The sequence below is a fragment of the Oppia nitens genome, unplaced genomic scaffold, assembly GCF_028296485.1.
Source record: "Oppia nitens isolate AA-2021 unplaced genomic scaffold, nextdenovo-longstitch-racon4-pilon3 scaffold29_pilon_pilon_pilon, whole genome shotgun sequence".
Classification (NCBI taxonomy): domain Eukaryota; kingdom Metazoa; phylum Arthropoda; class Arachnida; order Sarcoptiformes; family Oppiidae; genus Oppia; species Oppia nitens.
Window position 1 is genome coordinate 452033 of NW_026533209.1, and position 68625 is coordinate 520657.

At 25.9% G+C, this 68625-nt stretch overlaps 10 protein-coding genes across 11 annotated transcripts; 4 read left to right on the forward strand and 6 right to left on the reverse strand.

Moving 5' to 3' along the window:
* Positions 1–26110: 26110 nt before the first annotated feature.
* LOC128954801 (uncharacterized) lies at positions 26111–26990 on the reverse strand. The gene is made up of 2 exons (XM_054300400.1): positions 26474–26990; positions 26111–26336 (listed from the first exon to the last, which is right to left on the reverse strand). Exons 1-2 carry the CDS (start codon positions 26862–26864, stop codon positions 26122–26124), a joined length of 606 nt encoding a protein of 201 aa, XP_054156375.1. The 5' UTR covers positions 26865–26990; the 3' UTR covers positions 26111–26121.
* A 712-nt stretch (positions 26991–27702) lies between these two features.
* On the forward strand, positions 27703–31487 carry LOC128954835 (bromodomain and WD repeat-containing DDB_G0285837-like). 2 transcript variants are annotated; one of them, XM_054300437.1, is made up of 3 exons: positions 27703–27842; positions 28062–29169; positions 29238–31487. In XM_054300437.1, the coding sequence occupies exons 1-3, from the start codon at positions 27832–27834 to the stop codon at positions 31272–31274; spliced, it is 3156 nt and encodes a 1051-aa protein (XP_054156412.1). In that variant the 5' UTR covers positions 27703–27831; the 3' UTR covers positions 31275–31487. The 2 variants fall into 2 exon arrangements, with proteins under 2 accessions (XP_054156412.1, XP_054156413.1); XM_054300438.1 differs by having other exon boundaries at positions 28071–29169.
* Positions 31488–33296: 1809 nt separating this feature from the next.
* Positions 33297–34808, reverse strand: LOC128954699 (uncharacterized). Its single transcript, XM_054300297.1, has one exon. It carries the CDS (start codon positions 34752–34754, stop codon positions 33297–33299), a length of 1458 nt encoding a protein of 485 aa, XP_054156272.1. The 5' UTR covers positions 34755–34808.
* Positions 34809–35042: 234 nt separating this feature from the next.
* LOC128954700 (uncharacterized) lies at positions 35043–36642 on the forward strand. Its single transcript, XM_054300298.1, has 3 exons — positions 35043–35335; positions 35527–35837; positions 36573–36642. Exons 1-3 carry the CDS (start codon positions 35120–35122, stop codon positions 36640–36642), a joined length of 597 nt encoding a protein of 198 aa, XP_054156273.1. The 5' UTR covers positions 35043–35119.
* Positions 36643–36828: 186 nt separating this feature from the next.
* On the forward strand, positions 36829–38105 carry LOC128954701 (uncharacterized). The gene is made up of 3 exons (XM_054300299.1): positions 36829–37619; positions 37684–37828; positions 37910–38105. The coding sequence occupies exons 1-3, from the start codon at positions 36881–36883 to the stop codon at positions 38103–38105; spliced, it is 1080 nt and encodes a 359-aa protein (XP_054156274.1). The 5' UTR covers positions 36829–36880.
* A 7693-nt stretch (positions 38106–45798) lies between these two features.
* On the reverse strand, positions 45799–46689 carry LOC128954786 (probable autophagy-related protein 17). The gene is made up of 2 exons (XM_054300386.1): positions 46635–46689; positions 45799–46483 (listed from the first exon to the last, which is right to left on the reverse strand). Exons 1-2 carry the CDS (start codon positions 46678–46680, stop codon positions 45864–45866), a joined length of 666 nt encoding a protein of 221 aa, XP_054156361.1. The 5' UTR covers positions 46681–46689; the 3' UTR covers positions 45799–45863.
* A 7639-nt stretch (positions 46690–54328) lies between these two features.
* On the reverse strand, positions 54329–55351 carry LOC128954703 (histone-lysine N-methyltransferase SETMAR-like). The gene has a single exon (XM_054300300.1). The coding sequence runs from the start codon at positions 55349–55351 to the stop codon at positions 54329–54331; it is 1023 nt and encodes a 340-aa protein (XP_054156275.1).
* A 2416-nt stretch (positions 55352–57767) lies between these two features.
* Positions 57768–59062, reverse strand: LOC128954783 (uncharacterized). The gene is made up of 2 exons (XM_054300383.1): positions 58991–59062; positions 57768–58918 (listed from the first exon to the last, which is right to left on the reverse strand). The coding sequence occupies exons 1-2, from the start codon at positions 59034–59036 to the stop codon at positions 57768–57770; spliced, it is 1197 nt and encodes a 398-aa protein (XP_054156358.1). The 5' UTR covers positions 59037–59062.
* Positions 59063–62235: 3173 nt separating this feature from the next.
* On the reverse strand, positions 62236–63664 carry LOC128954782 (uncharacterized). The gene is made up of 2 exons (XM_054300382.1): positions 63554–63664; positions 62236–63479 (listed from the first exon to the last, which is right to left on the reverse strand). Exons 1-2 carry the CDS (start codon positions 63597–63599, stop codon positions 62329–62331), a joined length of 1197 nt encoding a protein of 398 aa, XP_054156357.1. The 5' UTR covers positions 63600–63664; the 3' UTR covers positions 62236–62328.
* Positions 63665–66692: 3028 nt separating this feature from the next.
* LOC128954785 (uncharacterized) lies at positions 66693–67832 on the forward strand. Its single transcript, XM_054300385.1, has 2 exons — positions 66693–66785; positions 66907–67832. The coding sequence occupies exons 1-2, from the start codon at positions 66740–66742 to the stop codon at positions 67578–67580; spliced, it is 720 nt and encodes a 239-aa protein (XP_054156360.1). The 5' UTR covers positions 66693–66739; the 3' UTR covers positions 67581–67832.
* The last annotated feature ends 793 nt before the right edge of the window (positions 67833–68625 follow it).

Below are 68625 nucleotides of genomic sequence, written 5' to 3' on the forward strand. Positions count from 1 at the left end.
AGTTTATATAAAAATTTGTCATGTATTTAATAATATTAATTATAAATAGTAAATTAGACACATAAACACATAAACACGCATAGATTATTAAAAAAAATTTAATATTATTATTATATTTATTTGTTGGCCTGATTTAAATAATATTTTAGCATTAATTAAAATATTTTCATTACATATATTATCATTATATATATCTGTGAATATATTATAAATTATATTACTGTTGTTATTAAATATTTATGAGTAAAAATTAGTATCATAGATATAAATTTATATAAATATATATATATATGATATAATACAACAGCACATATTATTAATATTAATTAAATAAACGTAATATAATGTGAATAAATAAAATAATTATGATATTATAAATAGCTGTAATTATCAATTATAACTAATTTAATTAATTAATATCTCAAATAAAAAAAAGTGCACACACATACACATATATCAAAATAACTTAAATATCTAAATAATATATATATATATCATAAATATACTTTATTTTTATTATATTAATATCTAGTCTGAAATAATTAAATTGATTATTATATTTAATTTTTAAAAAATAAAATAAATGTGCTTGTTAGTTATTATAAAGATATGATAAACTTGATGTCTAGTCTCTATATAGTGTATACAGTATTAAGTGTTTTATGACTTTATCATCAATTTATTAAATATTTTATATCAAATATGTTAAGTAAAATATATTGTATACAATATATACTGTATATATTAATATCAATATACTATAATATATTAATAGTAAAATAAATTGATTGGTTATTTTTTTTGTTATTATTTTTGTTATTATTATTATAAGTAGATTCAAATATGATATATTCAATATAAGTACAGTATATTATATATATATAAAAAATATTTAATAAGCATAATTAAATGTAAACTAATACAACACTTATGGATGATTACTTTCTATTGATAAAATACAAAATGTTTATTATTATTATTATTACTTTTAAAAAAGTAAAAATAAAATTTGCTCTAAATTTTTAAAATATTATCTAGTATATAGTTTGAATATATATATATATATATATATATTAAATGTCTACAATTTCATAGTAAATAATTAAAATGATAAAATTTTCAACAACAAAAAAAACATTAAAATTTAATTAATTAATTAAACTAAATTAATATATGAATATTACATTAATTATTTTTAATAAATTATATGTGTGTATATTTAGTTTTTTTTAAAAAGATCACTAATTAACTAGTTTATGATATTTAATATAATATTATAAATGTGTAATTTATCAATTTASTTTATTTTTGAATGTGTCTTAATTAATTATTATTATACGATATCATATTATAATTAAAGTTTTAAATAAAGTTTTATACAGTATTATAAGTTATATATATCTATTTAATAAACAAAATATTATATAAACCTAGATATTAATTAAAAAGACAACAAATTTTGGATACTTAACAAAACAAAAAATCCATTTCTATAGATAATTATATTGAAAATAATTTAACAAAAAAAACTTTTTTTTAGTAGATAGTTATACATAGAAAATATGCCACTAATTTATTTTATTTTGTGTGCCGCTGTCACATATAATTTTTTTTGTGKAAATAAGTGATTGAGTGAAAGATAGATAAATAGACAGATAGATAGATAGTTAGGTAAAGAGTCCTCTAAAATGATAATAATAATAATAAATGACTGATGAGAGTTTGGATGGGCCTAATAATTATGGACTGACTTATCGTTTAATACATTTAGTATATTAAAGTATATTTTTAGTCACTCAATGCCTCTCTCTCTCTCTCTCTCTCTCTCTCTCTCTCTCTCTCTCTCTCTCTCTCTCTCTCTTCTAGACATATATCACTTGTATGGATGACTTTCAAGAGTATACTATATATATAAATTCAAATCTAGTATATAAGTAATGAGTAAATTAAAATTTGTAGTGAAAATCTCATGAGTAAAAAATGTTTAAAATAATTTTCATGTCTTGAATATCTCGACTAAAAATCGACTGATGAAAGGGATATAACTTTTATATAGAAATTGAGATTCAATTTTGAGAGTCATTTTGAATTGAGTGGATAAATATGATAATATATTGTTGATACTGTGTGTGTGTATTAAAGTTATAATCATTTTATTTTATTTTTTTGATGAATATTTATTATATCAAATAGCCTTCATATGTATGTTTGATATATTTATATATACAGTACTTAAACTCGACACACACTTTAATAAATCACACCATTTATTGATAACTTAAATAMAGTACAGTATATTATTTTGGGGTTTGTGTGTATGTGTATGTGTATGTGTATGTGTATGTGTATGTGTATGTGTATGTGTATGTGTATGTGTATGTGTATGTGTATGTGTATGTGTATGTGTATGTGTATGTGTATGTGTATGTGTATGTGTATGTGTATGTGTATGTGTATGTGTATGTGTATGTGTATGTGTATGTGTATGTGTATGTGTATGTGTATGTGTATGTGTATGTGTATGTGTATGTGTATGTGTATGTGTATGTGTATGTGTATGTGTATGTGTATGTGTATGTGTATGTGTATGTGTATGTGTATGTGTATGTGTATGTGTATGTGTATGTGTATGTGTATGTGTATGTGTATGTGTATGTGTATGTGTATGTGTATGTGTATGTGTATGTGTATGTGTATGTGTATGTGTATGTGTATGTGTATGTGTATGTGTATGTGTATGTGTATGTGTATGTGTATGTGTATTCAAGTTTGACTTTTAATGAATGCATTGCTAATTTTAGCTAACTATTTGTGAATAAATAAATTAATTAATACTGCATTTATTTATATAACTAGAAAAATTAATATTATTAATTAAACAATATGTAATACAAAAAATATAAGTAAATTATAATTATATAATTAAAATTATAACTACTATAAAACTATTAATTAAAAACTAACTTTTAATATACATATTTTTTATATATACCATATATTCAAATATATCAATATTAAGTTTCATACTTAATAATAATGATGTCAATTATGCAGTATATAAAAAAAATTATAAGTGATTAATATTGATTTAGTTGGCATACTTTAGTTGTTATAACTTATAATAAAAAAAACAAACATTTTTATTGCTTTATTATGTAACCAAATTTTATGAAGTTCATTGGTAATAGTAATAATATTAATGATAACTACCAAATTACTATAGTTAATGATTAGCATGGTTAAATATCCAATATATATATATATATGTATGTGTGGTTAAAATTACTGTATATAAATGACAGAGATTAATTATTTAAAAAAATACTTTAAGTGATCTATATATACTGTTTATATATATATATATATATATAAATATAGTATACATATATTAATATATCTATAATAATAAAAAATTATTTTAGTTAATTATATATTTAGTATATTTGGCTTAATTCCCAAAAATTTAAGGTTATATTTAACATTACAATAAACAGTATATTGTAAGTTAAGTATATTTTATTTAAAATTTTTATTTTTTTTGTATGTGAATAACAAACAACAAGTATTTTTTTGAAAAAATAAGGCCAACCTGTTGATTGCGCAATAATCAAGCAACAATTTAATTTAAAAAAATATATATATATAATAAATAACTAGATTACATATAAATTATTCTAGCTAATTAGATAATTAAATAATAATAATAATAATTTTTATAATTGCTCAATAAATAAATAATAATAATAATAAATTGATAACTATTTTATATAATAATTTTATAGTTGAAACTAATTGGAAATTTTGAACAAAATAAAATTTATATCATAGTATAGATAAATTTGGTAATAATATTTTAACTAACTATTTAACTAACTAATAAATTTAAATTTTATCTATAATAATAATATTACTAAAACATTAAGCAGTTAAAAATTTTGCTCAAAAAACACATTTAATTGAACTAAAAATATACAAAATTAATAATAATAAAAAAAATTATGGAAAATTTTTCCATTTAATAAGTAAATTATTTTTCAACACTAACTTATTATAATCATAACTACAGTAAATATTATTAATAGTATTTATTACAAGTAAAGTACAGTATAATGATTATAAATGATAATTAAATGATAATATTAAATGATAGTATTAAATGATAGTATATGACTGTATTAATACTAATAATAATATAATAGTTAATTTTTTTGGTTGTCATAGTAAATTGTAATCATTATAGTTATTTAATCTGCTGTAATAATAATAATTTTATATTAAATGTTGAATAATAATATAAATTTATAATTAAATATTATATACAATTTATTAATAATATTTTTAAGTAAGGTACACACTAATACTATACAATACAATGATGATTGTATAACCAAAATAATAATAATAATAAAATTTTTACATTAACTATAGATATAAATCATTAACATATTATTTTTTTTGTAGTACATATTGTATAATTTATCTAATAAATAAATGGATAAAAGAAAAAAATGTATTATAATTTATAATACAGTATTACTAATCTATTTTATAACATAATATATTATACAGTAATATAATAAATATAAACAATTTTATGTTTGTGTAAAAAAAAAGTTTATAAATTGTTGAAATAGTCTATTTTGTAAAAGTTTAATGAATTTTTAGTTAGTTAGTATATATATATATATATATATATATATATATATATATATACAAAACAGTTATTTTAATAGATACTATATTTATATTAAAGTACTATATTGTATATCTTATGAAAATAAACTACTGTTAAATTTAACATTTATAAAGATAAACAAAAAACAATAATTGTCATTAAAATGTAAAATAATATTTACAATACTATAATATTTAGTATGAATTTTAAGAATTTGTTATTTTTACGAAAAAAATTAAATCAAAATAAATATATACTGTATATATTTTTTTAAAAAAAATTAGTCTAAAATTTTCTATCAAGCATTAAATGAAAAACTTTTTACATATTATAGATTATATATATATATATTTTTGTCTTTAATGTTTCATAAATATATTTTTAAAAATTATACTATACTATACTAAAAAAACTATAAATGAAAAATTAATATTTATATATAGTAGTAATGCATTAAAGTTTTTTTTAAAAAGTTATTATAAGTAATCTGTTATTTTTGTTCACTAAAAAAATACTCAAACATAAGTATTTTATAACTATAATAATATTGTTTAATAATACTAATAAATTTTTTTGATATTTAATTTTTAATGCAATTTACTTAAAAAAATTATTTAAAATTTTTTTATTGTTTTTATTTTGAATGAATCAAAATAAATATATATTTTTAATGAATGAAATTTATTGTGAAAAATATTTATAATATGATATATATATATTTATATAATATACAGTAAATGTTAAGTGATTACCACTTTTGTTATAGTTATTTATATATATATATWTTTTTTGTTTTTAATTTTTCAAAAATAATGTTTTCCAAGATTTTTATGTGTGTGTATGTGTGTGTGTATGTGTGTRTGTGTKTGTGTGTRTGTGTGGGTATGTATGTGGTGTATGTATGTRTGTGTGTGTGTGTGTTTGATCTTCAAAGTTATTTTGTAGTTATTATATAGACACCGAAAATAACTTATTTTTTATGTGTAGTGTTGTTTGTTGTGTGTAAATCAYAAAATGAAAAAAATAAAAATAAAATTTCAATTATAATGTCACAAATCTTGAAATTTATAGCAGTTTTTCTATTATTATTATTATTATTTATTTTGTTGATTACGATATATRTATATATACAGTATATATATATATATGACAAACACTTTATTTGTGTGTATAACAGTACAGTAGTACTGTATTATTGAGGATTAAAAACTTTTTTTTAAAAAAATTTTTATTTAATGTTAGTATATGTGATACTAAAATTTGATAACTTATAATATCATACATTGTTTGTTTGGAAATATTTGTGAAATTTTTTTTTTGAAATTATAAATGTAATAATAATTGTAAATTTGATTTTGTTTTTTTCTCTCTCTCTCTTTCAAAGTTATGGACAGTCGGTTTCAAAGTATGGATTTTCAAGGATATATATCTGATGGACAGTCAGTCAAACTTCTGGGGCTCAAACACCTCAGACACCATACATAGTACTACTACTACTACTACTACTACTACTAACCATACCTTTCCTTCAGTCTCCTTGACATTTAAGGGAGAGAATAACTTTAGATATATATTTTCCTTAACTCTCTCTCTCTCTCTCTCTCTCTCTCTCTCACCCGGTGTCCGATCACTGCCCTTTAGGTCTCTCTCTCTCTCTCTCTCTCTCTCTCTCTCTCTATCCTTATCCTCTCCCTGTCCTCTCTTTTCAAACTTTCCTAACCCTTAATAATCATAATAATAATAATAATACAATTCCTGTTTCAGGTATTCTATTGTGTAGTCCTATTGAGAAGAAGAAAAAATGGTTAGACATTGCGATATAATGTAGAGATATGGGTCCACACACACACACACACACACCAGAAAAAATTCATATATTATATATAAATAGTATAGTTTTGAAGTTTTATTGAACTTTATGGTCATATAAGTAGTCATTGAGAGAGAGAGAGAGAGAGAGAGAGARATTTTCCTACCGGACCTCATAATTGAATTGAATGGTGAAATACCTGACACAAAACGGATTTGTATTTAAAGAGTGGCCCTAAAAACTTATAGACATCCACTGAGATATATTGATAGAAACGAGAGAGGACAGGGAGATAGGGTGAGAAAGGGCAGTGATCGGACAGCCGGGTTAGTCAGGGAGAGAGAGAGAGAGCCAACACACACAGTGAGTGCACTCTTGTATAAGCCGTTTGCCCCAAACATACAGTCAAGACTGAATGGTCAACAATAAAACATATATATATTATATTATTATATATTATGTTATATTATATTATATATACGTTGAGTTCCTGTCTGCCAAACCTATTAAACACTATATATATTATATATATTGATATACACACACACAGTATATATTGTATAGATTTTTTTTATACAACGTTTGCATATTTATTTTTTATATATTATATATCCATTGCACAAAACTTTTTTTTTCAATACCATCTGTAACTTTGTGTGTGTGTGTCTCAAGCTGTCTGTCCAAATGCATACATACCACTATCACTACTACTACTACTACTAGTTTTTAAATCTTTATACCGTAAACTCCTTATGCCGTAACCCCCACCACCAAATCATAGCACATGTATGTATTAAATAAAAATATAAAATAAAACAGTTGGCATTTTTTTATATATACATATATATATATAGAGAGAGTGGGGTTACACCATAGAAATACATGACTACAGGACACTACTATAAAAAAAAACTATGGGGTGAAAGGGGACGGACGGACGGACGGACTGATTGAATTAGATATGCAATAATACAATCGATAGCCTCTCGAAAGTCTCTCTCTCTCTCTCTCTCTCTCTGACCGGTAGACTAATACAAAAAAAATCACCAATTTTTTTGTGTATAACCAATGATTTTTTATTTTGATAGTATTACTTACGATTTAGATATATATATATTTTGTTAATTATACTTTTTTTTGTTGGTTGACTTGTTTGATGGCCAGGTTTTTTATATATACAATCACCGCAAATATATTTATTTAAAAAAAACATCTGTATATACATGTATGTATATATATAAATAAATACAGTATACATATTGTATTATATTTTTTTGGTTTTAATATATATCTAAATCTTTTTTGTTTGTTGGTTTTATTTTTTTAAAAAAATATTATTTTCCTATTATATTTGCTTAATATAAAACTTATTCAAATACTTGATTTAATCTTTATATAAATAAAAAATTATTGTACAATATTTTTTGTATTATTCACAAATTATATTAATAGATAATAATGTTTGATAATGATTAAACCAATAAAAGATAATAAATAAATTTGTTTATTTATCTATTGATATATAATTTATATCCATTGTTTATATATATAGTCTTATTTAATATATAAATGTAGAAAAATGTTTAGATATTAATAGTTTTAATATAAAACTTGATATTTATTAAAATAATATTAGTTTTTGTTGTTGTTGTTAATATTATTTTATTAAATATAAAAAATAATAATAAAATTAACGGTAATTAATTAACTGTAACAAAAACATTAGCCAGGTTAACTTTAGGGCATTAATAGGTACATTATTTAAAACAACATGTATATTAAATAATTGTTTGGGTTTTTAAAAAAAAAATTTCACAATAGATAATTATTAAAAAAATGATTGTTTGCAATGTCCAGGAGGTATGTATTAGTTTCAAGGTTTAATTAGTAGCAAACGTTAATTAAACAAAAATTTAAATAATTTAATATATATATACTGTATAAAGATATAAATAGATATGAAAACAAAACAAACAAACAAAAAATGATAATTTTATTTAATTAGATTTTTGTGATTTGTTTAAATAAAATTGATACAATCAACTTATTTTTTTTTGAGGTATAGATATACACTTAGTATTATAAACATTATTATTATTATTATTATTATTACTATTAATATTTTGTATTTATATTAGCTAAATAAGTTCATTGTCTAGTAATATAAACAATAAAATAATAATACTAAATAATTTATTATTAATAAACTAGTTATAAATTGCATATTATTATACTGTAATATGCTATAATTATTTCATTGAACCTAGATAATAATTTATTGTCAATGTCAATAAAATTTATATGTTTTGTGTGTAAGTGTGTGTGTGTGTGTGTGTGATTTGGTGCCAAAATGTCTTAATTAAATCGTTTTAATAGTTTATAATAAGTAAATGAAATCATTTATAAATATATATATTATGTTATATTTTATCAAATAATATTGTATAGTATTAATAGATTACAGTATATATGATATATCCATCTATTATTATTAACAATTTATGTTTAATAAAAAAAATTAATGAATCGTTAACATTGAAAGTTTTTTTAAATTCTAAATTATAAAAATATTTATTTTTTTATTATATCTCTTTAATTTATAATTGTTAAATACTGTATAATAATATAGCATTTGTGATAATTTTTATAATACATAATTTAAATTGACTTAAAAATATCTTTTTTTTGTTGTTGTATTTAATTTACAATATAATGTAATTTATAATACTGTATATATTTTTTAAAAAAACCTTGTAAATGACTTGTAAAATATTTTTATTAATTATTATTATTAAATGTTAGAATACAGTGTATAATCAGCTATACACACACACACACACACACACATACATACAGATACATATACAATGTGAGTAAAATATAATTTGGCATTTTTAGCACTTATTTATATTTATATGATTAAATGATCAATTGATTATAAAGAGAGAGAGAGARARAGAGAGAGAGAGAGAGAGAGAGAGAGAGAGAGAGAGAGAGAGAGTCGTGAATTATTTTGTCAGAAACAGAACTTTCAATGACTTTTTTTCTGGTAAAATATCGCCTAAAGTCATATAAATTTAGTATTAATTTTTATGGCAATTCTATAATATAGTGTTATATTATACCATATAATATTAGACAAACCCACACATACTTTATATTGTATTAATGTATTGATTTTTAATTTATATAACAAGTAGTTTTCGGAAATATTTTTATAATTTAAGTCATCATACAGTATATATATACCGGTATATATATATGTATGTATTCAGCAAAACAAAATGTGAGTTTAGTATCTGATTATCCGATATTTTAGATAATAATTATAAACATTTTTTTACTGATTTTGTTTAAAAACAAATCATTTTTTTATATTAAAACTATTGAAATTAAGTTATTATTAATATTTGTTGTTATCAATCAATTTATCACTTATTAAGTATATATATATATATATACATATATATATAATAGATTAAAAATAACAAGTTTATACTTTAATACATTTATTTATTTTAAAAAAAATTTAAATTCAATACAATACTTATATATATATATATATATATATATATATATATATACAGAATATTTTATGTTTTACTGACATATGAGTACATATGATACTGAGTATAAAATATATTACTATAAAATATTAAAGAATATTCAAACAAAACAAAAATTATTTTGTCGGCTAAACTATGCAAATATTAAAATATATTTATGTAATACTCTATATAATAATTTTTTTATTCACAATAAACTAATTGTATTGGATAATATATTTAAATTAAATATCCAGGCTCATGTTTTCATATATATACATATATATATATATATATATATACGGATATATATATTAAAAAAATATTGTAATTCATCCTTATTTTATTATTAATAAAAATTTTTTTTATGTTTGTACTTATATTGTATGTGAATATTGTGAATATCATAGTTACGGGAACTGTTAGATTTTGCTGTAGGAGCTAAATATATTTATATATATATATAATATATGATTTTTTTTATTTGATAACAGACTGCATGTCCTCGAAAAAACTAAAACAAAACAAAAAACAATTTTAATATAATTTTTATTTAAAACAAAGCAAAAGTATTTAATATACGTTTGAACTAATAATACTAAAAATAAATTTTTCGAAAAAAACACTTTAGATATACTATTAGATAAAAATAGTAATAATAATATAATTATTATTTTATTATTTAATATTATTATTGTTATTTTTATACACTATTAACAACCAAAACAACAATACAATAATTTCCAGTGAATTATATCTCTGAAAAAATTAAATAAAAATTATTTATATATATTAATATCATGTATTTAATATATAAATCTTGATATTTACACATTAAATATCATAATTGAGTGATCAATTGAAAAAATTAAATAACAACTTAAATAATAAATTAATATTTTTCTGGCAAACAAAACACTTTTAAAAACACTTTTATTTTTAATTTTTATGTTATATTTAAAAATAACTATAAGAATAATAACAAATAATATTTATTGCAATATTATTATTTAACTCAATTTTAAAATAAAAATTTAATTTTAGTAAATATATATACTATAAATATCGATATTATATTATAAGCTATGATTATGACATTATATAAATAAATGTTATCATATTTATTAATAAATAGTTTAAATACTTTTATTTAAACAAACTGTTTATTAAACTGTGTGTATGTATATATATATATATATATATATATATATATATATATATATGTGTGTGTGTGTGTGTGTGTGTGTGTGTGTGTGTGTGTGTGTGTGTGTGTGTGTGTGTGTGTGTGTGTTAGGCTTTAGTATTTTAGGYAAAATAAACTAAAAATTKTATATCATATTATACACAMATATTGTACATACATACAGATAGAAATTTATTTTAACATTAAATATATCAGCAATATTTAGCTTAATATCAAGTGTGTGTGTGTGTGTTATCGTGTGTTTTAAAAGTTAGTAATATATACAGTATTAATAGTTAAATTTTGAATCTGTTTTATGATTTAAAATTATAATACCATATCATATATATAGTAGTAAAGTATATTGCAATTTACAATATCCTTAAACAAATATAGTTAACCTAAACACTTACATCCCTATCTCTCTCTCTCTCTCTCTCACACACACACACACACACACACACTCACTCACTCTATCAGTATTGCCACACAAACACATATATAATATTCCTACCGGTGATGACAACTATGTCTCCCATGACAACCCCCAATGAAACCAATATCACTCGTAACCTTTAAACGACATGCCATACACTCCCTATTGATAAAGTGATTCTCTATATAGATCAGTAGATATATATATATGTATATATATACGGTATATATCAAAATGATGTATGTATGTACTGTATGTATACACCAACTGTTAGTACAGTACAGTACTTGTAGAGCACTGTTATGTTAATATATCATATATATATATATGAAGCACACATATAGCGAGAAAAAAGTAAGAAAAAAAATTTAATCCTTGATCTCAATCTGAATGACACAAATGAGAGAGAAAAAAGTCTATATAATGTATAATAATAATAATAATAATAATAATAATGTTTAATATATATTAAAATAAATTAAAATAAGAGTAGTCTTTCTTAGAAATATATATAAATATGTATATATTCTGTATATAAATTTAATTATATATACAGTATATAAAACTATTTTAATTTACTATTATATATATAGTAGAATATATATTTATATATTTACAGTCCAAACAGGCATTTATACAATAAATTGTAAATATATAATAAGATACATACAAAATATATATTATATATAATATTATATGTGTATAGTCTATAATGTATAGATATATTTATCCAATTTGTTTAGCGCCCAGAATATTTAATTTATTTCTATCAATTTAGTTTTATATTACAATTATTATTATTATTATTATTTCCATCGGATAAGAATATTCTGTATGTTTTTTTTCTCTAAATATGATATACTTATGATGATTATACATAAATGTATTAACTATTCATCTATTTGTTAAGCTATTTAATACAATATACTCTACAGTAAAGTTTTTTTAAAATAAAAATATTATTACATTTATTTAAGTAAAATGCATTTCTTAATTAGTTTTATTTTTTCAATTATTATCATTTTATTAAAAAAATATGTTTTCTTTATTATTAAATAAAATAGTTTTTTTTTAAAAATCAAATTAGTTTTCAATTATCTTTTTTTAATATTTTAATAAACACTATAACACAGTGATGTACTTATCTATTGAAAAATAAAATAACTAAATATTTTTTAAATAATTAAATAACTTTAGAAAAATTTATTTAATTATTGATATAATTAATGTATGAAAATAATTATATATATTTTGTCTCTTAATTGAATATATTTTTTTGTTGTTTAATAAATAATTTTTTAGTACCTTGCTTAAAACTGCATATTTTAAATAGCATTTGAATTAAAATATTTTTTTAAATACACTATATTATAGCATTTATAATATTTAAAATTATTCAATTTTATTTTCATTAAATTTTTAGTTGATAAAATTATACATACTCATTTATTAATAAATAAAAAATATTTAATCTAATGTAAATCTAATGAAATTTGATTTTTTTGGTAAACGAAAATTTATTAGTTTATATACACAAATAAAATAATATTTTATTAGTAATATACAGTATTAGCACCTAGAAATAATATTATATATAGTTAAATTAATAAGCAAAATTATTTAAATTAATAAAAAAAAATTTATTAAAAATAATATGACAAAATTTTATTTGCATTCATAATTAACAATGCAAATTTTTAGTTAATAATAATAATAATAATAATAATATACATGTATTAAAAGTAAGTATTTTTATACAAATTTATAAAATAATGTATACTTTATTACTAAACAAATAGATAATTCATATTTAATGAGAAATTCAATGATAAAAAAACACATGATTTATATGCGGATAATAAATAAGTTAATTCCGAGAAAATTTTTTATTTTTTTTATAGTAAATGAATTGATTTTTTTATAGCTAATTATATTATAGATAAGCTATTTTGTTTGACATTTTAAAAATCATAAACAGTATATTTATTAATTATTATTATTATTGTATTTTAGTGAATAAATTATTTTAACATAATAATAATATATAAAGTACAAAAAAATAATAATTAATTAAATTTTGTTTTAAAAAATATGTTAACAATTTTACTACCAAAATAATTTTTATATTATTTACACTTAATTAATTGATAAATTATCACTGAGCAAAAAAAATGATAAGATAATAATTATTTTATTTCACATTTTTTTAAACATAGAAAATATTATTTTTATACACATTTTATCTTTTAATATAATTATTATTATATGATATTATTTTCACAATACAGTAATTGTTAATTGTTTTTATTTTATTTTATATATATATATATGGTATTAATATTTTTAGTTAATGTAATACAATAACTAAAAAAAAATAAATAATTTATTACATAAAATACCACACAATCACTAAATTATTTATTTGTCATTTTAATTGCAATTTTTTTCTAATTATACAAATAAAAATAAATTATTGTCAATTAATTATTTAAGTAATACATATATTGTAATGATAATATAAATTATCAATTAAAATGATTGCTATTTTCAATGATGAGATTGAATTATAGATTAATTAGATTATATATCAGCAACAATAATAATATAAATAAAATTAAAAATAAAATATCTAATACTAAATGAAAATCTCGCAATCAATTACTTAATGTAATACAAGTAGTATTGTGTCGACAATTAATTTTATCTCTCTCTTTCTCTCTCTCTTTCTTTGAATCAGTTACTCACTCACTCACTCACTCACTCACTCACTCACTCACTCACTCACTCACTCACTCTATATTAATCAGTCATTCATCGCAATGCACCCAAACATTGAACATTGTTGAGTGACTTTCACTCAWATATATATATATATAATCAATCATACAATCAATAATAAGGGATGTATGTGTTGGTCGGTTCTCTCTCTCTCTCTCTCTCCCGATCGCCGGTTCCCTTAAGTTATATTCATTTATATTTAACTCATTGAAGAGAGAGAGAGAGAGAGAGAGAGAGAGAGAGAGAGAGAGAGAGCAGTTTTCTTGTGTGTATATATATATGTATGGTATTCATTGAATTGGTTGTCTAAAAATGTGTAGACATAGCACTTATAGAGTTTAACGATTGAGTAGAGAGGGGTAGTAGTAGTGATAGTAAATGTCTGTGCCTTATGTATGATGTGATGGTTGTGGTGGTGGTGGGGGTGGGAATGTCGGTCATAGCCATACACACACATCCATAATCATCGTACATATGAAGTGTAATTTCCTCTTAAAAACTCTTCAATAATGAAGACCATTGACGACGAGTTGAGTGAAATGGACGGACGGACCCCTAGAAAAACTATATAAAAGTTTTTTTTCAGTTTCAACTTTGTCTATATATATATATATATATTGATAATACTGTATATATATATATTTGATCGGCCATTCACTCGGGAATCTAATATTGGGTTTGTATTGAGTGAAAAAAGGAAGGACCGTAATGTGTGTGAACGGTTAGGTGGGGGCGTCTATATGTAGACTGAATGAGAGAGGGAGAGGGAGAGAGAGATAGATACTAGATTTCAATCTAATTTTTATAAATGCATTCTTCAAATATTTATTAAATTTATTTAATATATCAATAAATATATATATATCTTAGTCTATTGTACTGTTTATATATTACTATAGTTATAGTTAAAATAAGGGAACATTAGTCTCTCTCTCTCTCTCTCTCTCTCTATCCAGTATTACATACTGTACTTGTATTAACATTATTGTATATAATGAAATATTATGCACAACTAAGTTAGTTGTTACACAGATATTTATAGATATGCCTAGCTCAGTTTTATTATCAATTTTAATAATAATAATAATAAAACAGTTTACTGTTATATTATAAAATTTATATATATATATATATATGAATTTATATACCCATTAACTCCATCTATTTGACGACTTAAACTGTAGAAATTAATTTTTTTTTAAATTTTATATATATTAAAGTAATATTATACAGTATATACTGTAGTTATTCATTCACATCATATATGAAAGTTATAAAATAAAATAAAATATATAAATATAAAAATTCAATGTTAGTTAGACACAAATGTATAGTAAATTTATTGGACATATACTTAAAGTACAGTTTATTAGTATATATACATTATATTTGAAATTTAAAAATATATATATATAATATATATGTAGACATGTCAAGGATGCATATAATTAAAATAACTCAACGATCAATGATTTTATTGATATTAATCTTTTTTCATATCTTTTTATTTTATTTTTATTGTGTATATAAATAAAATTTTTTATTGTATATCACTATAAATAATTATATACGATATATTAGCATAACAATTAGTTGCAAAAAAATATATAAGTTGTCAAATATACATATATATATAATTAAATCAATTATATATATATACTATATATATATATATAAACATAAAACATGTGTAATAAATCTATATAAATGTCTTAATAATTAGCTAAAACATGTACTAATAAATATATATATATAATAAATGTATTTATATAATATGTAYGATTTTAGTGATAATAAAAATGTTTGAATTGACAAAAATTATGATTACAACATAAATCTAATATGTTTTAAGGTTTCTTAGACTCTCTCTCTCTCTCTCTCTCTCTCTCTCTCTCTCTCTCTCTCTCTCTCTCTTAATTCAATGATTATGTAATAGTAATAATACAAGTGTGTTATAAACTAGACTATCAAATAAAAATGAAAGCCTTATGGGTGTTTTATACAACAATTTTTATATATCAAATATAGAGTAAATATAACAGTATAACAGGAAAACAACCATTTCAATGCATTTAGTGATTATAATATTTTTTACTGTAATAGTATTAGTTTATCAATAAAATACAATATTTATAATAACCTAAAAAAATTTATTAGAAAAAAATATTTATATTAAAATATTATTTTTTTATTATTTATTATTAGTATTATTGAATTTTTTTCCAAAAGAGAAATCATATATTTTCATTTAAATTTAATTTTATATACATATCTGTAAAATATAAAATGTATAATTTATTAATATTTAACAACTATTATATTTATATGTTAATTATTTTGCATTAAAACTAAACATTTATAATAATTTTTAATACACAATTTCCAACGAAATCTATTTTAAATTTTAATATTTTTTTTTAAAATAATTATTTAATAGTATAAAAATATTATTATTATTATTATTATTATTATTATTATTATTATTATTATTATTATTATTATTATTATTATTATTATTATTATTATTATTATTATTATTATTATTATTATTATTATTATTATTATTATTATTAACATTATTAGCGTAACTAATTAAAATATGTATATAAAAATTTATAAATTTCAAATGTCAAATACTGTGTTAAAATTACTATCATATATATATATATATATTAATATTTTAAATATTTAAGTTTATATAATAGATTTATTTGTCAGTATATACGGTATTTAATTATTATTATTATATATATATATTTATAATAATTAATATTTATAACAGTTAATTAGTATGTAATTTAACGTAAAATTTTTAAAGTTTGCAGGTGCAAATCAATTAAAATTTACTAATTAATTGCATAATAATTATACTGTAATATAATATTGATATTTTGATATTTTATAAATAAAACATTTGCACCTAATAAAAATATTTTAGATTTTCTAGATATTATAATTATTTTTTATTTTGATAAAAGTTTAATCAGTAATTATAATTAACGTAAAAATTTAACAAAAATACATATTAAAAAAATTCATAATATATCCGGTTTCTATCCTATAATTAAATATTTTATTAATGATAAAAATTTTATTCATAAAATTTTAATTATAAATAAAATTATAGTTAATAATAATAAAATAATAATTTATCTAATATTTTTTTTAAAAATGTAACTCAATATTTTGTTAAACTATTTTTTTTAATTAAATGCTAATTAATTTATAGGAAAATTTTCCACTATTTTATATATGCACACATTTGATATTTAATTAATTTTTAAAATATATATTTATAAAATTCATATATATATATATAATGTTAATATACTAATAGTTATATTATTTGTACTAATAATACAATATATTTTTAAGTGAATATTTAAATCTTAAATAATTAATTAAAATATCAAATGTTTGATTTTAATGTGAAATTATACAGCAATTAATAAAAAAAATTATTTAAACAACTTTCAATGCTATAACATTGAACATATATAGTGAAATAAAATTTAATAAATGATTAATTTGTAATAATAATAATAATACTAATAATTATAATCTTAATAAATTGCAACATAAATCTAAAATAAATTATACACACACTTTAAAAAAAACTATCAAATAAATAATATATAGAAATTATAATATAATATAACTAAATAAAATAAATTTAATATGATTTAGTTTGATAAATACAACCAAATAATAATTTTAAATAATAAAATAATTTTTTTTAAATAAATTAGTTTATTAATTAACTAATATCATTGAATACATCAATGAGTTTTAATTTTTTAAAATGGGTTTTAAAAGTGTTAAACTTTATAAAACTAAAAAAAATTAATTATTGCTTTAATAGTTTTTAATAATGTTTAGGAAAGTATTTTATATCTTTAAATCTCTCTCTCTCTCTCTCTCTCTCTCTCTCTCTCTCTCTCTCTCACTCWCTCACTCACTCACTCACTCACTCATTAACATACATACATTAACTAACTAATAATTTTCAAAGTATTTCTCAATTTAAAAAAATAAAATAAAACTACTATTCCTTGAAAATTACATTATTATCCAAAATGCCTGATTATATTGTAATGTATTTATAATGTAAAATGAAGTCTCTCTCTCTCTCTCTCTCTCTCAGAGTTTCATTGTTAAAATGTTGAGAGAAAATAAAAACTATTGACGACTCATTAATTTTGACGCTTTTTTTTACTTAACTTAACTTAAAATTATTTTAACTACAGGTATACTGTTTGAGAGAAAAAAAATAAATAAAAGCATATCTTAATTTAGTATTTATTGTATTTTAAATGCAAAAAAAAACTATTACTTTTAACTTTAGACACACACACACACACACACACACACATGTACTGTACGTAATGTACTCTTTTAAATAATCATTTTTAAAACTAATGAGATAACAACAACAATAACAACACAATAGCCATACAAATGATAATAATAATAATAATAATATAAGAGAGAGAATGAATGAATGAATGAAAGAAAGAAAGAAAGAGAGAGAGAGAGAGACGACATAACTGATCCCAAGGCACTGGTAGTGTGTGTGTGTGTGTGAGTGTGTTGATGGACAGTGTTTTACGCAACACTACCATCACATACACACACACACTTTACTTCAGATGACTGGCCCTCGCCATAACACCTTTACCTTAAAAATACAGTACAATACACATTGAATGGTATGATATATAATAATAATAATAATAGTAGACATAATATGATATCAACAAAATATAAAAAAAGGAAGTAATCATTTGAAAGTACAGGTAGTAGTAGTCGTGATTACAGTGCATACTGTATAACATCATATTATATCACAGATTTTTTTTCTCTCTCTGTCTCTTAGTTTTGGTATTAACTTTCTCTTAATATTGTATACCTTATATACCCACTGAATACTATATATTAATACTATACTGTCTGTATTATGGTGTAACCGGTGTTGTTAGGCCAGAGCACTGGTAACCCCATAATGGTTTGGGTTAATGGTCTCAAACTGACTATTGGCTCTACGGGTCTCTCATTTACTTACTTATTCACTCTTTCTGTATATCATATCATATATATATATAGTTTTTTTTTTAGTTTTTTAACACAGAAAAAAATGATTTAATTTATTTCATTTTTATTTGTTGAAAAAAAGTCCTAATTTATGTGACTTTTATATATAATATGTATATTAAATTAAATATTTCAAAATGTATTCACACACACATAAAAAATAAGAAAGATTGCCTTAAACCTCAAAAAAAGATAATTATTTAAAATACTATACTATGGTATTAATTTACAGTCAAAAATGCAATGCCAGGTATTATTAATATATACAGGTATATACTGTACAGTGTGTGTGAGTGTGTAATACATATTCACAGGTATTTCCACACAAAACTGACACTAAATATCTGCTCTAAAAATCTATCTCTCATTTCGTTTTAAAACAGTTTATCTTAATCTCACTCTTAGCTCTCTCTCTCTCTCTCTCTCTCTCTCTCTCTCTCTTTCTCTCACTTACTCACTGTCGCAGCAAACAAAAATCGCACTGTCTTTTCGTATGTAATCTCACGCTATCTCTCTCTCTCTCTCTCTCTTCAAGTAATTTTCAATACCACTTGTTGTAATACTTCTGATGAGATAATGTGTGATTGGCCTATCGTTTCATTGGAAACAAAAAAAAATCATACGGACAGGTAAGTTAGGTTTTTGTTGAGCGTATGTATGTATGTATGTGTGTGTGTGTGAACTTTGGTTGAACTTTAGAGCCACAGGTGAATCTCCAATGAATCTTCCTATAATAGATTATATACTGTATATATATATACAGTGGTGCTCATGTATGCATATACTGTATAGTGTTGCCAATGTCTATTATAATACTTATAAGTATGCGTGAAATAATTGTTACCTTATATATAAATTTAGTTTTTATACCTTTAACTATATACAGTATATGCAGTACAGGTACAGTAGGTATATATATATATATATATATATAATACTACCCCTACTGGACATTAGACACATAGATACCCCCCTTTCCCTTAAATGTCTGTATATATATGTCTATGACATGATATGTGGTTTAAATTTAGATGTGGAGTTGCAACTTGCAAGTGATTAAAAAGAAAAAAAACTAACCACTGCTGGGCACTGGTATTATAGAGACTGGACTGACTGGACCACCTCTCACAAAAAAGAGAGGTCGACTTTTTTTCAAGAATATACTATAATTTCTTTTTTCTGGTGAAGAGTTTTTTCTTCTTATATTTTTAAAATACTTTTTAAGATCTTTGCTGGCAATCTCTCTCTCTCWCTCACTCACTCACTCGCTCTCTGCCCTCTCTCCTCTGACACTCTCTCGCCGCATACCTTTCCTCTCTCTCAACACACACACACACGGAGTCATGTCAGTCATGATCACTAGCCTTAACAATGAACTTGAACTCTCCTTTCCTCTGGCAAATGACCCCAACCGACGACTACTAGGACTACWCACTCACTCAAACACACACAACCTTACCTCTCAACTCAACCTTTACGAAGGTTTTTCTCATTTCTCGTTCAAAGGTTGTTAACTGGCTTTTCCTCAGTTATCAGACAAACTCTGAGAGAGAGATTAACTGAGAGAGAGAGAGAGATAGAGGAAGGCTATATACATGCCGTTCCTCTCTGTGCTATCTCTGAGTGAGAGAGAGAGAGACTAAACTATCGGCACACATGAGTGAAAGTTTACACTTATATAACTCTCGGAAACATACATTCCCTATACTGTATATAAGAAAAACTACACTATAGACAGTATATACTGTATATATTTACCTACTCTTCCCTAAAAAATAATAATAATAATTGGTATACCAATTGTATGTGTGTCTAGAAATAGATTCCTATTACCAGCTATTATATAATACCTGTGATCTCTCTCTCTCTCTCTCTCTCTCTCTCTCTCTCTCTCTCTCTCTCTCGTTTGTCTGTCTGTAAGGGCTGTTATATTATATTATATATATTTTTTATAGTATTGGTATAAAACAAAGTAATTTTTTTATTTCTAGAATTTTTCTTTTCCTACTTTTAAACTAAAGAGACTCTACCCTAAAGGTCTGTCCAAAGCACACATACACACACACACACACTTGTATGCAATTTTAATGTTAAATTTTTATACATCATATATATATATGATATATAAGTTTATTATATTTATTCAGTAGATATATATATAAATACTGATTTTTCCTATATCTTAATAATTTCTAAATTTATATCTCTAAGCACCGGTAGATGTAAGAGAGAGAGAGAGAGAGAGAGAGAGTTTTACACTATTTTCTTGTTGTGTAGACAAGAGCCAGACTTGAGACGCCTTATATTATAAAATAAAATGTATTAAAAAAAATTTTTAGGTGAAAAACCGGTTCAATATATTAATGTAATTTTCATCTCATAGGAGTGTGTGTGTGTGTGTGTGTAGGTATGCATTGACTGTTATATTACGGGGTATTATAAATGAGAGACTAATACTGTATATATATTTTTTGTTGAAACAGTTTTTTTAATAATGAAAATACCTTTTATATATATAATATACAGAATATACTGTACATATACATTGTATAGACTTCTACTGTCTGTATAATATACAGTATATATATATATATATATATATATATATATATATATATATATATATATATATATATTATATATACAAAAATTTGTATTACAAATACCTGTTATAAAGTTGGCTGGGAATCCTATTAAGTGTTAACAAAATAAATAGCCTGCACCACATATATACATGTATACTGTATAAATTTATATACAGTATATATATATATTATATATAGATGAAAAATGTGACAGTTCATCTACTGTATCTATCTATCATCTATCTATCTATAATATACTGTATATTATAATTAATTTGCAATAAATAACAAGTCTAGCTGTTTTATAATTTTTTTTACTGGTGTGTTGTCTAATATATTGTATACCTGTATATACTATACTATATATATATATAAAGTATTTCATATAATATTTCAAATTATCAATGATTAATATATTTTGTTAGACAACAATTGTTTTTTTTTTGGTACTGTTATTTTAATTAGCTAGAAATAAAATTATTAAATCAATTATACACTYTATATATATTTATACGATTCATATACATGTAATATGATATATATATATATATATATATATWTAAATWGATTAACCATTTTATTTTATTTTGATATAAAAAATACAAATTAGATAGTTTACAGTACATATATTTATTTATAATATATGAGATGAAAAATTTATTATATATTTAAAATATCAATTTTATGATTTAAATAAATATATCTTTTTAAAAACAATAAATTTTATCAGATGATTATGAAAAAGCTATATAATAAATATTTTTATACAATTTAATAATATTTTTAAAAAAATAWATATAATTTAAAAAAACAATAATTGATTATTACTATTGAATATATTAAATATTTCTAATGTTAGAAATAATAATTTAAATCAAATAAWTATCTGATCGTTAAAAACAACAATTTTAGACGTTTTCATAGATAAAAAAAAATAACAATTTGTAGTAAATATATTTGATTTACATTATAAATACTTATTTAAAAATAGTATTTTAAAAAATCAATTACTGGAAACTTTTGGAAAAAATTATCATTTACTTGTAAATTTTGTATAAAAATATATATATTTATATAATTTTTGGTAGTTATTAATTAATAAATTAAAAGTCTATAAAAAATATTATTATTATTATTATTAGATATATAAACTAAAGAAAAATAGTATTTATAATAATTTTTATAATAAATAAAACAAACAGTATTTTTTACTAAAGATTATTTCACAATTATGCTTAAACTAAAATATTTTTTTTGTTTAATTTAAATTTTCTAAATTAATTACATACTAACTAAATAAGTGATATGAATAGGATTGTGTAATGTAATTGAAAATAATAATAATATAATTTCAAAACATCAACAAACAAACAAAAAAAACATTTCAATCATTGGAAAAAAAACTATATAAAAATTACAATAAGTTTTGTATAAAAAATATTATCAAATTATTTGTTACTTCAAATTATGTTAAAACAATACATTCATATTTATTAATAATTATATCTATTAGACACTATTTGGCAGTTTGTGTTTAGTATTATGTTTAATTAAAAACAATTATCATATTTAGTCTAAAATATTTAGGTATGTCCTCAATAATAGGACTTTTTCTTCAATGAATGAGAGTTATAGTTAGACATACCCTGAAAAAAAACAGACAATTTTTAATCGGTAATACAATTATTGGGAAACTTAAATGTTTAAGGGATTGGTATAAATAAATATTATGGATCTCTCTCTCTCTCTCTCTCTCTCTCTYTCTCTYTCTCTCTCTCTCTCTCTCTCTCTCTCTCTCTCTCTCTCTCTCTCTYTCTCTATGATCGCAGGGATATATTCAGTATATATATTCACTAAACGGCTCTCTAGTCTAATAAATTAATGGCTAAACAAACTAACTAACAGACAAAAAAAAATAGTTAGCATTTTTGTTTGATAAGACTTTATCACTGATAACAACAACAATAATCACACAAATAAGTTGTTAAAAACTTTATTATTATTATCATTATATTACTATTAGTTGTGATTTTTAAAACTATCAGTAGTTTTCAAATTTTTACGAAATCACTGTTTGTATGTTTAATCAGTGAAATCCTCTATTTATCAGTAAATCCCTTTAAATATAATATATATATCCGGAAAATATTTAGAAATTATTTGCTAAAAACATTGAAAGTAAATAAATGTAAAATTTTAAAAAATAATAATTATAAAAATATACACTTTTCGTGTATCTAATACTTATTTATATATATAAAAAACATTAAATATATATATTTATAAAAAAAAAAATTTATTATAAATTTATTATTATTTTCTGATGTAAAAAATAACAAATCAGTTAATTAAAATATGAGATCAATATGTTTAGTATATATAAAAAAACAAATTCAATGTCTTATAGTATTTTTTTAAATTAAACAAACATTAATGAAAATTATTAGACAATAGATTTTTTTTAAAAACAATATCTGATGATTTATATAAATTAATATTTAATGTATAAAATTATGCTTATATATCATGCAATTTAAAAATATATCAATCAATGTGTGTGAATGTGTTTTTTTATAACTATACTGTRTATATATATATATATATGTATATATAAACCAATTTAAATAAAAACAATACAAATTAATATACAATTAAATGTAAAACACTAGTAGTTGACTAAAATATATATATATAAAAAAAATAGTGAACACACAATCAAAATTGTTTGCTATAAACTATAGGTATAAATTGATAAATTATTAGTTAAACAATTAAATTTTGTTAATATTTTGATAATATAATTAAAAACAAAACTATCGTAATTAAAAAAAATTAATAATGAATACAACAATCTTTAAATTTAACATTTTTTTCTATAAAAAAAATTAATAAAATCAATAAAAAAATGTCATAATTTATAACTACTGGTAATAAACATAATGTATTGTATCGTAAAAAACAGTATAGTTTGTTGTAAAATGTATTGATTTTTTAGAGTAGTTATTAGTTATAAAAAAACAAAAACTTATTAATTAAGGCTTAAAAAATTATCAATTAATTATTAAACATATCATTATTATTAACAATCAAATAATAGATATTAAAAAAATCACTTATTAAAGAAAATCGTATTAATTTATAATCAATTTTGATATTCAAAACTTATCGGTTAATAATAATAATCATAACTATATAATAACAGCATAAACAAAAATATTGCTAAAATCTTCCCATAATTAACAAATATATTGTAATAAACGTGACAATAATGATAATTAAAAAAAAATTATATATATTTACATATATATTGTATATATAAAAGTTAAATTAAAAAATAATACTTAATTAAAATAATAATAGATTTAATTAATTAATAATAAATATAAATAAAAAAAACTTTTATATAAAAAAAACAATATACGTATTCGATGGCTATGAATACGACAAAAAATGCCGATTTAATTGTTAGTGTTTTCTATATGTAATAATTTTATAATTATAATAATAATAGTATTAAAGTTAAAAGTATAATATTTAAAAATTGTAATAAACAAACAAACTAATAGTTAATAAATGTGATATAAATTTCAAACATATACTACACAAAGTCAATGAAACATAAATGATATCAATTACCGATAATATATTTGTTGGTTACTTTACGGTACATTATGCGTATGTAATTATTTTGTTAGTTAATTAAGATTTAGTTAAAACAATASTCGTATATATATATATATATACAAACAGTATATAATTTATGGCAGTGTCCGTATATAATCAATATATATAAATATATATATATATATATATATACTGTGTCTACAATTAAAAACAATATAATAATAATAAAAATGTGTGAAAAAAAATCCTATTATAACTCTAAGCTCTATTCAAAACATTATTATTATTATTATTATTAATAGGTATGTCCTCAATGTTGATCCTCAATGATGTCCTCACATCAACATTGAGGACATACCTATTAATAATAATAATAATAATAGTAAAGTAACCGTCAATTGCCGCCGCCGTTGTTGTTGTTATCATCATTATCGCAGTCATCAAACTGGCCGTCGACAATGTCCGACTTCAGCCGTTTGAGGCGTTCACTAATAGACAACTTTTTTATCCGTTTCGGTTGTCGCAGATCTGGCCGATAGTATTTCAATGACTTCAAGTTAATCGGCATATGAATGGTCATACAGGACGGATAGGCCAACGGTTCGTTCACTGATATAGATTGAAGAAAAAAGTTGGTCAGAAAATACACACAAAAAACCACCAATCAAATCAAATCAAACAGATCGGTAATAAATGGCCAAAAAAAAGTTAAGGGACATTATTACCGATTGTCACACATCACTTACGGTAAGGCCGTTGCGGGTCAAACACTTCGGCATTCCAGTCATCGTATACAGTGGTTGTTGAGGTGGTTGTAGTCTCGTTAGTACTACCGTCGGCTGCTGGTCGATGCTGGCAGTGATGACCGCGACCACCAACATCATCGCTTACGCCATTAGTGACCACAACATTATTATTATTATTATTATTGTTTTTTACATAGCCATTGGTCACCGCCGGCGCCCGCGAAACCAATTTTTTATTCTTGCCATTGGCGGCGGCGGCGGCGGATCGCACACCACCACCATTAGTGACCACTCTATCATTGCGGAAATGTTTATTATTTACGGCCTTTACTACTACTGGCCATTGATTATTATCGGCAGTGTTGGCGGCGGCGGCGGTAATCAACGTCATTGATATTGATTTGATATGTGATATGATATGTGTGTATGTGTTGTGTGTTTTGTATTTAAAAAAAACTAAATTATTTTTTTTGGTTATATTTTTATAACACACACACACTTGTATGCGATAACTGTTCGGATTATATACAAAACCAAAACAATAGTAGAATAGAACCAAAGCATAGATATACTCATAGATTGCACTTAATATATATATATATATACAAATAAAATTGTGTGTATAATAACTATGTATAACATTGTCTATGCTCCGCCCCATAAATATTAAACACTAATATTGTGCACATATATATATATATATATATATATACTATATATATACTATATATACACTAATGTGCTAGTGGTAAATTATTGTTTTGGTTTTGAATATAATCGAACAATATTTTAATAATAACATTTTCTATGGTTACCACACACACACACACATACATACACAAACACGTTTGCACCTCTAGCCGAATCGCGCTTAACAAATATTAGAAAATCTATGTGTGTGTGTGTGTGTGTGTGTGTGTAGAGGTGTGTGTGTGTATGTAATACAATACAATGTAAACTTTGTACAGTGTTTTGCTTATGTTTTTTTTGGTATTAAATTAATATTATTATTATTAGTGAGAGTCATATTAACCAATTGTGAGTCATATTAGCGTAGTTATCCATAAAGTACGTTTTCAATGTATAATTTGTCCCCCTACAATAAATATATGTTTTGCCCCTGCCCCCCTTTACACTAATTTACCAACATAATTTATTAACATTGGTAATATTATTTTGTTATTGCAGTAATAAATATTTACATTACATAATAACAGTACTGTAATAACAACAACAACACTAAAATGTAATACACAATAAACACTGTTTTTTAATAATAATAATAATTTATTAATACTTAACATATTAAATGTAAAAAACATATTTAAAAAAAAAAAAATAAAAATTGTGTTATCTTGATGAAAACAATGTAAGCAAGTTTTTTATGGATTTTTTATTTTTTTATTAATTAAATCATTAAATTTTCCTCAAAAAAAAATAAATTAAATTATATCCACAAAAAAAATTTTTTAATTAAAAATTAATTAATTATAATTAAATTTCAATTTTTTTGTGGCCCCTATTGCCTAATTCACACCAATTATTGTATTTATTGTTATTATTATTATTGTTTATAACATATCCATAGTATTGATAGACAAACACTGAATCTGATTATCAATTGGAGACAACAAAGACAACAACAACAACAACAAGAAGAAGAAGAAACACAACAACAATCATCAACTGCAGTGATGACCACTACCGACGAGGAGGACCCGACGGTATCGATTACCGTTAGTCCACCGCCGCCCGACTCGACCACCACAACGGCCGATGATACGACGACAACGACCGCCACTTCTAGCGACGAAACTATGTCTTCTTCTTCGGCCACCGCAGCGACAGTGGCCAATGATGACGATGATGATGACCTATCGCCAGACGACAGCGATATCGATATCATCGAATTGGACGAACTGGACGCCAGTACTGCCGATGATGACGACGACGATGTTGAAGTGGATAAACACAATAGTGTCCACAATGGCGATGATGAGGACGATGATGACGATGACGATGATAACGACGACCAACTGTCCACTGCTAGCCTGTGCTCGAGTTCAGTAGTCTCGCAGGTATCGGATCTATCGTTTCTGAGAGACCAATATCTTCGCCAACACTTACTATCGCCTAACGATTCACTTAACGAAGATCTATCCGAGACGTCGAGTCTCAACTATCGCGAGCTGACTACCGAAGTCCAGCTAAAACGCGGCACTCGGGCCTACGTACACACCCGTAATTCGGGACTGAATGGCAAATTGAATCTCGTATTGATTTTATCGCTATCGGCCGTCATTGGACTGGGCATTGGCCACTTTATTGGCTGGTCAAACAATCGACATCATCAGCACAGGCATCTGTCGATGGGTCAGGTAATCAAATTGAAACAATTGCAGGACGAACTGGTAGTCTGTATGGATAACCAGCAAATTACTGGCAGCCATCAGACCAATGGCCAGTCGGCACTGGTCTGCCATTCGGATGGCGACTATTTTCGCCAGAAATTTGAGACATTATTTTCGGAAAACAAGTATCTGTTGGACGCCTTCGAGCGCACTCAACAGCACTATCATTCCGATGGCGATCTTCGCAATATTATTGCCGACAAAGAGTGCGACAATGAGACGGCTGGCGAAGAGTTTCATAAACTAAAGCTCGGATTTCTGGTCACCCAAATGGAACACTTGCAGGTAATATATATATATTATATGCGGATCTAATTTTTTTTGGTGATAATTATGTCGGGATTTAACAATAGTTGTTGAAAACTCTGGAAGAAGTTAAATCTAAGGGCAAACAAAGCGAACAACGTGTCAAAGATCTGGAAGAAGAGAATAGCGAACTGAAAATGAAATTAGTTGAAGAAGAAGAAGACGATCAGCAGATTGTCGAGTCGTGGGGCAATCGGGTGGCGATTCTTGAAACAGAAAATCAGGAACTGAGGACCAGACTGGAGGACGACGAAGAAGAAGATTCTGTTGTACTTAAGCGTCTGAATGACAAAATCGATGAATTGATGCAGGAAAACGAAGAGCTTAAGGCTGCCATTAATCAATTGGAGGCACAGGTTGTCAATGTTGTTGGCCATACTATATCCGCCGGTGAGGAGGAGGAGGAGGCGGAAGGCGTGTCAATATCCAGCCAATCGTCAAGAATTGATCACAACATTCGAAATGGTGGTAGTGGTGGTGCCAGAGATAATGGTGCCGATATTAAAATGCCAGTCAAATTGGATCTATTGAAACAACGTATCAATCAGATGATCATCGAAAATGATGAACTAAAGTCAACGATAGGTCGACTGAGATGGACAACACAGGAACAGCCGCCGCCGCCGCCGTCGAGCGATGATGACTTGATTGACGAGGAAGACATTGATGACGAAACAAAGTACGTTAATAGTATCGTTGACGACTACAGTAGTAGTTATAGTAGTAACGAGTTGGCTGAAGAGTTGTTGGCTCAACAACTGGAAGAACAGTTAACTGAATTGAAAGATCAGTTGATTTCAGAACAATTGGAGTCGAAGAAGTGGCGCCAAATGTATGAGTCGTTGAAGAAGACTGAAAAGTCTGATAATTCCAATACAAATAATGGAAATTCAAAGAATCAGAAGACGTTATATGAAAATACCAATTATGATGACTTCGTCGACGACGACGATAATGTACTATACGATTGGGTAATGAATTCGACTAATATGGTTAAAGAAGCACTGGTTACCGGTTCGGGTATTGTATCCGACAAATTGAAGACATTGTATACGAAGATGACGTCGGAAAACGAGTCGTTTATACCATCGGAAGTGTTCGCCGGTCTTAATATAACTCATTCAGTACTACAGAGTTTCAATAGACGATTGCATGATAAGTGGCAAGAGTTACAGGACATGAAATTTGCATTTACTTCTACTAACGGCGGCGGCGGCCGCAGCGGCGCCGGCAGTGATTCGGGTGGTAGTGGTCACGAAAAAGTGGCCAACAAAATGGCCCGACTTTTTCAGCAAACCGTCCGTAAGCTGCGCGAAGCAGGAAACAGATTGTTGTCTAAAGAGGAGAAACTTCGTACACGTGTCGACCAATTTGCCGCACGTATTGCCAAAGTTATTGACAAAATGGACAACAAGTGGAATCAATTGTTGGACAAATTGGCCAAACGGTATTCAAAAAATGGAGCCAACAGTGGTAGTGGTGGGGCTTCTGCTAGTGATAATGATGATGGAAGCGATAAGAAGAAAAAGGGTGACGACGAAGAAAAGATCAATTGGTTTTTTGAACGGGCAAACAGTCGCCGACAACAACATCAACAGCACTATTCGTTTACCGGCACAACGGGTTCGGAGGACATTGGCGACGGAAGTTATAGAGCGTACCGACGCGAGAGTTACCACAAATCACGGGTTAACAACGGCAAGGTCAGGGTCCATATCAACATCAATGATGTTGATGGCGATGAGGATGATAGTACTGCTGATTATCAATCGGTGGTAACCGATAACTACGACAACAGTGAGCTTAAAGGCGATTTYGAGACGATCATCGATAATGATGACGATGTGGATGACGATAACGACAATAATAATCTTAATAATAATAATAATAATAATGACAATTGGTTTCTGAAAAAGTCGCGCAAACCCCGAATGGCGTCGTTCTACGATTGGGACGGTTTACGGGCTAATCATCGACAATATCGACGATTGAAGCATAGATCTAATGGTCGTCGCTATCATCATAACCACCAGTTCGGCGACGAAACACACTATAGATTTTATCAACACTCGCGCCAGAGGTAGTGTGTGTGTGGGAGAGGGGAACGGTAGGCAGCGAAACCTGTAGTGGTGGACAACCTGTATGTTTGTATCATATATTTTTCGTGAAGCATTTTTTTTGTTTATATTTTTTTCAATTGTTTTTTTCGGGAGGTTTTTATCTATCGCTCCCAATTGATTTATTTTCTAAACTTTTTGTTTGACTATCACTTTATAGTGTATTATATATCTATATATTTAATTTGTTATAATGTTTTTTTTTGTGAATATTTTGTTTGTTTGTTTGTTTTGTTTTTTAAATATAATCAGCACTTAATTGTTAGTATAACTATATTACTATATATTATATTAACTAATTATAAAATTAGTTTACATTAATTTTTGTTTTTTTTGGTCTCAATTGCCAATTGAAGAAAAAAATATTTGATAGCAAAACATCAATTGAATTATTAAAATTATAAATCAATTGTTTATTTGTTAAAAATATTATGATTTATAGACAATCAATTGATTGTTAAGAGATATGTTAAAAAATCTAGTTATCTATATTTATATATATATATATATATAAATAATTTTGATCACTATAACTATGAACCTCAACTAGGTAATTTATTGTTTAATAATTTAAGTTAATTTTTTTCTAATTAATTAGATAATGTAATTTAAATTATGTTTTTGTTTTTGAAAACTTTTTTTTCGTTTAGAGAAAATATGATGAAAATCAAAAAAACAATTTGTAAATTGTTTTGTAATTTTGTCTATGATTTATATAATTATTTTGAATTATTTGAATTGTTTTATTATATATTTTTGAATAATTATCTTATTTTCTGTTTAATAATTATTTTGACAATAATTTTTTTTGGCATTTATTTCAATAATTTAAAAGTTTTTATTATTTAATAAATCATTGAAACAAAACTTACAGTTAAATATGTTTTTTGTTTATTTGTTTCAATAGTTATTATTGATTATTATTTTTAAAAAAAATGTTATATATTATAAAATTTTGTCAGTAATTGTTACAGATATATATTATACACACAAACAAAATCTAGTTTGAAAAAAATGTTAAATAATTTTTGAACAATTTTATTTTTTGAAAATTGAATATATATACTGTTATAATGTAATGTAATAATTAAATCTATATATTTAAAAACTGATAATAATAATAATATTGTATTATACTGTATAATTTGATTCAAACAAAAACTATCATATAATCTAATGTTATATTTTATTATGAAATAATATTATTGTTAAACGCACCAAAAAAATGTATTTAGTTTTACATTTAAAAAAAAACACAATTTTGTTTAATTTGTTTATTAATTTGTGAATCCATTATCAAAAAAAAATGTTTAATTTGTTGTAATTATAATTTTAAATAAATAAATAAAAAATTTCATTTAAAATTTAATGATATATTTTTTATTGAATACATCAGTTAAACAATTTTCTTATACTTTAAATCATATATATATAACCAAAAAATTAAATTATAATTAATTTAATTTAATAAATATTCATTATAAATAACTATTGAAAAAATTAAGCGATAAAATAATTTTTTAAAAATAATAATAATTTAGTTAACAGTAATAAACTTAATAAATTGGTAATTGAAAACATTAACTTTTAATTTAGCTTTTTTGTATAGTTATAATAATTTAAAGTTAATTAAAATATTTTTCATTATACTTTATCCAACCAAAAAAAATTATGATATAATTTATTTGCATTAATTTTAACTATGTTTAGTAATATTTTTTTAAAAAAAGTAATAATAATACTTTAATAAATATAAAAATAAGTTATGGGGAACAGTTAGCTTTTTTTTATTAATAATCAACAAAACAATAAATTATATTATATAATATTAATATATATACAGTATTTTTATATTACATTTTAAAACTATAACCAATTACGATAATCAGTAATGACAACAAATATTTATAAAAAATATAAAAAATATTAATAAATAGTTTTCTAAATCAAAAAATATATTATTATTATTATTATAAAATATACTATAATTTACTGATTAACAGAACCGGTATTTGAGTTGACAGTCATGACCGACAATGCCGAATGTGACCGCATAGTTGATTCAGCTTCGGTAGTCAGCGGTGCTTTTTGGTCCGATTTTTGGACAACCGTATTCGAAAACTTATAGCCAGCTAATATGCCGATACCTACCAGTGCCCAGGCTATTAATATGATAGCCAATATTACAACTATAACGTATATAAATGTTTTGGTACTGTCATCATCATCACTGCCGGGCTTTTCGGTACTTTTATCGATGTCGGTGTTGGTGTCGGCAATTGTTTTTGTTGTAATATCATCGGTACTCATACTGTCTACTGTTGTAGGCAGCGATGGCGGCGGCGTATTATCCTCTGTCGATGTAAGGCCAGTAGTTGTCGTAGAGGGGGTACTACTCGTAGTCGTTGTTGTTGAGGACGTCGTACTACTACTCGTCTTAATGGTGGTGGTGGTGGTGGACGTCGTACTTGGAGTTGTCTGAATAGTTGTAGACGTCGTACTAGGCGTAGTCTGAATGGTTGTAGACGTCGTACTGGGCGTAGTCTGAATGGTTGTGGATGTCGTACTGGGAGTCGTCTGAGTGGTAGATGGCGTAGTAGTAGTAGTTGTACTGGAAGTGGTTGTCGTCTGAGTGGTGATGATGGCGGCGTTGTCGGTACAGTCGCCAATCAATTCGCTAATGTCTTTGATCTGACAGAACGGTGACCACTTGAGCTTAAAAACTTTCATCCGACACCACCAGCGCCCGGCAAACACGTGCCACCAATATCTGTATACAAACGCTGCCGTCGGTAACTGTCCATTTAGTCTATAAACCGGTAACATATTGACTGTCTCCTTGTCAGGTGTCGACGCATTCACCAATCGGACCATCTGTTGTCCGTCGCTAGAGTCAATCATTGTCCTCAAAACGTACTTCTCTTTGTAGTCATAGGTGGACACAAAAATCTTAGGATCGGTCCTATGGTAGACCAGATAGTGGACTAACCGGACATCTTTGGTCGTCCGAATCGCTTCAAACGTATAGATCTCTTTGTTGTTAATGACCTCCCGATTTAAGGTACCGTTTCTGAATATATTCCACATCTGGCCAGTAATTGTATTAATCAAACGAAACTCTTCATAGTTGTCGTCCATATAGAAAGATATGTTTATCGGTGCCCTAACCACTGCCGAACCCGATGTTACTATACTGGCCAGAGGTTTTTGCCCCGAAAATCGTAACCTGGATGCGTTGACAATCCAGAATTCGTAATACTGGTCACCGATAAACAGTTTGACCATTGGCTGTTGATTTCGCGGCAGTTCGCTAAGTGCCGCATCAATTGACAGATCCGATCGATTTCGGTTGCAAAACAAGTCCAGTGTTGCCGATGTTTTGGCCACCATTAGATGGCCAACATTTATGATGACAATGATGATGATAACGGTTTTTGTGGTAAACATTTATTTATTTATTATTATTACAAAAATTGTGGTCACAAATTTCGGTACATTTTGTGTGTGTGTGTGTGGATATACAGTAAAATTTATATTATAATTTCACGCGCKTTTAATACCACGTTTAATATAATTTATTAGTTTTAAAAAAATCAAATATGCACGTGCATTATGATCTACTATTGTATTTCAACAATAAAAAAAACTAAAAATAATTTATAAGACAAATTAATTAAATAAATATTTTATATRTTTTATAACCGTTAATACTAACCATATATATATATAATAGTTAAACAAACAGTTATATACATTGAAAAACACTTTRGGGACAGTCCTGACACCCCATTTAATCGATAAACTACTTGTTGATGTTGTTGTGTCTAATTGTGTCGGTGCTGTTGCTGATGGTGTCGACCGGTATGATCGCCGCCGCCGCCGCTGCCGACAATCTTAACCAATGCAAGGAAAACGTCCGATCGATGACCTCCTGTACGTATCACAGATGGGGAATGGCCGACGGCTATAATAAACCACTGGAGGAATGTTGTGCCGATCTTGAGATCTACTGTATCCGTAAGAAAGTTGTAAGTATATTTCCTAACCTAATACCCCCTCAAACAACAAACAAAAAAAAGCTACAGGTGCTGGGAAACGTGTGTAACAGTTTAATAAGAGATTAAATCGGCCAAATATGATGCCAATTCATAACAGTTTTTTAAAAATACACTTATCTTATTGTTTGCTCCCATCCCCCCTAACCCCACCCCACTACCAGAGCAATGAGTGCAAGTTGCCGATGCTTGACGACTGGCAGGAGGCCTACAATAACAGTCAGAAACACTGCGCCCACAACAATGTGATCGCCGACGAGCCGAAATGTGTRMCCCTATGGACTCATCCGGAGTTTCCCTGTGATTATGCTGACCATCACCTATACTATCCGTGTCTCAACAGTGACGGCCGACTATCGCCAAAGTCAACACACTCGGAGGCAGCGGCTGAGTCGGCGGCCAAGTCGTCGGTAAACTGTCCATCACTGCTGATGATGATGATCGACATCGTTAATATCGATAATGTTATTGCCCGGCAATTATTATTATTATTATTTATATTATTATTATCATCAATGGTTTTAATGCCAACATTATTATTATGTTAACACTTTATGGTTAACAAAATTATTATATACTTTTAATATATTATTCTGATATAAAAATTTATGATAATATTTATTATATATTTCTCTGACAAGTATTATATATATATATATTTGATAAACAATATTTAGTTTTGTTGTGTTTTATTATAAAAAATTGTTGTATTATTTATTATTAACTTATTATACTGTATTTGTTGTRACAATAATTAATTATTTTTTCAAATATTATTTTTTTTTATCTTTTTTAAAATTATTTATATGCTATTGATATTGAAATTATCAAAAACAATTTGCTATTATATAACCCATAGTAATATAGTTTAGTCACATAATTTAGTCAAACAAATAATAAATAACAAATTTTAAATATATTTTAAATATATTTTAATAGTTATCATAAAACTAATAGAAAATATATTTTTTAAAACTAAAAGTTTATGTAAAAAAATTGGATAAATAAGTTTATTTTAATAATAATTATATAATAACATAGATTAGTAAAATATAAATTAAAAATAGCATTTATGTTTATATACAATATATTATAAGTATAACTTATTCATAAATTTTTACAAAAGCGATTAGCAATAGATATTAAAAAAAATTGGGTCTAAATTATAAATTATTGATTTAAACACCAATTTTTTTATTTATTTATTTAGTTATGATATTTCAATATTTAGTGTTAAATTAGTCGGTATTTTTGATTGTCATAAACGGTTGTTACAGTAAATCAATTTCGGGAAATTCATTATTATTATTATTATTCCCGTTTTCGTCATTTTCATATCCCGTACTAAAGTCACGTAATAATTAAATAAAATCATAATTTATAAAATTTATTAACAGTTATAAAAAAAGGATATACAATAATATACTGTATATGTTATCAAATCAATGACAACAACAACTATAAATGATTTCAATTATATCTAAACTATTAATACTACCGATAGTTGACAGCATTTATATGAGACAACAACAGCGAAAATACTATAAATATCTTAATAATTACTATAATATCAATAATTATAGACAATATCTGAGAAATGGTTATTTGATTAATAAAGACGATGACGACGACAACACCGATACCGACAACAATGTCATCGATATCGACAAACTGATCGACAAATGGATGAAATCATTTGTTCGCATAAATGTTATGGGAATCGACTTCAGGGACAGCTATCGGGGCAGCGGTTGTATTGTTGACATTGTCGACGGCGGCCTATCAGCTAAACTGATTACTAACTATCATGTGGTCGAAGGTCTGATAGTAACCAACGTCTATGGCCAGGATTGGTCTACTAGTGGACGAGTAGTCTATGTCGACCAGAAACTTGATTTGGCACTCATTGAGTTTCGAGATATTAATATCATTGATGATATGGTAGTAAAGTTTGATATTACCAAATCGGTGCCGGTATTTGGCGACCAAATGCTGTCACTGGGCTACCCGACCCCCATCTACTCTCTCTGTACTGATATAGTCGTATGTCCCGAAAGTACGTATCTATCCGATCATAATCTATCCTATTTTGACTCTTGTGTGCCGGGAATGGTATACATTGAACACTGTTTGCCAATATATCCCGGATTTTCTGGCGGTCCGCTTATTGATGTCCTAACTGGACAATTATGTGGACTGAATTGTATTGTGGAAAACGGTTACCAAAGATTTGCCATATCTATCGGCTATTTAGAAAGTAATGTATTAATTAATTAATAAAAAAAAATTCAATTTAATATTTGTTTGTTTGTTGGACACAGAATTTTTGGTCAGTGCCGACAAGTTTAAGGAGACTAATAGATTGAGACGACTAACAGAGCACCGGGAGATAAAATTAGGCTTTCAATTCAAATGGCGAGCAGATGGCTGTTATATAACTATAAAATTTATCCATAATAAGTGCAAGTATGGGTTGAATTAATAATAATTATTTTTTTTTAGTTTTAATAATTTTGGTTTTATTTACACCCAATATAAAAAAACAAGCTCTGAGTTAGAGGAAGACGATGTGATTACCAAAATTAATGGTCAAACCATCAAATCGTTTGATCATTTTGTAGATGAACTAAACAATTGTGCCGACAATCAGCCGATAAACATAACCTATACGTCAATATTTATGCGCAAAAAACGATTTAATACAACTATAACTAAATTACCGACAAATATTACATTAGTTTAAAATTAATAAATAAATAAAATAAATAATAAACAAAAATAAAATTTATTTATTTCTAATAATAAAAATCTACTGATATTTGTTCATTTGTTTAAAGTTAATAATAATAATTATTATTATTGTTTTTTAAACTTATATTTACATATAATTTAATAAAATGTAATAAATTTTTAGTATATATATATATACAATATATAACTAAATTTAAATAATATATATATATAAGATATTAAACAAATAAATAATTAGCAAATAATTAGCATTAAATAGAGATTAATTAAAACGACAGACAATGTTGGACTACAATAGTTTACAACTAATGAGTGACCACTGGATTGTTTTGTGGTTACATTAGTAGCTCCGGTAGGTTTGTTGTTGACAACAACGGCATCAGTTGTCTTATTATTCACAGATGGCTTAATCACAGTTTCTTCATCACCGCCGGCGCCGTTACCATTCAGTTGGTCATCAGTTTTCAGATTTCGTTTAACATATGTATCACATTTGATAAACTCTTTGGTTGGCCGCCAGTCACATGTCTGGCTGTTATGGCTGGCCATAGATATTACACAGTAGTTGCCATTATTGGTGAACAAAATCAATTCGTAGTCATCGCCTTGTTTGCGTACAAATGCGGCCACAAATGTGATGTCTTCGGTGATACCATAATTGGCCAACTCTTTGGCCATTGTGCTTCTCGTCGGCTGCGAGAACTCGTAGCCCAATTCAAATTGAAAGCCGAGTACCGAGTAGTCGTCAAATACAAACTTTGTCCGCTTGTCCAGCGGATCGTAATACGAGGCCAATGTCCGACCAGACATTGATTGAGAGGTTTCTCGTTTGGATCCACCTATAGTCGACTTGAGCCCTTTGTGGGGCATATATAATAGTGTCCCCCATTCAATCTGATAGGGTCTTAAGTTACGATAGGTCAGGAAATGGGTATCATTGAAGTAGACACCGGTGCCGGCAAACTCAGTAATCGTATTGTGCGACTGTATGGTTACGGCCGACTCTATATTACCGATTAAATCTGATGTAAACAGTGACCACTCATGATAAGGACCGACCAGTTTGTTGCTGTTGTCGTCGAATAACCAAACTTTTTGCTGACGAAAGATGACAATCGATTGGTTCTCCAGTCGTGTAATCGATTCAATCACACCATCCGTACAGATGTCTTCGTCTTCGGCCAACTGTTTCGATGACTGCGATGTTTGTTGTTTTACTGATTGTCCTATCATTGAAACCACTGGCAATGTCTTTGTTACCATTATTTCAGCTGTTGTCGAAGTTTTTGTTTTAGTATCAAATAGTTTATCAAATAGTCCATCGATTAGTTCATGACCGTTGATAAGCCTCAATGGCACAGTTATTATCAACAAATTGATAATAATCAACAAATTGTAATAGTATTTCATAATTCAATTACTAACTAATATTAATTCAATAAACAAAAAAACAAAAAAAAAGATAACTAACTATTGAATTGAACAAATTGTTAAAATATATTTGACAAAATTCAACGGCAAATATTAAATTTAAAAAAAGAAAATGTTATTCAAAAAAACTAAACTTTTAATTAATACCAATTGAATTAATATACATATTATTGTTGAAATAAAAATGTAATAATTATTAATATCAACAACAAAAACGCGAGACTATTATTATCACTTAATTTATATTATAATCACTAATCAAATTTATTAATTAAAAAATTTGAGTTTAATTTCAATGTTAATTATAAAAAAAAAAATAAATAATAAATAATATTATAAATCATACATTAAAACGATAAATACTGTATATGGKTATACTAAAATTTTGCTGCAATAAATTAATTCATTATTTTTATAATTTTTTTTAAATGTAATATTATATATTAAAATTTATATAAATATTTTACGGATTATATAATTTCGACTAAAATAATCTAGCATATAAAAAAATGATAATGACTTATTTAATAATTGAATTACCCTTGATAACTCTACTAAACATTATATATAATATACTAGATACTATACTAACTTATATAATATAGTAATAATAATAATAATAGTTAGAATATAAATATATTTTTGTAAATAATATATATAAATCTGATAATTGCTTACTATTTGTTGCTTAATATACATTATATAAAAAATGTAATTTTATTTACATTAATGAAACATTAGTAATTAATTTTTAAAAAAACAGTAATTATTATTAAAATATTTAATATCTTTATGATTAAAAATTTTGTACAACATTTTCAATAATTATTTCAAGTATTCAATTGCTTTATGCATTGTATAACCAATAATTCATATATGGAAATTACAGTATAATATAAAATCACATAAAAACATATGAAAAAACACACAAACATTGAAATCAATAGATTTTTAATAACTATTTTGTTTGAAAATTTTTTTTTTTTGGATTTCAATTTAAGTTTTTTTTAAATAAATTTATTTTATTTTTTGATTAATTTGTGTCCACAGCATAAACACAATGGCCAGCGCTGGCTGCAGCAGCAGCCGTGAGACCACTACTAAAACAACTACTACTACTGTGAATTGTCTGCTTTCGTTGACCGTTATGATCGGCGAACCAGTGGTCGTAACGTATGTAGAAAATCCTGAACSCTTTACCGGTACTGTCGATTGAAGTCCGATGACCAACCATTCGGGGCAATGATGGCAGCAATCGATCGCCAATTTCAAMGACCACTAGACTTTGTCGGCCGTCCGCTAACTATCGACGACCTAAGTCCGGGCCAACAACTGTTGGTTTATTCGGCAATCTATCAACAATGGTGTCGATGTCGTATCTAGACTGACCACCCATACAGGTGCCACCTGTATTATACAGGAAAAGGGGCTAACCTGTATAATAAAATATACAGTTTTAAAATATGTGAAACTAATTGATTAATAAAAGTATAAAATAACTATGAATTAAATTTTGTTAGTACAAAATTGCTTGTATTTTTAATATAGTTTATTAAAAAATATTTATAAAATTTTTCATGTTCAAAATAAAATAATAAATTTCAACTTTTTATATAATTATATTATCTAAATTATATTTTTCTTAATTTATATTATATATATATATATATATACCAATATATAGGTATTTAAGTACAGGTTAACATACAGGAAAATAATATTTAATATACAGGAAAATATATTTGAAAATTGTATATTTTATACTATTGATATTATACAGGTTTACTAATAAATTGGGTGTTCAGTCTAGTCGTATCCAACAGATTATGTCCACCACTAGTGAGTCGCCACCAGTGATACCGCAGTTTTCTTTGGCGACCACCGATAATAGAGCCGTTGTCCGTGTATTGGTTGTCGACTATATTTATGCGATTAAAACGATTTAATATAACTATAACTAAATTACCGACAAATGTTACATTAGTTTAAAATTAATAAATAAATAAAATAATAAACATATAAATAATTTTAATTTATTTCTAATAATAAAAATTTACTGACATTTTTCATTTGTTTAAAATAATTATTATTTTTTAAAAACTTATATCTACATATAATTTAATAAAATGTAATAAATTTTTAGTATATATATATATATACAATATATAACTAAATTTAAATAATATATATATATAAGATATTAAACAAATAAATAATTAGCAAATAATAGCATTAAATAGAGATTAATTAAAACGACAGACAATGTTGGACTACAATAATTTACTAGTAATGAGTGACCACTGGATTGTTTTGTGGTTACATTAGTAGCTCCGGTAGGTTTGTTKTTGACAACAACGGCATCAGTTGTCTTATTATTCACAGATGGCTTAATCACAGTTTCTTCATCACCGCCGGCGCCGTTACCATTCAGTTGGCCATCAGTTTCCAGATTTCGTTTAACATATGTATCACATTTGATAAACTCTTTGGTTGGCCGCCAGTCACATGTCTGGCTGTTATGGCTGGCCATAGATATTACACAGTAGTTGCCATTATTGGTGAACAAAATCAATTCGTAGTCATMGCCTTGTTTGCGTACAAATGCGGCCACAAATGTGATGTCTTCGGTGATACCATAATTGGCCAACTCTTTGGCCATTGTGCTTCTCGTCGGCTGCGAGAACTCGTAGCCCAATTCAAATTGAAAGCCAAGTACCGAGTAGTCGTCAAACACAAACTTTGTCCGCTTGTCCAGCGGATCGTAATACGAGGCCAATGTCCGACCAGACATTGATTGAGAGGTTTCTAGTTTGGATCCACCTATAGCCGACTTGAGCCCTTTGTGGGGCATATATAACAGTGTTCCCCATTCAATCTGATAGGGTCTTAAGTTACGATAGGTCAGGAAATGGGTATCATTGAAGTAGACACCGGTGCCGGCAAACTCAGTAATCGTATTGTGCGACTGTATGGTTACTGCCGACTCTATATTACCGATTAAATCTGATTCAAACAGTGACCACTGATGATAAGGACCGACCAGTTTGTTGATGTTGTCATCGAAYAACCAAACTTTTTGCTGGCGAAAGATGACAATCGATTGGTTCTCCAGTCGTGTAATCGATTCAATCACACCATCCGTACAGATGTCTCCGTCTTCGGCCAACTGTTTCGATGACTGCGATGTTTGTTGTTTTAATGATTGTCCTATCATTGAAACCAATGGCAATGTCTTTGTTACCATTATTTCAACTGTTGTCGAAGTTTTTGTTTTATTATGAAATAGTTTATTAAATAGTCCATCGATTAGTGTATTGCCATTGCTAWGCCTCAATGGCACAGTTATTATCAACAAATTGATAATAATCAACAAATTGTAGTAGTATTTCATAATTCAATTACTAACTAATATTAATACAATATAACTGACTATTGAAGTGACAAAATTCAACGGCAAATATTAAAATTAGAAAATGTTATTCAAAAAAMAAAAAAAAACTTTTAATACCAATTGAATTAATACACATATTATTGTTGAAATAAAAATGTAATTATTATTAATATYAACAACAAAAACGCGAGACTATTATTATTATTATTAATTACTAATCAAATTTAATAATTAATAAAATTTCAGTTTAATTTCAATGTTAATTACAAAAAAAAATTAAAAAAAATCATACATTAAAACATTAAATACTGTATATACTAAAACTTTGTTGCAATAAATAAATAAATTATTTTTTTTGTAATAAACATTGTTTTTTTTAATAATTTTTTTATCTATGTAATATTATGTATTAAAATTTATATAAATATTTTTTATATATTTATTAAATTATTATATAATTTCGACTAAAATAATCTAGCATATAAAAAAGATGACTTATTTTAATAACTGTATCTATTGAATTAACCTTGATAATTCTACTAAACATTGTTATATAATATTTAGATACTATAATAACTTAATAGTTTATTATTTATATTTTAACAAAAATTTATATAAATTACAATATAAATATATTATTGTAAATAATAGGTATTTATATAAATCTGATAATCGCTTACTATTTGTTGCTTAATATACATTATATAAAAAATAGTAATTATTATAAAATATTTAATATCTTATCAAAAAATTTATACAACATTTTCAATAATTATTTCTGTATTCAATTGCGTTATGCATTGTATTACCAATTATTTCATTGGGATTTCATTGGGAAATATATTAAATAAAAATACATAAAAACATATGAAAAAAAACACAAACATTGAAATCAATAGATTTTGTTAACTATTTTGTTTGAAAAKTTTTTTTTGATTTCGATTTCAATTAAAGTTTTTTTTTGATTTCGATTTCAATTAACGTTTTTTTAAATAAATAATTTTTGTTGTTGATTGATTTGTGTCCACAGCATCAACACAATGGCCAGCGCTGGCGGCAGCCGTGAGACCACTACTAAAACAACTACAACTACTGTGAATCGTCCGCTTTCGTTGACCGGTATGATCGGCGAACCAGTGGTCGTAACGTATGTCGAAAATCCCGAAAGATTTTACTGTCGATTGAAGTCCGATGACCAACCATTCGGGGCAATGATGGCAGCAATTGATCGCCAATTGCAACGTCCACTAGAATATGACTGTCGTTTGCTAACTATCGACGACYTAAGTCCKGGCCAACAACTGTTGGTTTATTCGGCAATCTATCAACAGTGGTGTCGATGTCGTATCCAACAGATTATGTCCACCACTAGTGAGTCGCCACCAGTGATACCGCAGTTTTCTTTGGCGACCACCGATAATAGAGTCGTTGTCCGTGTATTGGTTGTCGACTACGGCAACGTCGAAATGGTTGCAGTGGCCAACTTGCGGTATATGACCGATGAAATTGCCGCAGCAAACAATGGTCAGCCGTTTTGTTTCGAGTGCCGATTGGCCGGAATAAAGCCGGCAAACATTGACACAAAAAAGTGGAGCTCACGAGCCATACGACTGTTCGAACAGAAGAGTCGGGAATTACCGATGGCTTTGTCTACCGTAGAGAAGGATAACTCGGGTGTTGTGGTTGTTGTCTGCGATTTGTTTTCATACGACAGAAAACAATCGATACCATCGATGAAGGAATATCTGGTGGCCTTAAAGGAGGGCTGTTATCGTGTGGGCGAAGATTTCTATCACAAACTATTGCCRGATGACTATGAAGGCGCTGATCACGAAACCAATGGTGACTTTGAATGGCATTCAGACAATGATAATGAAGAAGACGATAAATATAAAGACAACAAATTAGTATTTTAATCGATAATTAATTTTATAGAAATATATTGTCTATAAATTACACACACATTATATTAATTATATGGTTATCTATTATATATATATAAAAAATATTATTAATAATAATAATTGAAAAATACTTATAAATTATTTTAAAAAAATTATGTTTAATTAGAAATACAGTATTTATGACATTATTATTATTATTATTATTATTGATAATATACTGTACTTATCGTATTTATAAAAAATTTTGCGATTAATAATGAATCTCAATATCTGTTATATATAAACTTATTAATATTATGTCTATAAAAAAATATTTTGTTTATTATGTTTTGTAATATTATTTTTTGATTTTTGACTAAATTTTTTAAGTATTATGTAAAAAATATTTTTAACTATCATTTATTTCATTTTATATAATTAAGGCATTTGTATTCATAATATTTTGCTAAGTATTGCTATAATAAAAAAAATTAATATATTTTTTAGATTTCAAACAAATTAGATCTATTATTTATTTATATTTTTTTATAAAAAGTAAAATTTATATTAATAAAATAGCTAGAAAATAAATATATAAAATTAAATTACTTATTAAATATATATATTTTAATAGATAATTATTTATAGAAATTTATTGTCTATAAATTACACACATTATAGTACTGTAATTATATGGTTATCTATTATATATAAAAAAATCCATTATTATTAATAATAATTGAAAAATATTAATAATACAAATACTTATAAATTATTTTTTTTTAAAAATAATTATATTTAATTAAAAATACAATATTTATGACATTATTATTATTATTTTTTATTGATAATAGATAACCATATAATTACAGGTATAAATTGTCGTTTAAAAATGCAATAAAAAATGTTCACCCCCCCCCTATACCTCCCCAAGCTTTTTCGAAAATTTTGCCATTTTACCCCCCCCCCTATACCCCCCTGAAAACGAAAACCTTTAGCAACCCTGGGTATAATAGTGTCGACAGTTAGTTATTTGTTTGTTTGTTTATTTCGGAGGAATATTCTTCAATTCATTTTCAATGCTAATCTTACAAATTGTGGCCAACTTTTCAATATCTTTCAACAATTTTTTGCCGATATCACTGGTTAGGTCCACGTCTTGCAATTGTTTTACAATATCTCTATCAAAATCAGCTGTTTTCTTGAGTCCGTTAATCAAATCGGATATTTTATCAGTCTTTTGATAGTCATCGATGGTTTTTCTGGTATCATCTATACTATTGCTAATCTGTTTGATTACATGATTTTTATTATCATCGTTGTTGTTGTTGTTGTTATAATTATCATTCGGTGATAGTTTTTTCAACTCCGACTTAAAATAATGGCCAGTTTCCTCAAATATGATTGACATTGATTTGAATACAGTTTTGCCGATATCGGTGACCGGATTAAATGCCATCAGTTTATCATTGATACTCTTTGACAGTTCAATAGCCTTCAGCAGGTCGTGTCTTAGACCAGATTTGCCGCTTTTCTTCAACGTTTGGATAGCATTGTGTACTTCATCTAAAATATTGGTAACCTGTGGCAGGACCTGCTTCTTGAAGTCTTGACTCTGTTGTTTTGGTGATGAACTACTAGTCTCTAGCGATGCCGACTTACAAACTAATTATTATAGAAATTTTTATGTGAATTTTTTTTAAAAAAAAATTATAAATTTGTGGTCAATATATCATATTAGTTGATAACAACATATTTGTTTTTTGTTTAAAAATATAATTTATTGAATTGAATTGAATCATATTGTTTATCATACCGTAAGCCATAGTCATTAATAAGACGTCAAATAAAATGATTTTCATTTTTTTTGTTTAGTTTTATTTTATGATTGAATTTGAATTGTATTCAATATTTTCTATAATATATTGACTTTGAGTTTATTAAGACAATATATATACTGTATATATACCTTAATAATAACTATTATATAATATATTGATAATAAAAATACTAAATTTATTTCCCATATGGATTTTGAGGATAATATATAAATTTTTATATAAATTGTGAAATTTTTCTAATTTTCCTATAATGGCACCTGGTGATTTTTTCCAGTAATGTAATGTATAACCAATTTCAATAGGCATTAAAAATAGGATTTATTATAAAACAAAACAAAATCAAACATAACATTGAAACCAATAACTATTTATTTATTTATTTTTTTTTGATTTCAATTTGTTTTTATTTAAATCAATAAATTATTTTTGTTGTTGTTTTTTTTATTGATTTGTATCGCTTTTATTAATAGCAACATTGATCTATACGTTGGTGTATAGATAAAAATAAATATTTATAGACATGTAAATGTTTTTTTTAAATATAAAATTTAAAAAATCTAAACATAATTGCAATTAAATAATTTAAACCAAAACATTTACATAATAATGAATTTCGCTATACTTTTATGTTTTACTAATACATTGAAAATATACACAAAAAAAATATTATAAAACATTGAAATTAATTGTGAGTTATTATTATACAATCAATTTAATACTGATTTTGCTAATTATTTTAAAGTTTGTAATTTTTTTTGAACAACTAATTTGATTTCACTTTTTAAATTACTTAATTTCAATTGATAGTTGTGTCCACTAAATAAACACAATGGCCAACAGCGCTGGCGGAAGCTGTAAGACCCCCAACAAAACACTTGTGAAATGTCCAATTGATTTGTCCGATATGTCCGACGAGCCGGTAGTCGTTATGTATGTCGAAAATCCCGAACSCTTTTACTGTAGACTTAATGCCGATGACCAACCATTGCAGCAATCGATCGACATATTCAGCGTCCACTAGACATTAGTCGGCCGTTAAGTGTCGACGACATCAGTCCCGGACAACAACTGTTGGTTTATTCAACAATTCATCAACAATGGTGTCGATGTCGTATTCAACAGATTATGTTMACCAACAATGATAGAGCCGTCYGTGTATTGGTTGTTGATTACGGTAACGTAGAAGTGGTGTCTTCGGTGGCCAACTTGCGTCAATCGACCAATGAAATTACCGGAGCAAACAATGGTCAGTCGTTTTGTTTTGAATGCCGACTGCCAAAGATAAAGCCGAGAGGCGATAGTCCAGAGTGGGGTCCAAAAGCTATACAATCGTTTAAAGACTTGATTCGAGAGTTTCGGATGACATTGGGAACCGTAGAGAAGGACAGTTCGGGTGTCATTATCGGCCGTAATGTTCGCATACAGAAACTGATCCATAGATTACATATCGTGTGTGACAACCGTTCGTCAGGTTTGGCGAACAAACGGCAAGAAAAGCGGCAATAATGCAGAAAAGTCTTTCTGTTGTAAGGCCTGGGATCTGAACGACTGTATTGTCGAGTCAGTAGAGGACTAGTATAACCAGGGTTTTAAAAATGGTAGGCATAAACAATAGATGACAATTTTGCCAAATGTCTGCCATGCACTGGGCATCTATTTTCAGGTGGTGAGACCTATTATTTTAATTTTATATTATTAATTTATTTATAAAACATTGTTTTTATAATATATTTTCTTGTATTTTTGTTTTGTATACCTTTAAATTAAAAGGTAATATCATTGGAAATAAGTAAATGAATTGTAAATTTAATTAACACGTTAAAATACTAAATTACATTATTTTTATAAATACAGTTGCTTTTTAGCAATTTAAATTGGCAGGCATTTATGGCATCTATTTGGGCATTGCCAGGGCAGGCATTTACTTTCTTAAAACCCTTATTATAACACATACTTATGTATTGTATATCCTAATTATATAAATTTATTGGCAGTTTTTAGGTTTATTTACTATAAAATATAGTGTATATAATATCCGACAGACTATAACTTCGATAAACTAATTGAAACGGATATTATGTTTACTATAAAATCTAATCTAAATCTCATCCAAGTTTCGACTAACCAGACATTTGTCGTAAAACTTTTTTTTTTAATTTGTAGGAAATAATATCAGATTTTTTGTTGGTATTGACATTCCGTTTCAACTTAACCTTATAAAAGTCAGTCAAAATATATTGTAAACAAATTTTAAAAAAACCAAATCTACAGAATAGTTGTCATCATTGGCAACGACGCTGTTGTTGTTGTCTTTGTCCATCAATCTGATGGATCCGATTGGATATCAATGATAACAACAATTGCCAATTGGCGTCCCTTAACGTCCAATGTAATGAATGTAATATACCGTATACGCCGTCGGTTTTTAATATTATTTATTAATAATTATTACAATTTATAAAAATATTTATATTTTTTTTTTAAATACCGTCGGCGTATACGTTATATTATAGTCATTACTTATTGCCAATATTTTTATAAATTGTAATAATTATTTATAAATATAATATTAATATCTGCAAAAAAAATAATTTAAATATAAATTTAAGCAAAAAAAAAAGTTAACTAATTATTTATATCCTAATTAATTGTCATCAGTACTGTATATTAGTAATAATACTGTTTTTCATAGTAATGAAATTGCGGTATACTTTAATGTTTTACTAATCCCATAGATTTCATTGGAAATTCACAAAAACAAACAAACAAACAAAAAATGCAATAAAACATTGAAATCAATTTCAGTTATTATTCATTCAGTTTAGTAGCTTTGATGCTAACTATTTTGAAAGTTATAATTTTGATTTTCTATTGTTATTTTTTGTTGATAACATGTGATTTATCAACTTATTTGTGTCAACTCATAAACACAACGGCCAACAGCGCTGTCGGCAATCATAAGATGTCCGGGAAAACACTTGTCAAATGTCCGCTCGTGTTGTCCGATATGTCCGGCGAGCAGATTGTCGTTACTTATGTGCTTCCAGTTCCCTTCAATAGCGTGTGTATGTGCACCTGTTTCAGGGTTATAACAAAATTATAGGTTTTCCAACAATCGATGTGGATTTCAGTTCCCGGTGCCACATGCTTTTTAATTAAAGCGATCAGTGTATTTCTATCAAGCTTTCAGTCGGGACACAATTCTAACTGATAATTACCGGTCTCACTATCGAGAATACCAAATATCTATCACAAATCGCCTTCACAAATGCGTCCGACATTATACTTTCATTTGCCAAACTTACACTCGTTAATCTTTACAGCGATTATTAGAATCCAAATTCAATTGACACATGCAAACCTGAAAAATAAATGTATTAGTCTACGTCTACGTCTACGTTACCTAACCTAACCTAACCTAACCTAACCTAACCTAACCTAATTATAAGGGTAATACATTTTTTTAAAATATTTCTGTTCAGTATTTGAACTAATTGAAGACAGTGTCACTCCCGTCTCTCTCATTGTTTACGGCTAATTAAAGCCTGCAGCAAAGCAATGTGCCAATTGTATGACTTTTCGCGGATGCATTTTTACATATTAAAAAAATCACTTGCCACTGAAATCAACAGATTTATCCGGGATTATGTGATCTCCGGCAACGAAATCGTTCCCATCCGTTGTCAGCTTCAAATGTCATTTCCCTTTTGCAATGAGAACAAGCCCTACTATCGGTAATGACTAGAAGCTCTTTACGATTAAGCCATTCAATAAAATTCTCTTTAGTAATCAACACTTCTGCTGATAATTTAAATAAATTCATTTTTAAAATAAATAATTAATACCAGTTGAGAATGCTTTAAAAGCATTTCCACACGAATTCCTTAACTTAAAAAGGAAAAAAATCAAGAAAAAAATCAAAAAAAATCAAAAAAAAATTTTGTAGCGGAGCCTGGATTCGAACCTATGTCCTCGTGGGACAGACAGACAGACAGACGGACAGACAGACAGACTTTTAGAATGCATATACGTATTCCTTTCAGGAATTCGTAAAAAAAAAAAAATTTTTTTTTAATTTTTAGACGCCATTTTCTCTATGTTCCTGATGAAATATCAAAATTTCAATACTTATCCCATAGCTCATTTTTTATGCTTTATAAAAAAATAAAATAAAAAAAATCAAAAAAAATTTTGTAGCAGAGTCTGGATTCGAACCACTAATCTATGTGGGACAGACAGACGGACAGACGGACAGACGGACAGACGGACAGACGGACAGACTTTTAGAATTCATATACGTATTCCTTTCAGGAATTCGTGAAAAATACAAATCTATATATATATATGGATTATATTTGTATATTAACTTCCTATTTAATATTATATATTTATAAAATTTACTATACACCTAACTATTTATTCCTATTATTTAAGTAAAATTTAGTATATAATACTATGTAGTAAAATATTTTGACAATGCAAGTTTCAAGTCGATGCCCGAAATGACATAAGGGATCTGCAATAGGAACGCGACTAAAATTAGTATACAATTGTTTTTATTTATGAGCACTTGTTTTGACAATTTAATAATATAATTTTGATGAAAATATAGTTAAATTTAAATATGCTTTGTTATCAAAAACGAAAAATTATCTTTTTAATAAATTCTATAATAAAACATTGAAAACAATTGATTTGTTAACTCAGTTTATTATTATAAGTTAGCTTTTAAGAAAAATATATTTTAAATTTTAAAATTTGTTTTTATATGTTGTCAACTCATATGTTCGATGCTTAAACACAATGGCCATCGCTAGCAAAAGCCGTAAATATCTCAACAATACACTTGTGGACGGCGTCCGTTAAGTGTCGACGACATCAGTCCAGGACAACAACTATTGGTTTATTCGACAATTCATCAAAAGTGGTGTCGATGTCGTATTCAACAGATTATGTTCACCAACAATGATAGAGCCGTCCGTGTATTGGTTGTTGATTACGGTAACGTAGAAGTGGTGTCGTCGATGGCCAACTTACGGCAATCGACCAATGAAATTACCGGAGCAAACAAAAGATATACAATCGTTTAAAGACTTGATTCGTATGTTTCGGATGACATTGGGAACCGTAGAGAAGGACAGTTCGGGTGTCATTATCGCTGATTTAGTATTTTTTGATAACAAACATACTCTAAGATCTACGGCTCAATTCTTGACAGACCAAAGAGTTGTCTGTTATCGTGTGGGCGAAGATTTGAATCACAAACTATTGCCGGATGACTATGAAGGCGCTGATCACGAAACTAATGGTGACTTTGATTGGCATTCAGACAATGATGAAGAAGACTACAAATTATAGTTTTAATCGATAATTTTATAGAAATACATATAAATATTTTACAATTCATTAAAAATATTGTCACGTGTTTTTAAACTTCATCAAAACATTTTACAATTAATACTCTGTTAATGATCCAGAATCAAATACCCTAATAGATTTTAATCAAGATTTTGCAAATGTCAGGGGTTGGGTATGTAAGGGAAAGGAAAATGGAAAAGCTTAGATGGTAGTGAGTTTATATACCAAATATCATTGACCGGAAATGAAAGGTAAAATGTTATGGGGAGAAACTATCAGCGTTCGGCGCGTTACCTAACCTGATCAAGGCTCTCGCAAACTAAACCTAAATTATAAATATTTATATATACAGTATTATTGAATTAAATTAGTTCAGATGGATAYTTGTTTTATGCCTTCAATTCATCAAACTGATCTATGTTTTGCCGACGAAATTCGCGACTTCATAGAAACTTGCACATATGCATCGCAATATCCTCTGATTTTAAACCATATTTTGTCAAATGTTCTTTGAAGTGTTTCCAAGTGCCCTCAATTGCTTCAGTGTGATCGCCGGTATCTGCGTCAACAAAATTGTATTAGTGATTGACAGTTTTGTGGATGAACCTTATTGGGTAATGATGCGTATGCTTTCCAACAGACGGTGTGGATTTCGGTACCAGGTGTCACATGTTTTTGAATTAGTGGTATCGATGTGTGTCTCTGTCACATACGTTATCAGGACACAACTCAAGCCGATAATGTCCCGTCTCACTGTCCAGCATACCAACAGACATTGTATTTCCGTATGCCAACTTTACATTCATCAATTTGACCCGAATGACCTGGACAACACAGACCTAATAAAAAACAAAAATAATTATTAATTTAAATCATTTAATTATAAATTATATAGTACCTCGACATTCTCGAAAAGTCCCTTTTTTCCACATTTATGGATCGGCTACCTTTACCTTTGCGTGGCTCCGTTAGCACCGAAACCTACCCCTTCCATTATAGGCTACAAATGTCATTTCCTTTTTGAATTGCGTACAGGCCATGCCGTTCGATATGACCAAAAGTCCGACTTGATTTAGCCATATTTTGCACCTCTCTTTGCTTACCAATACTTCAGTTGATAATTTAAATAAATTCATTATTTGTGAGATATATGACTTATTGAATGAACATTTCTTTATATAATAGATTATATTTTAACTAATTTAGCATACCTTTATTTCCTTATTTTTATTTACTATTTATTATTTATTTAATTTATTATAATCCTATTAGTATAGTGTATATTACAGTATAGTATAGTACAGTATTTACTGCTATATTCATTATACCATACAATGACCCTTTGACCCCATGTATATCCCAAAGCTTTGATTTGATATCTATAATCAATAAGGATTCTAAAAATATGTCACTGACCTTTCTCTTAATTAGCCTAGATACTAAACCMCTGTTTTGCAAATTTCTGGAATTTTATAATTTTAAWAAATAATAATWGRTTATAATTTACTACACGTATTATCGGCGCATAATAGCAAAGTCTATCGAGTTTTCTCATTATAAGTTGTAATAACTTTTTGATTTGATTGTATGTATGTTTACAAAACAATTCAAAAGTGTATTACTGGGCGACTCATAGCTATCGCTAGGGCTGACCATTGTGTTCGCTCACACGAGTTGGACACTAATTAATATTGATTTAAAGACATAARACATTATTATTATTAATATAAAAATYATTTCWGCAATGATTTTATACTATAAAAATTTTCCAACTATAGAAACGGCTTARTTGTCCAAAATTGTGTTCACATGATATATGGTATTATTAAAATTGTTTATTGAAAAATAACTGTCTATTTCACAAAATTTTATTACTATATTGTTAAAAATTATATAATTATTTGTATTTATTGTTTTGTAAAATATAAGAAGAAAAAWTTTTTATTATAAGTAAATAMTTTTCAATATTTGACATCTAATTCTTTAATAAAAATTATTTTTYCTAAAAGTAATTATAATTAACAGAAATATTTAATTTATTKATAGTAAAATTRYACTGTAATATAATAGAGATATAGACATATTTTCAATTGATTAAAAATATTGTAAATTATATAAAATCAAAATTGTACATTTATTAGATTACATATTATTTTTATTTTACTGTATTTATCGTTATGTATAAAAATGAATATCAATGTTATAGATTACCCATATATTTTAATAAATATAAGCATTATACAATTGAAACTGTCCGAAATTATAACAAATTTTAAAGTTAATTTATTCAAAAACTACAAATGATTAATTATCATAATATTCGCCACCAGTTTCGATAATTCTTGCCCAACGTGTGGGTAACTTCAATGGCTTCCAAATATGTCTTCTGCTCTTTTTTGGCAAAAAATATTTTGATGGCATTTTCGACCTCATCTTTGTTTTGGAAGCGATTATCGTCCAAATAATTTTGAAGAGCCAAAAACAGATGGTAATCAGTTGGAGCAATATCTGGGCTATACGGTGGGTGAAGCATGACTTCCCATCCAAACTCCTTTAGTTTTTCTCGGGTAATATTTGCGACATGTGGTCTGGCATTATCGTGATGAAAGATAACACCTTTTCTGTTGACCAATGCTGGCCACAATTTAGTCAGAGAAGACTTGACTCTTTCTAATTGTTGACAATAGAGGTCCGAGTTTACGGTTTGGCCAACATTCAACAGTTCCCAGTGAACAATACCCTTAATATTCCACCAAACACAAAGCATAACCTTTTTTTGGTGCAAATCTGCTCTTGGAGTCGGAACTGTCTTTTCTCCTTTGCTTAACCATTGACCTTTTCGGGTGACATTGATGTATAGACACCACTTCTCATCACCAGTTACAATTCGGTCAAGAAATGCCAAATTGTTGTTACGTAAAAGCAAAGATTCGCAGACAGTAACACGATATGTTTTTTGTTCGGGTGTCAATTCATGTGGTGTCCATTTCCCGGCTCTGTATCTTTTGCCAATTGAATGCAAATGACTCAAAACTGTGTTGTAATGCAAGTCAAATATGTTGGCCAACTCTTGACATGTCAACTTTGGATTTTCTTCAATCATTTTTGCCAGATTATCCTCGGATATCTTTGGTGATGCACCGGGTCTTTGTTTGTCTTCCAAATCAAAGTTACCGCTTCCGAATCTTTGAAACCATCGCCGTACAGTCCTATCGGTGACCACTTCAGGATACACGCCATTGATATGTCGAGCGGTCTCCGCAGCACTTAATCCACCGCGAAAATCAAATAACATGATGTGTCGGATATGGATGTCATTCGCGGAAACGGCCATCATTGGTAAATCACAATAGATATCAAAACAAATGACAATTAAATTTGAAGACTGGTAATCAATTTATTCAAATAACAACAAAAAACTTTGTTTACACTAATACCCGCTTTACAGTAATAACGTAAAGTTTGTTGTTTTAAAATGGACATTACTTGTTGTATAATGCTTATATTTAATAATTTTATACTTGATTTATAAAGATAATTATTTTTAAAAAATTATAAGTTTGTATTGAAAAATATAATCATAATTTATTTTGTGATAATATCGGACAGACTATTACTTCGATAAWCTAATTGAAACGGATATTSTGTTTACTATAAAATCTAATCTAAATCTCATCCAAGTTTCKACTAACCAGACATTTATCGCAAAWTTTATTTTTAATTTGTATKAATTTTTTTATCCAATTTCGAAATAGTATTAAATAATTTTGTTGTTGTTGGTGTCGACACCCCGTTTCAATTTAGCCTTATAAAAGTCAATCAAAATATATTATAAACAAATTTAAAACAATAAAATTTACAAAATAGTTGTCATCGTTGGCAACGACACTATTGTTGTTGTCTTTAGTTTTCAATGGAAATTAAAGAAACTAACAAAAAAAAATTCAATAAAACCATTGGCCAACAGCAGTGRCGGCAATCATGAGATACCCGACAAAACARTTATGAAATGTCCGCTAGAGTTGTCCGATATGTCTGGCGAGCAGATAGTCGTTATGTATGTGGAAAATCCCGAACAGTTTTACTGTCGATTTAAGTCCGATGACCAACCATTTCAAKCAATGATTGCATCAGTGATGACTATACTGTATGTAATAAAATGGATATTAAAAATACYTGTCAWTTAATAAGTGCGTCCATTCAGTGTCTACTAGACATTAGTCGTCAGTTAAGTGTCGACGACATCACTACCGGTCAAACAACTGTTTGTTTATTCAACAATTCATCAAAAGTGGTGTCGATGTAGTATYCARCRGATTATGTTCACCAACAATGATAGAGYCGTCTGTGTATTGGTTGTTGATTACGGTAACTTAGAAGTGGTGTCCTCGATGGCAAACTTGCGGCAATCGACCAATGAAATTACCGGAGCAAACATTGGTCAGTCGTTTTGTTTTGAATGCCGACTGCCAAAGATAAAGCCGAGAGGCGATAGTCCAGAGTGGGGTCCAAAAACCATACAATCGTTTWAACACTTGATTCGTGAGTTTCCGATGACATTGGGAACSGTAGAGAAGGACAGTTCGGGTGTCATTAWCGCTGATTTAGTTTTTTATGACTACAATCATACTCTAAGATCTACGGCTCAATTCTTGACAGACCAAAGAGTTGTCTGTTATCGTGTGGGCGAAGATTTCTATCACAAACTATTGCCGGATGACTATGAAGGCGCTGATCACGAAACCAATGGTGACTTTGAATGGCATTCAGACAATGATAATGAAGAAGACGACAAATATAAAGACAACAAATTAATGTTTTAATCGATAGTTAATATAAATATATATTTTATAAATATTTTTAAAAATTATAGCAATTTATCTTTGGATATATGAATACTATTTAAATATTGTTAAAAATATTAATACATTTAAATTATTGTTAATTTTTGTAGTTTTTAAATTATTTAAAAATATAGTATAATAATAGATAATAAAGTATAATATTATATAAATACTTTACTATTGCTAATAATACAGTATATTAAASATATGTATAAATATAAAAATTATTATATTAATATTTTATCTAAATTACATATATTTTTTAGCTTAGATTTATAGAAAAAAAATATTTTATAATTATTAGTAGAATTATATGTTATATCTATTTTTGTTTATTGAAAAAACTRAGAWAAAACAGTTTATATCACAAAATTTTATTGTTAAACATTTTATAATTATTTGAATTTATTATGTTTTGTAAAATTTATTATAAATAAATATTTTTCAACATTTGACATTCAATTCTATAATAAAAATWATTTTYAATATAAATAATTATAATTATTTAAAAAAAATAATTTTCTAATATAATAGAGATTAATTAGTTAATAGAAATTAATATATACCAATTAACAAATTAATTTATATTAGTTGTTTAAATATATTTGATAATACTGAAATAAGTATATTTCAAGTATTTAAAAGATTTTATACAAATTATTAAATAATAATAAATTAATACTAAAAATAATATTAAATTATTTCGGTAATTTTTACTTAAATTAATRAATTATTAGATATTATAAAAKTTTAGTTACATTCTATTTATTAATACTAACAAAATACTGTAATAACTTTAGTAAATAGTATTTAACAAATTTTTTATTTATTTATATTTAAAAAAAACTAATTTAAAGTACAATTTTATTGTACAAATAATTTATAATTATTGATAACAATTGTTGTCTATTGTGGAGGAATTTTTTTCAATTCATTTTGTAGGGCATTCTCACCAATTGTGGCCAACTTTTGRATTCCTTCTAACAATGCTTTACCGATATTAGTGGTTGGCTTCAAGTCTTGTAATTGTTTTTCAATGTCCTGAACGAAAGCAATAGTCTTCTTGAGTCCGTTAATGAGCTCTGGTTTACCAGACTTTTTCAAATCATCGATGGCTTTGCGAGTCTGATCGATACTATCACTGACTTGTTTGAGTACGAGATCTTTGATATCGTCGTTGATGTCATTCATTGGCGGAACTTTCTTCAACTCGGACTCCAACCAGACTACTGCTTCCTGAGCTATGACTGACACGCCTTTGAATATGGATTTACCGACTTCTGTGGTTGGATTAAGAGCTTTGAGTTTATCATTGATACTCTTTGCCAATTCAATGGCYTTTTCGAGTCCATGTTTTAGTTCAGATTTGCCGCTCTTCTTGAGTGTGTCGATGGCAGTGCGCGCCTGATCTAACAGATTGGATACCTGGGCTAAGATCTGCTTCTTGACATCATCATCGAGGGATCGGCTTTCGAATGGAGGAATATTCTTCAATTCATTTTGTAGAGCATTCTCACCAATTGTGGCCAACTTTTGGATTCCTTCTAACAATGCTTTACCGATATTAGTGGTTGGCTTCAAGTCTTGTAATTGTTTTTCAATGTCCTGAACGAAAGCAATAGTTTTCTTGAGTCCGTTAATGAGCTCTGGTTTACCAGACTTTTTCAAATCATCGATTGCTTTACGCGTTTGATCGATACTATCGCTGACTTGTTTGAGTACCAAATCTTTGATATCGTCGTTGATGTCATCCATTGGCGGAACTTTCTTGAGCTCCGATTCCAACCAGACTACAGCCTCTGAAGCTATGACTGACACGCCTTTGAATATGGATTTACCGACTTCTGTGGTTGGATTAAGAGCTTTGAGTTTATCATTGATACTCTTTGCCAATTCAATAGCCTTTTCGAGTCCGTGTCTTAATTCAGATTTGCCGCTCTTCTTGAGTGTGTCGATGGCATTGCGCGCCTGATCTAACAGATTGGATACCTGGGTTAGGATCTGCTTCTTGACGTCGTCATCGAGAGATCGRCTTCCGATTGATGCCGACTCACAAACTATAGAAATATTAAGTAATATTTTTTGTTAATAAATATATTCAGTAAAATAGTTTACAAAAAATAGCATACCGTAGGTCACAGTCAGTAATAGGACACCGAAGACTAGAAATTTCATTTTAAATATTTTTTATTTGTTTTGTTTTTTTTATTATATGATTGACTTTTTGAATTGAATTCAATATATTCAATGACTTTTGTGTTTAGACTACAACTCTTTATATACCCAAACAAATCATTACCTGTAAAACAGTAGTAATAATAATGATATTGAAATACTTAAATAGATTATCAATAAAACTATATAATTATTATATAATACTTGTGTTCTTACTTAACAATTGTTATATTTTTTTGTTATCTCTTTAGTTTAAAGTTCACCAATTGTTCAAAGAGTAAAGTTTTTTTTAATACAAATTGTTTTTAACATTAATCAACTGTCAAACATATGTTTCAAAAATCACATATTATTATTATAGTTTACATTAATATTATATTATATTATTAATAGTCTATTTTCGATAAATATTAATACTGTAATATTGATAAAATAATATAGATAATAATTTTGTTGTTGGAATTTACACATATTTTTTAAATAATAAAAAAAATAATACATTAAATTATTATTAAGTAAAGTAAATTGTGCTTTAAATCTACAGTTTAATCAGTAATTTATCAACAGTGGTGTCGGTGTTGTATTCAACAGATTGTGTCCACCATTATATCGCCACCGATACTACCAATCGTTTTCCGCTTTTTTTATGTCGACCACAGATAGAACAGTCCGGTAGTCGACTACTCTAATGTCGATGTGGTGTCAGTGGGAAACTTGCGGTATATGACCGACTAAATTGCCGAAGCAAACAATGGTTGAATCGTTGTTTGTTTTGAGTGCCGACTTAAGGGAGTAAAAACCAAGAGATGTGACAACAAAAACAAGTGGAGCTCACGAGCCATACGACTGATTGAAGAGATGACTCGAAAATTACCGATAGTGTTGGGAACCGTAGAGATGGACAGCTCGGGTATCATTTTATGTGATTTAGCCATTGTATTGTAATCATAATTTTGAAAAAATATTTTTATTTATTATTGTATACTGTATGCTATATTGCAGTAAAAAATACATTATTTTGAATTTAACAATTTTTTTTGATTAATCAATATCAAAAATAAATAAATAATTAACTTAAATTTATTCATAAACCACTATAAAAACATTTAAGACTAAAAAAAGTTTTTTATTATGATTTTCTATATAACTTATAGTCAAAATCAGAAATCAAATATTGAATAATTTTTTTCATTAAATATAACAAAATTTAATTTATTAATAATTTTAAATAACAGTAATTTTTAGTATTGATTATAAATTGAATTCAATATTTCAAATAATTTATATGTTGAAAATTTTTATATACTGTAGTTTTTACTAGTATTTTATAGTTGATTTGTATAAATAATTGTCTAAAAAATTATAACTTTTTATTTTATTTGTAAATTGTTTTTTTAAATAATGTAATAAATATTTGTATTTATTATTAAATAATGTATACTACTGTATATTGAATAAAAAATATATTATTTTGAATTTAATTTTTTTTGATTTATTAATAATATTTTTAAAAATTTCATAAATCACTAAAAAAAGTTTATTACTATTATTTTTTTTATAATTCATAGTATAAATAAAAATTATTAATAAGATTTTAATACAATTAGTTTCATTTTATTATTGATTATATTTATAAATTGAATTCAATATTTCAAATAATTTATAAATAAATAATTGTTGAGACTTTAAGTTTTATATAATTTACAGTATTTTTATAAACAACGATTACTATACTGTATATCACTGGTGATCATTCAAGTGATTTCTGATTACTTTTGATTAAAATGCACTGTCGAAGCTTATGGTTTATTATAATATATTTCATCTAGCTCAAATACACTGTTACATATTAATTTTAATTAAGTGGTATATTTTATTTAATATTATATAAAAAAGGTTATTAAATTTGTGTATTATAATTTTTTGTTTTTTATCTTGGTCAGTAATTATGTTTTTAAGTAAGTGACCGTATAATAATCGTGATATCGCCTGCTGTATATAAATAAAATGGATAATAAAATACCTGTCAATTATATCAATTAATTCCTTACAATTGAAATTAATATTACTTTATATTGTATTATATAAAATGTATATAATTTTATCGATTGTTCAAAGTTTATATAAAACTCAAAAGTCAACGTACAATATATTTCCAATCAATAGGTTATCAAATACATTATTATAATACATTTGTACTTAAATTATACTATGATTAATAACATTTTTTAATATAAATTTTATAGATTTATTATTTTTAGTAGCATTTATTTTCAGTATATATATATATATCTATATATATTGATATTATTTTTTATACAATATATTATCTAGCATGTTTTATGAAATATTATAGATATAACTAACTAATATGATAAAAAGTCTAGTTACAGGAATTAATACTTTTTATTATCTAAATTATTAATTTATTATAAAATAATATCAATATTATTTGCTTAAATTAAATTTTTATAAATATTAATTTTTTTTTGAAATAGCTTATATTTTTATTATAAAGGAATTTAACCTATAAGAAATACATATACAATATTATTAATAGACTTAATTTAATTTTAAATTAATAAATAAATTACAAACAAAAGAAATTAATATAATAAACATTTTATTTATTTATTTAAAAAAAATCTGTTTTTATATTAAAACAATGTTTTGTTATTATTATAAACTAATTAATTACTAATTAGATTAAATTTATAAAATTTTATAATCATGTTGAAAATTTAAATAATATAAAATCATAGTCTAATAATTGTTTATTCAATAAATAACTAAAACATTGCATTGCGCTTTGCTTTTATGTTTACGATTTATTAGACATTGAATTAATTGGTAATTATTTTTTAATAAACCTAAGACTGTGGACTTATATGGTTGGATTAAAAGCTTTAAAATTATAAATTATACAAAAATTTATAAAATTTGATAAATAGCTTTAGAAAATTTTATAGTATAAAATCATAGCATAATAATTATTTCTTAATAAATAAGTAAAACGTTATTGCATTGCGTTTTGATTTTATGTTTACGATTTATTAGACATTGAATTCATTGGAAATTATTTTTTTAAGAGACCTAAGACTGTGGACTGTTATCGAGTCGATGAAGATTTATATTACAATCTATTGACTACTTTTAAATAATTATTACATAATTTAAATTTTGTAAATTGTATTTAACAAAACAGTTTTTATTTATTTATATTATAAAAAAGTGAATTTAAAGTACAATTTTATTGTACAAATAATTTATAATTATTGATAACAAATGTTGTCTATTGTGGAGGAATATTCTTCAATTCATTTTGTAGGGCATTCTCGCCAATTGTGGCCAACTTTTGGATTCCTTCTAACAATGCTTTACCGATATTAGTGGTTGGCTTCAAGTCTTGTAATTGTTTTTCAATGTCCTGAACGAAAGCAATAGTCTTTTTGAGTCCATTTATGAGCTCTGGTTTACCAGATTTCTTCAAATCATCGATTGCTTTACGCGTTTGATCGATACTATCACTGACTTGTTTGAGTACGAGATCTTTGATATCGTCGTTGATGTCATCCATTGGCGGAACTTTCTTGAGCTCCGACTCCAACCAGACTACAGCCTCTGAAGCAATGACTGACACGCCTTTGAATATGGATTTACCGACTTCTGTGGTTGGGTTAAGAGCTTTGAGTTTATCATTGATACTCTTTGCCAATTCAATGGCCTTTTCGAGTCCGTGTCTTAATTCAGATTTGCCGCTCTTCTTGAGTGTGTCGATGGCAGTGCGCGCCTGATCTAACAGATTGGATACTTGGGCTAAGATCTGCTTCTTGACGTCGTCATCGAGGGATCGGCTTTCGAATGGAGGAATATTCTTCAATTCATTTTGTAGAGCATTCTCACCAATTGTGGCCAACTTCTGGATTCCTTCTAACAATGCTTTACCGATATTAGTGGTTGGTTTCAAGTCTTGTAATTGTTTTTCAATGTCCTGAACGAAAGCAATTGTCTTCTTGAGTCCATTAATGAGCTCTGGTTTACCAGATTTTTTCAAATCATCGATTGCTTTGCGAGTTTGATCGATACTATCGCTGACTTGTTTGAGTACCAAATCTTTGATATCGTCGTTGATGTCATCCATTGGCGGAACTTTCTTTAGCTCCGACTCCAACCAGACTACAGCCTCTGAAGCTATGACTGACACGCCTTTGAATATGGATTTACCGACTTCTGTGGTTGGATTAAGTGCTTTAAGTTTATCATTGATACTCTTTGCCAATTCAATAGCTTTTTCGAGTCCATGTTTTAGTTCAGATTTGCCGCTCTTCTTGAGTGTGTCGATGGCAGTGCGGGCCTGATCTAACAGATTGGATACCTGGGTTAGGATCTGCTTCTTGACGTCGTCATCGAGAGATCGGCTTCCGAGTGATGCCGACTCACAAACTATAGACATATTAAGTAATATTTTTTTTGTTAATAAATATATTCAGTAAAATAGTTTTCAAAAAATAGCATACCGTAGGCCACAGTCAGTAATAGGACACCGAATACTAGAAATTTCATTTTAATTATTTTTTTATTTTTTTGATTAAATGATTGACTTTTTTAATTGAATTCAATATATCCAATGACTTTTGTGTTGAGACTACAACTCTTTATATATCCAAACAAATCAATACCTGTAAAACAGCAGTTTAATGATAATACTAATATTGTAATACCTGTTTGATTAGCATTAATCCTTTACTTAAATTTCTATTATTATATAATAATTAATTATAAAACAATAATCTAGTGTTCAAAGTCTATAATCAGTGTTAAAAGTCAACGTACAAAAATGTCAATCTAAAACAAATCTATTATAATTTATCAAACATTTTTGTTTTTATCATTTTATTTGTACTCTAATAACTGTACATTTATTTGTTAACATCAATTCCCATACAATTTACTTGTTTTTTTAGTTAGAGATTTTTTTGTTGTTGCTTAAACAGCATTTTTTACTTAATTATCAAATAACTGTAATCTAACTATTTTTATTAAATAAAATAAAATAAAAATTACTTATCAAATTATGTAATTCAGGTACATATTATCAATTTCACTTAAAAATATCAATTATCAATAAATTTCAACATTTTATTAAATTTATTACACAATGATTATTGTTATTAATATTTAATTAAAAGTTTAGATTAACTAGGTTAGGTTTTTAAAATTTTATTTTTTGATCAAATAAATATTTTAAAACTTATTTTTTACAAAATATATACAATATGTATATTACAATACAATACAATTTAATATATGTATATTAAAAATAATAAATGTTTAATTATTAATAATTACTTTTGCAATTAAAAATTTTCATTTCTTATTAATACAATTAGTTTTTTTTGCTAATGTTTTAAGATTTGTAATATCATTATAATATTCAATTGTCTTATATATTATCAAAATCTATTATATTTATCATAAATTTACAGTATATTAAAAATTAATTCATAGTGAAAATAAATTTTGTGTTATTTTTTTAAAAATAATTTACTAATTTTTAAAAATATATTTGTTTAATCAATTTATTATAAATTAATATTAAATGTGATTGTGTATTATAGCTTATTTTAAAATCATTAACAATTATATTAATTAATTAAATTGTTATTTAAAAACATAATCTATCAAAACTATATAAATTTCATAAATTAATATATATATATAAATATTAAAAATATAAGTTATAATAAAAATAATATAACAATTAAATTTAAATTTTATATACAGTGTAATAAAAATTATTAAAAACTTATTACAATGTAAGTTATAATATTTTTGAACATGTATTTTAAACATTAACTTTCAATATACTAGTATATAATATATTTTGTCTAAACTATAAACAATGTAATTATTTTTTAATATTTATTTAGTTTCTAAAAACATATTAATCACTAATTAATTATATTAAAAATTTATGTAATAACAGAAAAATAGCATAATATATATATATATATTAAATTAAATATTATATAAATACACATATTAATATATGTGAAATTTAGTTAATTAATTCATAACATGTCTTATTATACAATAATTTGTGCTAAAAAAATTTCAACATTTAAACACGTATAAAATTAATAAATTTAAAAAAAATAATTATAAACAGTTTGTCATTTTTTAAATATTTATTTATAAAACAATTTTTTGATTTATATCAAATATAAATTATAATTTTGTTATAGCATTATATTTTGTAACAAATTAAAAAAAATACATTAACAAAATCATTAATACAATAATAATAAATAACAATTTAAAAAAAATCATTTATATAATAAGTTATATAAAGACATTAGTTTAATTAAAACTAAAAATTTATAATTTAATTTAAATGACTATAATTTTGACTTTTGAAAAGTTGTTACAAAAATATTTTTATTTTGCTAAAAAATAATAATAATCAATACTAAGTAATTCAAAAAATGAAATTCATTGTCTATAGTGTCGTAATATTATTGCTATTGATTATGTCTTACGGTATTTAGGATATTATGATAGACTATAAGATATTATAAAAATTAAATATTAATTATTATTATTATTTTCTCAATAGTTTGCGAGTCGGGATCAGTTGATGGTGAACGACCCGCTGATGAATGGCCAGTAATACMACCATCAAATGGGAACCCACCTAACGAAACCGTACCACTAGAGTACCGATTTTGGGAATCAKTTTTTTCTATCATTCCTTACATTCCCTCTATCTATGGATGGATTTCCGGTTGGTTTGATGATGACGATTGAAGACATCATGAATACAAAAATAACTAAATGGTGTCGACACCAAAATATGTTGTTTTTTTCATTTCAATGCACTTATCGCACAGGTGTCTCAAAAAACATCATTTTAATCTCTAGTATACTAAAGTATTTAATACTATATATATATATACAGTATATAAGTTTTTATCTATTTTTGTATTAATCTCAAAATATTTTACTGTTAATGTAATTAAATTTTTTTTTTATTTAAATGAATTTATTTTATATCATTTCAATAATAATGATTAATTAAAAGAAAGTTAATTTTTTATAGAATAAAGTTGTTTTTTTCTAATACATTGTATTTTAATTATTAAAGTATTTTTTTAATGACATTTTTTAAAGTTTAAATCTATCAAATTAATAGCTATTAAAAAAAACAATTAAAACTTTACATTAGTCTAAAATAAAATTTATCGTTACTATTATTGAATTGATGTAAACTTAATTTCTATAAAAAAAATAAAACATTTATCTAATATAAAAAATAAGCATTTTTTAGGATTTTATTATATAATTATAATTTATTAATTGCATTACATACCAAACTATTTTAGCTATTTAACACGTACAATATTAATAAATTATATTGAAAAAATTTGTTATTTAATATTTATTTATAGACAATATAAATATTTAAAATTATTATTTATATAATTTCCTAAAAATGACATTATTTTTTGGGCTAATTTCTATGAATTATTATTATTATTATAAATATTTCTAAATAACTATTACATGACTAACTAATTATTAAACTAAAATAAACTAACTTTTAAAACAATTTAAATTGTATATAAATAGATGTATTTTTTAAAAAACATTATTACATATTAAGTATATAACAGTTTAATAATATAATTAGTCCACAAAAAAATATGAAATTTATATTATTTTCTATCCTATTATTGACTGTGACTTATGGTATAAAAAATATTTAATACTTTAAAAAATGATATTGTATTTTATTATATGATAAGTAATACTTATTATTATTAAAATATATTAATTAAATATTGTATTGTTTTTTTCTGTTGTTAAATAGTTTGCGAGTCGACACCAGTTAAGGACGGTTTCTTTTTATGGCCACCGTTTGGTAATCTAGCCGTTCAATCGGTACCACCACCTGTCGAGGGGTCGTCAACACCTGTTGAAGGAACTCCAGTTGAGAACAAACAGCCCGTTGAAGGAACACTAGTTGAGTACAGACCGGTCGAGTCGTCAACACCTGAGAACAACCGACCTATTGATGGAACACCTCATGAATGGCCATTATTTGGTAATCAACAACCCGTTCAATCGTCAATACCATCTGTCCAGTCGTCAACACCCGATAATCGACCCGTTGAAGGAACCAGTCATGAAAACCGAACCATTGAATGGCCATTATTTGGTAATCAACAACCCGTTCAATCGGTACCATCTGTCCAGTCGTCAACACCCGATAATCGACCCGTTGAAGGAACCAATCATGAAAACCGAACCATTGAATGGTCACTGTTTGGCAGCCGACCAGTTGAAGGTGAAGTACCAATTGAAAACCGAACCAATGAATGGACACCATCATCATCATCATCATCAYCACCGCCAACGAGTGGTGACCGACCCGTCAATTCGGTATCACTGGACTACCGAAGTTTCAGAGAGTTTTTTATTAGTCTATTTCCAGTTATCTATTCGTGGTTTAAGAATATGATTGGTGGCGGTGGCACCAATTAAAACACACCCCCCCCCAAAAAAATGGTGGTGTCAATACTTATCACTAATTCCTAGCTTTTAGGAAATAAAAATTATGTATAAATATTAAAATTAATGTATTTTTCTAGAATTCTATGTAAAATATTTTTAATTAACAAAAAATTAATTACAAGTAATTTCGTTTATCAATCAATTATTTTTCAAAAACAAAACAATTCATAATATAAACTTTTATCATCAATAGATTAATTGATATATTAATGAAGATTTAAGGCACAAATAAATTTATTTAATAATAGCATAATAAATAATTTTTATTAATTAGTAAAAATAAAATTCCATATAATTTATCTTATTTTAATATTTCAAAAAATATGTGTAAATTTCAATAATAAAAAAAATTATTATCTCTATTAGTATTAATTTTTATTAAATTATAATTTAAATTACAGTATTAATATTTATCTAAAATAGACTATTAATACACAATACTATAATATGAATAATATGTGATTTTTGAAACAAATGTTTGACAGTTGATTAATGTTAAAAACAATTTGTATTAAAAAAAACTTTACTCTTTGAACAATTGGTGAACTTTAAACTAAAGATATAACAAAAAAAATATAACAATTGTTAAGTAAGAACACAAGTATTATATAATAATTATAGTTTTATTGATAATCTATTTAAGTATTTCAATATCAAACAGGTATTACAATATCAGTATTATTGTTATTATTGCTACTGTTTTACAGGTAATGATTTGTTTGGGTATATAAAGAGTTGTAGTCTCAAYAMAAAAGTCATTGAATATATTGAATTCAATTCAAAAAGTCAATCATATAATCAAAAAAACAAATAAAAAATACTTAAAATGAAATTTCTAGTCTTCGGTGTCCTATTACTGACTGTGGCCTACGGTATGATATTTTTTGTAAACTATTTTGTCTGAATATATTTATTAACAAAAATATTACTTAATATGTCTATAGTTTGTGAGTCGGCATCACTCGGAAGCCGATCTCTCGATGACGACGTCAAGAAGCAGATCCTAACCCAGGTA

Excerpts from the sequence above, each read along its gene's own strand:
- LOC128954703 (XM_054300300.1), bottom strand. The coding sequence starts at position 55,351 with ATGGCCGTTTCCGCGAATGACATCCATATCCGACACATCATGTTATTT.
- LOC128954786 (XM_054300386.1), bottom strand. The coding sequence starts at position 46,680 with ATGAAAATCATTTTATTTGACGTCTTATTAATGACTATGGCTTACG. Across the intron at positions 46,484-46,634 it reads ATTAATGACTATGGCTTACG|TTTGTAAGTCGGCATCGCTA; the intron begins GTATGATAAACA and ends TATAATAATTAG.
- LOC128954782 (XM_054300382.1), bottom strand. The coding sequence starts at position 63,599 with ATGAAATTTCTAGTATTCGGTGTCCTATTACTGACTGTGGCCTACG. Across the intron at positions 63,480-63,553 it reads ATTACTGACTGTGGCCTACG|TTTGTGAGTCGGCATCACTC; the intron begins GTATGCTATTTT and ends ATATGTCTATAG.
- LOC128954701 (XM_054300299.1), top strand. The coding sequence starts at position 36,881 with ATGAGACAACAACAGCGAAAATACTATAAATATCTTAATAATTACTAT. Across the intron at positions 37,620-37,683 it reads ATCTATCGGCTATTTAGAAA|AATTTTTGGTCAGTGCCGAC; the intron begins GTAATGTATTAA and ends TGTTGGACACAG. Across the intron at positions 37,829-37,909 it reads TTTATCCATAATAAGTGCAA|CTCTGAGTTAGAGGAAGACG; the intron begins GTATGGGTTGAA and ends TAAAAAAACAAG.
- LOC128954801 (XM_054300400.1), bottom strand. The coding sequence starts at position 26,864 with ATGACGTTGATTACCGCCGCCGCCGCCAACACTGCCGATAATAATCAA. Across the intron at positions 26,337-26,473 it reads TGACCCGCAACGGCCTTACC|TGAACGAACCGTTGGCCTAT; the intron begins GTAAGTGATGTG and ends AATCTATATCAG.
- LOC128954699 (XM_054300297.1), bottom strand. The coding sequence starts at position 34,754 with ATGTTTACCACAAAAACCGTTATCATCATCATTGTCATCATAAATGTT.